We start from the raw sequence: 72,089 nt of genomic DNA, 5'->3' as shown, positions 1-72,089 counted from the left end.
TTACAAAGATTTAAACTCTAAAACTTTAAAACATTAAACAGAGACATCAAAGCCATTCTCCAATATGCTTGATTCCCATAGCTGCAGTGTGCGAGTTGTGCTTCGCTTGCGGCAGAGGTTTAGTTAATGGATCTGATATGTTGTCATCAGTTCCAATTTTGCTTATCTCGACTTCTTTTCTTTCAACGAACTCTCGTAGAAGGTGAAATCTACGAAGTACATGCTTGACTCTCTGGTGGTGTCTAGGCTCTTTTGCCTGTGCAATAGCTCCGTTATTATCACAATACAGGGCTATTGGTCCTTTAATGGAGGGGACTACACCTAGTTCTCCTATGAACTTCCTTAGCCATATAGCTTCCTTTGCTGCATCATGTGCAGCAATGTACTCCGCTTCAGTTGTAGAATCCGCAATGGTGCTTTGCTTAGCACTTTTCCAGCTTACTGCTCCTCCGTTGAGGCAGAAGACAAACCCAGACTGTGATCTGAAATCATCTTTGTCGGTTTGGAAACTTGCGTCCGTATAGCCTTTAACAATTAATTCATCATCTCCACCATAGACCAGGAAGTCATCTTTGTGCCTTTTCAGGTACTTCAGAATGTTCTTGGCAGCAGTCCAATGCGCCTCTCCTGGGTCTGACTGGTATCTGCTCGTAGCACTGAGTGCGTACGCAACATCCGGGCGTGTACATATCATAGCATACATTATTGAACCAATCAATGATGCATATGGAATCCCATTCATTCGTCTACGCTCATCAAGTGTTTTTGGGCACTGAGTTTTGCTTAGAGTCATTCCATGAGACATGGGTAGGTAGCCTCGCTTGGAGTCCGCCATCTTGAACCTATCAAGCACCTTATTGATATAAGTGCTTTGACTAAGTCCAATCATCTTTTTAGATCTATCTCTGTAAATCTTGATGCCCAATATGTACTGTGCTTCTCCTAGATCCTTCATCGAAAAACATTTCCCAAGCCAAATCTTGACAGAGTTCAACATAGGAATGTCATTTCCGATAAGCAATATGTCGTCGACATATAATACTAGGAAAGCAATTTTGCTCCCACTGACCTTCTTGTATACACAAGATTCGTCCGCGTTCTTGATGAAACCAAAGTCACTGACTGCTTCATCAAAACGTATATTCCAGCTCCTGGATGCCTGCTTCAATCCGTAGATTGACTTCTTTAGCTTGCATACCTTTTTAGCATTCTTTGGATCCTCAAAACCTTCAGGCTGTGTCATAAACACAGTTTCTGTTAAAACGCCGTTTAAGAAAGCAGTTTTGACATCCATCTGCCATATTTCGTAATCGTAATATGCAGCGATTGCTAACATTATTCGAATAGACTTTAGCATTGCAACTGGTGAAAAGGTTTCATCGTAATCCACACCGTGGACTTGCCTGTAACCTTTTGCAACCAATCTAGCTTTGAAAACTTCAAGTTTCCCATCCTTGTCCTTTTTCAGTTTGAAAACCCATTTGCTTCCAATGGCTTGGTAGCCATCTGGCAAATCGACCAAATCCCATACTTGGTTTTCAGACATGGAGTCTAATTCAGATTGCATGGCTTCTTGCCATTGCTTGGAGCTAGGGCTCGTCATAGCTTGCTTGTAAGTCGCAGGTTCATCACTTTCAAGTAATAGAACGTCATAGCTCTCGTTCGTCAAAATACCCAAGTACCTTTCCGGTTGAGATCTATATCTTTGCGATCTACGCGGGGTAACATTTCTAGATTGACCATGATTCTCACCAGATTCTTCTAAAGATCTCTGAGTTTCATCTTGAATGTCATCTTGAGCATTCTCTAGAGTTTGTTGTTCGACTCGAATTTCTTCGAGGTCTACTTTTCTCCCACTTGTCATTTTGGAAATGTGATCCTTCTCCAAAAAGACACCATCTCGAGCAACAAACACTTTGTTCTCAGATGTATTGTAGAAGTAATACCCCTTTGTTTCCTTTGGATAGCCCACAAGGATACATTTGTCAGATTTTGGATGAAGTTTGTCTGAAATTAATCGTTTGACGTATACTTCACATCCCCAAATCTTAAGAAAAGACACATTTGGAGGCTTTCCAAACCATAATTCGTATGGAGTCTTTTCGACAGCTTTAGACGGAGCTCTATTTATAGTGAGTGCAGCTGTATTTAGTGCATGTCCCCAAAATTCTAATGGAAGTTCGGCCTGACCCATCATTGACCTGACCATGTCTAGCAAGGTTCTGTTCCTCCGTTCTGACACACCGTTCCATTGTGGTGTTCCAGGAGGAGTCAATTCTGATAGAATTCCACATTCTTTCAGATGGTCATCAAATTCATAGCTCAGATATTCACCGCCTCTATCAGACCGCAGTGCCTTGATCTTCTTGCCTAATTGATTCTCTACTTCACTCTGAAATTCCTTGAATTTGTCAAAGGATTCAGACTTATGCTTCATTAGGTAGACATAACCATACCTACTGAAGTCATCAGTGAAAGTGATAAAGTAGCTGAAACCACCTCTAGCATTTGTACTCATTGGTCCACATACATCTGTATGGATTAAACCCAATAGTTCATTTGCTCTTTCTCCAACTTTAGAGAAAGGTTGCTTTGTCATTTTGCCAAGTAAACATGATTCGCATTTACCATAATCCTCTAAGTTAAATGGTTCTAGAATTCCTTCCCTTTGAAGTCTTTCTAAGCGTTTCAAGTTTATATGGCCTAATCGACAATGCCACAGATAGGTGAGATCTGAATCATTCTTTTTGGCCTTTTTGGTATTTATGTTATATACTTGTTTGTCGTGATCTAATAAATAAAGTCCATTGACTAATCTAGCAGATCCATAAAACATCTCTTTATAATAAAACGAACAACTATTGTCTTTTATTAAAAAGGAAAATCCCTTAGCATCTAAGCAAGAAACTGAAATGATGTTTTTAGTAAGACTTGGAACATGGAAACATTCTTCCAGTTCCAAAACTAGCCCGGAGGGCAACGACAAATAGTAAGTTCCTACAGCTAATGCAGCAATCCGTGCTCCATTTCCCACTCGTAGGTCGACTTCACCCTTGCTTAACTTTCTACTTCTTCTTAGTCCCTGTGGATTGGAACATAAGTGTGAGCCACAACCTGTATCTAATACCCAAGAAGTTGAATTAGCAAGTATACAGTCTATAACGAAAATACCTGAAGATGGAACGACTGTTCCGTTCTTCTGATCTTCCTTTAGCTTCAAGCAATCTCTCTTCCAATGCCCCTTCTTCTTGCAGTAGAAGCATTCGGATTCAGAAGTGGGTTGACTGACCTTCCTCTTTGCAGATTTGGCGCCAGTTTGCTTAGTTGGGCTGGCCTTGTTGCCACCTTTCTTAGCATTCCTCTTCTTTCCAGATTTCTTGAACTTGCCCCCACGCACCATAAGCACATCCTGCTTATCACTTTTGAGCGTCTTTTCAGCGGTCTTCAGCATACCGTGAAGCTCAGTGAGCGTTTTGTCCAGACTATTCATACTGTAGTTCAGTTTGAACTGATCATACCCGCTATGAAGAGAATGGAGGATGGTGTCTATAGCCATTTCCTGAGAAAATTGCTGATCCAGCCGACTCATATTCTCAATGAGTCCAATCATTTTGAGAACATGTGGACTTACGGGCTCGCCTTTCTTAAGCTTGGTCTCAAGAATTTGCCTATGAGTCTCGAATCTTTCGACTCGAGCCAGATCTTGGAACATGTTCTTCAACTCACTGATGATTGTGAAAGCATCTGAGTTGATGAACGTTTTCTGCAGATCCGCACTCATGGTGGCGAGCATTAGACATTTCACATCTTTGTTGGCATCAATCCAACGATTGAGGGCTGCCTGAGTGACCCCGTCGCCTGCAGCTTCGGGCATCGCCTCATCTAGGACATACTCCTTTTCTTCCTGCATAAGAACTATTTGCAAGTTCCTTTGCCAGTCAAGGAAGTTTTTCCCGTTCAACTTCTCCTTTTCGAGAATTGATCGAATGTTGAATGAATTGTTGTTTGCCATATTAAAAACTACAATTGAAAAGAATAAACAAATAAATAACCATTCACAGTTTCTCTTAATAAACTTAAATTCTAGCATACATGCATAATTCAATGTTTATTAAGCATTTTATTCAAGTTATGTGTTCCGGCAGGTGTGAATAAAATGATTCCAAGATCCTAAAATCATTGAAGAACTAAGCACAGTTTGTCGACTTAATTCTAGAACATCTTAGGTAAGCAAAAGCCTTTTGCTAATAGTCTAGAAACTATTCTTGGTTGATAGGTACGTCTAAGAACTTATTAGGTAAACCTATCGAATTTGCCACGACATAAAAGGACTCCTTACTTATATCGTTGAGTTTCACCAAAACTAACATGTACTCACAATTATTTGTGTACCTTGCCCCTTTAGGACCAATAAGTAACACCTCGCTGAGCGAAAACTATTACTAGATTGATGTAAAGGATATCCAAGCAAGTGTATATTTTGGCATGGCACCTTTTAACTCAATTTTTAAGTTTGGAACTTAAGGCTCTTACTATGTTGGTTAGATTTTAAGTGAACTAAAATCCTTAATCATGCAACATAATCAAGCTTTTGATCTCATGCATTTTAAGACATATTTAAAACAATAAATAACTTAAAACATGCATAAGATATTTGTGATCTAGTATGGCCCGACTTCATCTTGAAGCTTTGACTTCAAAGTCCGTCTTGAAAATCTCCGTGGGAGGCACCATTTTCTTCAAATAGGATAAGCTATAACTAATTACAACTATTTGATGGTTCGCAGATCATATTTGAATTGAAAAATAACTTTGGTACTTTAGACCAATTACATTCAAATTAATGGTACGCAGACCATATTTTCTATCCTATTTGGGCCATACTAGTCACTTCATAACCTGCAAAACAGTACATATACAATATATACCATTCACCCATTCATTATCATGAATGGCCCACATAGCTGGTTAGTAAAACACATTATGCATCACGTAAACATTTGCAGCAATTAATCAAGGGCACCAATAATCTACCAATTATTCAGTCCTTATTAATTCTAATCAAGTTGTTTTAACCTTAAGGATTTGTAGACCTAATCAAGAGTTTATGACTAAAAAGCGCTCCCACTTAGACCAATAAATTCATATGCTTTACCAATTTTAAACATAAAAATGTATTTCTAGTCCAACCGGAAACATACAAATTTAATTAAAATTTAAAGCTCATATCAATTTATAATTGAATCCAAAAATTTAATTTAATTTCAGTCGTATTTAAATTAATTCATGATTTTAATTTTAGTAAAATAATTAGAATAAATAATATTTATTATAATTATAATATTCAAAATTAAAATCCAAGAAAATAATTCAAATTATTAATTTTAAAATTAATTAAAATTACGTGAACTGAAATTTTCAAATTAAACATTCAAAACGATCTAATCGTAACTCAAACACCCTACGCGTTGCACGCCCATGGGCCGTACGCACACAGCCATTGCTGGCCATGTGCGCGCAGCCCATGCGCTCGTCGCATAGCTGCTGCTTCCCTATCGCAAGCCTCCGCACGCATTGGTGCTCGAAGTGCGCGCGCGCGACATTGCTCGCTCGGCGCGCGAGCCATCGCTCGCTGGGCGCGCGACATCGCTCGCTGGGCGCGCGACATCGCTCGCTGGGCGCGCGACATCGCTCGCTGGGCGCGCGACATCGCTCGCTGTGCGCGCGAGCCATCGCTCGCTGGGGCGCGACATCGCTCGCTGGGCGCGCGACATCGCTCGCTGTGCGCGCGAGTAATGCTGGGCGCAGCGCTCGTGGCACGCGAGCTTGCGCTCGCTGCGCGCGAGGCTGCGCGCTCTTGTGCGAGGCAGCGCGCGTTGTGGCGCAGCTCGCTTGCTGCCCACACGCGACTGCCTTGGCTCGCTCTTCGCCCATGCCCATTCGTTCATAGCTCGTGGCACACGACACAAGGCAGGGATGCTGCCTTGTGCTCGTGCACTACGCCCTTGCTCATTGCATTCGTGCCGCACGGGCGACGAGCTCCCTTGCTCGTCGTCGCATGCCCGCATTATACAACACCCCTTAAGGGTAACACGAAGCGTCCATTGCTTCGTGCGTGCAAGTTATATGAACGAATCGCATAAAATTTAAAATTTATATTTAAAATTAATGACAAATTAATAAATAATATTAATTTCATAATTTTAGGGCGAAAAATCGAAAATTTATTATCCAATTGATTTCCGATTGATATGGATTCAAGTTTAGGTCATAAAAATTTAAAATTTATCGTAAATTTACAATTTTTATGGTGGTTTTTAATCATAGGTTTCTAATTAAATTACAATTAATTATGAAAATCAAATTAATTCTAAATTATTCTAATTTTCAACAAATTAATCATAATTAATAATTAGATTGCATAATTAACAAGACTAGGCATTCAAACTTGTTAAACATATGCAGTAGGTCAATCAAAAATTCAAGATTTATCAACAAGAATCGCAAATATTTAATTTAACATCTTAAATTTACGAAATTTTGCATTCGAAAAACTAAAACCTTCGAAAAGTCATAGTTAGGCTTCGAATTTGAGAATTCTGGGTTCGGCAGAAAAATACTATTTTTGTCAAAATTTTTAGAATGCCTTTTACATGCGGAATTGACACAAAAATCACTCAATTCGGATGAGTAACGAAGAAACTGCCGAAAAACTGCGTACGTATAATTAAATAAACGCAATTTGCAATTAATTAACAATTACGAAAATTAATCACCCCTTTTAATTCTTGCAAATTTGTAATATTTAACCATGTTAATGCAATTTAGATTATGAAAATAATAAGGGGCTCGTGATACCACTGTTAGGTTATGATTCATATGACAGTTCATAAATCATGCGGAAAAACCATAAAGCCAGGAAACATATTATTTACACATAATCATTTAGCATAGTTTAGATGCATACTCTTTGTTGCGTGCCTTCCCTAGCTGCGCCCGAACCGAACAAGAACAAGTCTTTAGGACTCCAAGTGTCGTCCCTCCGTAGATAGTCCACAGCACGTCCGGATCCGCCTTAAGATTGACCAACTAGAATCGCCCTTAAGGTTCTAATATTTTCGGTTAGGTAGGCAAGAATATTGGCTGATTTTTCTGCTTAAAAATCTTAGTTTTGAATACTTAAAAACTTGTGTATAAATAATGACCCCTAGGCCTTTATTTATAGAGTTATGGAAAAGGAATCGTAATCCTAGTAGGATACGAATTAATTGAAATTAGAATCCTACATGAATTCTATTTAATTAATTTATCCAATTAGGAATAGGAATTTAATCATACACTAACTCTTGTAGATTTAGGAATCACGCATGAGCACAAACTCACACACACACGGCAGCCACAAGGGCTGCCCATGCGCGTGCGAGCAGCAGCCCACGCAGCGCGGCCCACGCATCCGTGGCCTTGGCGCGCGCTGGGCCTGCCTTGCGGTAGGCCTGGGCGCTGCCTTGGCTGGGCTTGTGGCGCGCGTGCTTGCTTGGCGATGGCCCGGCTTCGTGCTGGGCCTTCGTCCGGCAGGCCTCGTCCGATGCTAATTCGTACGATACGCTTCCGATTAAATTTCCAGTTCCGGAATTTATTTCCGATACGAACAATATTTAATATTTCCGATTCCGGAATTAATTTCCGTTTCGAACAAATATTTAATATTTCCGTTTCCGGAATTATTTTCCGATTCCGGTAATATTTCCGATTCTGACAATATTTCCGTTTCCGGCAATATTTCCGATTCTGGTAATATTTCCATTTCCAATAATATTTTCCGATACGTACCATGTTTCCGTTTCCGGCAACATCTACGACTTGGATAATATTCATATTTCCGATACGATCCATATTTCCGTTTCCGGCAATATCATCGTTTCCGGAGTATTCATTTCTTGCCTGTGACGATCTTAGCTCCCACTGAAACCAAGATCTGTCGGTTCCGAATATTCATAGATGGAGTATTTAATGCCATTAAATACTTGATCCGTTTACGTACTATTTGTGTGACCCTACGGGTTCAGTCAAGAGTAAGCTGTGGATTAATATCATTAATTCCACTTGAACTGAAGCGGCCTCTAGCTAGGCATTCAGCTCACTTGATCTCACTGAATTATTAACTTGTTAATTAATACTGAACCGCATTTATTAGACTTAACATAGAATGCATACTTGGACCAAGGGCATTATTTCCTTCATATTGCTAACAGAACACGAGAACGTAATTGTAGTCGGAGACAATTGATATGCGAAATTATAAACTAGAGTACCTGAAATTTGATAAAATTAATAACTCTGTAAGGAAAATAAGAATTTTCAAAGAAAATCTAAGAACAGACCTTACCGGAGTTCAAAATTGGAGGGTGATTTTAGGGGGTTTTTTGGTGAGAGGGAGATGACTAGAGGAGGGTGTTTATGAGAGAGAAAGGTTTTCCGAAGAGAGAGAAAATATTGGGGATTTTGTAAAACTTTTGGCAAGGAATTTCGGATGACCCGCGAATAAAAAAATTGGAGAAAGTGATCATATTTTTTAAATTTTTAAGGTCCCGCCAACAATTATGTGTTCTTTTTTTGTCGTTTTTAGTCGAATTTTAATCACGATGTCATCGATATACAAAAGGTAATTACCAGTATATATCTAGGTATGTACCAAGTTAACTTCTATACACATTAAATATTAGGGGTGTTCAAAAGTACCCGACCCGCTAAACCGCTGACCCGTTTCAAAATATCCGGGTAATTTTGTAAAATTTCTGTAAATAGCGGGTCGGGTACCCGACCCGTGAAAATATGCAAGTTTCCGGGTCGGGTCATGGGCCGAATTTTTGAGTTAACGGGTACCCGACTACCCGTTAACTTAAAAAATTGGATGTTGATTTCTGGGGTTTTTTGGGTCCTGTTCTTTCTTCTTTGACTATGACTATCCTTTTATTTTTTCCCCTCTCTCTCCTCTCCTATCCCCCCAAACTCTCCTTTATGAAATCTCCCTCTCAAGCTCTCATCTCTCTCCCCAATCTCATTGTTGGTAGATCTCAATGATTATTGTGGCAGACGGGATCCTTCCATAAAACGTCGGCGATCTTTTCATCAAGTCACGACATACACATTTCACTCCTTCCAGATCCAACCTATTTTATTTGCAATTTGTATGGTTTAATTTTTGTCAGTTGATTCCGAGTACTTTTCATGGGTTTTCATAAAGATTACCAATGAAAGTTGTGGAAGACAGTGTTCGTGAGCTTTGCTAATTGGGGGTAAATTTTTATCCAAAAAAATGGCAAAGTAGTAGCCTAATTAATGTAGATCTGCTGGTGATTTTCTAATTGCAAAGTGGGGAGATGAATTAGAGAAAATGGGAGTGCATATTTCATTTTTCTATTGGATTAATGAATGCTATGCAAACTTAGTTGTTTTGTTTCCTTATTAACAACTTATGACGCATAAGGGCATAACTTAGATCTTCCTACAACTCATTTTAGTATTTTTTTTTTTTTTGAGATTTAAGGTTTATGCTTTTTTGCGGGTACCCTATGACCCGACCCGGTAATTTCGGGTACCCGATTTGCGGGTACCCGAAACTCCCGGGTCGGGTCATGGGCCGTTATTTTTACTACCCGACAATGCGGGTACCCGGATTTTCAGGTAATGAACGCCCCTATTAAATATAGACTTAATCAACTCATTACTCAATTTCTTACACTAATTTTAAGTTGTCTTAGTCATTCTATTTTTCTTATCTCCATATCATACTACTTGTACATTTTAAATAACCATTGAAGATATCTTGTTCTTATTTAAGTAAGATTATAATACAGTTGAGTTTTCACTTGGAGAATGATCCCATCCGCCCTCTCAATAACGTGTAAATATTAGATTAATGTGTTTTCTCTGTCTATTGTAGTTGATATAGAAAGAGGTTTTAAATAACACGTGTCACTTGTAGTTGTTCAATATCGAAAGAGGTTTTAAATAACTCGTCTATTTCCTCATCAACATTTAGTCTCGCATTTATTGGGCATTAGAGTTTATTATATGTGTTTTACCTATAGTCTACTTCCTCATCAACATTCACTCGCGCATTTATCCGGCATTGGATTTTATTACATTTGTGTTACCTATAGCCCATTTCCTCATCAACATTCACTCTCGCATTCATCGGGCATTGGTGTTTATTATATGTGTGTTACCTATAGTAACAACATTCTAACACGTGGCGATTAAAATAACAATATCCATTACAATTTTAATTGTTGTCATTATTAGTAAAAACAAAAAACAACTACATATCTAGAGAAATTAAATATGTAACACCACTAAGTAGTATATTGATTTAATTTTCACTATTAGTTTCATAGATGAATCCGCCGACCCCTTATTAATGTTAAACCAAATGTAAATACCCCATGTCTCTAAGAGTTATTAGTTAGAGTAAAAGTAACATCATAACTTACTACGTACACCTTACTCACTAGTAGCATTCTTTACGGACCCAGTAAGTACAACACACATATTCATTGCAATAGAAATGGATCTTAAAAATGTTTACCCATGAGAAAGCCCTCACCCTAACCAATACCCATTATTTTGGTGGGGAAAATACATATAGAGATCTATTTTATAGATTAAAATCCTTTAACTAAATCTCATACCAACTTCCACAAAATTTACCTTTTCACTTTGAGATTTATTATGTGGGTCACTACCGAGAGATATCGTGGTCCTTACTGACAGATAATAACTTAAATTTAGAACCATGTTTTTCCCTACGGTAACTACGTACTAACCGATTTCTCGGTAATGACCAAATGAAAATACTTTAACTAATTCTCATACCCAACTACCACAAAATTTACCTTTCGACCCTGAGACTTAGTTTTTGGGATACTACCGAGAATGATCTTGGTAATTACTTAAAGAGAATAACTTAAATATAGAACCATGTTTGGTCGAAAGTAACAACCGAGACAAAAGTCGGTAATGGCCAATTGGTATACAAATATGGTGTTATCCATCCATGTGAGTAGTTGGTAATTACCCACACATGTTCACCAATTTATAATACTAATACAGAAAACTCATACTTTTTATTTTGAGAAAAATAATAATTGTTTTATTATTTTAACAAATAATAACTCCATTTCAAAAGTACTAATCTTTGTAGTCTGTTTCATAATGTTAAGATTTATTTTATTTGTCAAACATGGAAATAAACCATCTTATCTTTCTTCCCCACAACAGGTATATGTTTTTTCTCATGTTATCTCACTTTATTCGTTTTTTTTCTACTACCAACCCGCATGTAGTACACATTTATCTAAATTTATCAATAATTTTTGTTATTCAGCTATTTAGTGACACTCTAGTTATCTTACGTTTTGATTGTTCTGGGTAGTATCTGTATTTCTCATAGGCCATTACTACACTACAGATACAACCAAGGATAAACATTTAGTCATTGATACTCTATGCCATCGTTCCATCAGTGGTGTTTCTGATAAATACATGCCAACGAAACCAGTTTTATCTGGTTACTTTTATCAAAAATAGTTACATTAGTGAACACTAAGCAAATACCAGTCAGATTCCTAGCTGAAAATGTCATGCTTTGAAACTTTTCAGTGTTTCTGACTTAGTTATTGGGAAACGAAACAATGTAAGGCTACAAGACCTAGGTACCTACATGATTCAATCGATGACATATGATTCAGGTACCTACCAAGCATGGAAACAGTGGGATATATACGACCACTCAATTCAATAAATGAACTTGTTGAAAACTTTAAATAAATTTTCAGTGCTTTTTTTTAAAAGAAGTCAGGTATTGTTGGAAGACTAAGGTATGAAAATACATTGATGATTACCATGCATGTATTCAAACCGTGGTAAATTATGCATGTGAAGTTGATAACACCTTTATAAATAGAGGTTTGTTTTTTATTTTCAATATCCATCACTTCCCTTTCTTTCTCATTTCAAACAACCATCCATATTTTCTTTCTTTTTCCCCTCTTATTCTCGATGAAAAAGGCTTCCAATGTTCCGTACGTTCATCCTTACACAATTGTCATGAAAAACTTGCCGATAGAGTTCATCAGAGGGAAACCAACAAGCAGAAGTCTTTCTTGGCTGAAACATGAACTCATCGGCCTTGGGTTCAAAGTAACCAAGGCGAGGGGACAATGGGATGGGTCTGGTTTCTTAGGATATGCCTTCGTTGATTTTAGGGGGCGCCAAGAACATTTTGAGTCTGCTGCACGGTTGGCCAGACAGTATGAGTTGGCAGGGCATGGTAGAACACATTACCTGTCTAATATGGGAACCCCGACTGGGATTTATGCATGGCTGGCTACGAGGACAGATGCTCGTCTATTTAAAGGTGGTCATCTGTGCTATCAGACTACTGATATAGCAACAATAGCTAGAATCAACGCAGAAACGACAATGCATGAGAGCATTAGGACATATGAAGCAGTTTCAGTCGGTTTTAACAAGATGTACCATCTTGTTTGAACGTCTGGTCCATGCAGTGATGGTGGTGAAGCTGGTGAAGCTGGTGGTGCTTCCATGGATGATGATGCAGTCTCTGTTTCATGTACTAGTTTTATTTCCTGTTTTCTATACCCCCGTTTTAATTATCTAGTGGCAGCCGAGTTGAGCTATATATGCCTCTATATTTTGTGTTTTTTGTTGTTATTTAAGTTACCCTAATAATATACAATTTTGTTTGTGTTTTATCTCTTAATTAATTCGTAATCTGTTGAATCTATATGATTTACTTGTTTGTTCTCTTATACGTTTGATAAGTGTCCTAACTTCTACACCTATTTGGTAATTTCACTTAGCTACTAGACTATTATAGTTCATCTTATATGGTCGGTGATGTCCATAAATATATTTGGTAATGTCCTATTGTGTGTGGTTTTTTAATCATCATTGTTCGTTGGTAGTGGCCACAAATATTCATAGACAGTACTATAATCAGGGTTTCTCACTCAAGTTTTGTAATTGCCACGTCCGGGACTTAGTTCTAAATTTAACTATTGTTCATCGTGTTCTTCCTTCAAACCCAAAACGCAATTTTCAGCATCTTTTTCTTCGGACCCCCAATAGCTTACATGCACCCAAAGTGTCAATGTGTAACTTTGAATTCAACCAAACAACATTACAAAGTACACTGTCAACAAAATTTCTAGATCTAAAACATAAATTTGCAACACTGATCTGAAAAATTGAGAAACCATTTTTTAAACCATTCTAACCAAACTTCGACAACCATTTCTCCATATCATCAAATTAACCTGCGTTAGGAAACGTTATAGCTCTCGTTGACAACCATCGCCATTCAATTTTTTTTTCTTTTTTCCCCTGTAGTATGAGCAGAGGTTGAAGATGATGGAAATCATCTTATGGTGCACTGAGAGAGTTGAGAAGGAGGAGTGGATGTCGGGGGCAAGAGATGGTGACAGCGCGCCTCGATTTGATTTCACCGGTGAGTTTTCCGGCGCCGGCAGAGGAGAGGGAGAGGAGAGAGAATTGAACTTAACCCATAAATTAACAACACTCAAAGGTTAATTATTTTTCTAATTATTTTTGGAAATTATTTATTGATTTTCACAAAATTAAGTATATTGATTTTTCATATTTCTCAAAAATCAATTAAATGATTTTTGGATAAAAAAAACTTAAGATAAAAGAAAACCCATTTGTGTGGTCTATATTAATTTCCTACCATGGTTATTTTTATGATAATTATCTTAGAATCTTTAGTGGAGTAGGAGTAATAGCATTATATTTTGTAACTTTCAAACTCCAACACAACTATGAACATTTTTAAACATTTGTACATAACTTTAAACGATATGGAATAAATTTTTTTGTTTTTGTTTTTGACGTAATATGGAATAATTATTACGTAGGGGGTTCAGTACCATATACTCCCTCTGTTCCATAATGTTCCTCAATAATTAATAGTATGATTAAGAGTATCAATGTTAACTTGTGAGATATCATTGGATTTGTTTCAATATAAATTTTCTAAATATCAATTTTTTATAATTTTTACTAATACGAAATTAAAATTATTAACGGTCAAAGTAGTGCATTGGAGACTGCGCATAATGGGAAAATGAGGAACATTATGGAACGGATGGAGTACTCCCTCCTTTTCGAAATAATAGAGACCTTTGACACTTTTCACAAATTTCAATTTGACTATCATTTATTCATTTGTGATTTATGGGTAAGGAAAAATCTAGTCACGTGTGTCTTGTTTGATTCGTCTCGATATGTACTTTCGGAATATCAACTTATTATAATTTTTACCAACACAAAATTAGAGATATTATTGTCCAAACATTTACATTAACAAGTGTAAAAAGGTGAACTGTCCCATTATTTCGAAACGGACGTATTAATATTTATTAATAGGTAAATATTTTTCACTTTTTGTAATGGTTCTAACTCAATGTTCATCATTAAATGAAAAAGTTACAGTTTGACCACATCCAACATCACAATCAAACATTTAAATGGTATTACACCGCATCCATGATTCCTGCACTGCAAATCATAAAGATAGACACACAAAATTCACCTCTCAATTGATCTAACTTTCAAACATTGTAGTATAATATATATGTACAATAAATATATATTTAGCCGGACTATACATGATACAATTAAAAAAAATTACCATATAATCGATATAACCAAGACTAGGTATTTGGTCATCTGAAACTTTGAAATGAGCAACAAAAATAGTGTTTATAAAAAAAGTCAACAAATAATATCTAATGTAGAAGAGGATAAAGAAGAAAGAGAAGAAGCAGCAGAAGAGAAAGAAGTTGTAGACTTAGAAATTTGATGAACATCATTTTTAGCAATAACTACTACTTGTAATCCAGCAAGCAAATCAAGAAAAGCATTAATAATATAACCATGAGTTTCCCTTCCATTAACCTTCAAATACCATCGAAGCAACTCCTCTAACCTTTCCCAATCATCTCTTACTCCTAGACTCTCCACCATATCTTCCATTGACTTCTTGAAATCCTCGTACGGGTTGTTGCTTTCCAGTGACATTGCCACAGATTTTTTAAATGGCTGTTTTTCTGATGAATGTGTTTCTCTTGTACCATCTGTTTTTAGCTTCGGGGAGTCGGACTCCCCGGGGTCAAAAAATAGGCGATTGTCCGCGTGCTGTGCCCCACGGACAATCGCCTCTAGATGTGACTCCCCTGAGATAGACATTGAGGAGTGTTCGTACTCATTTGTCGACAAACTCCCGGACTCGGAGGAGTTTGTAAACCACGAGTCCGGGGTTTCGACGACTTCCGCGTCGTTGTTGAAATACACTGAGTTGATTGTCTTGTAGATGTCGTCTTTCATCGTCGTTATTCGGAATGACGATGTTTTGGGTTCCTGAGTACATAACGGCTTAAAAAAGGTTCTAGGAAGAAGCTTCATTTTCTTTAATTTCTTTATTTTGTTGTGAGTTTTTATTATGCAAGAAGAAGGCAGTAAGCTAGCTAAGTTGTTATAATTTATAAAGGGTGAAGGAATTAAGGAGAAGGTGGAGAAGAAATGGAGAGGGACCCGCAAAGAGAGGTGAGTGAGTGAGTGAATTAAATATGGGAAAGTAAATGCTAATTTGCACCAACTGAAATGTAACAAGTAGTATACTTTTGTTTCTCCAATTTCAATTATAGAAAAATTAACGTCAACTTTAATTAATATAGACATATAGTATATGACAATAATCTTAAGCAATAATTTTCATGATAATTAAACGTTAGGTAATATCTTTGTGTGATATTCCTTCTTAGCTGCAGTCAATGTATACATAACCGCGCAGAACATGCATCGTACATGAGAATAAACTATGCTTTTTAGTTATGATAAGGGGCGTTACATGCCTTCTTAGTTTTGACCCTTTGCCTTCAGTTTTCTGTATTACTTCATAATTGAAAGATAATGTTGTCATGTTTTGATGGAGTTTTACATGCATATTTACTTGTCAAACTATCTTAATTACTCCGTAATAAAGTATCTGAACTAACTCAGTCATAATCTAGTCAATACTCTTTACTAAACTTCTTATATACAACTACTCCCTATTAGACCGATCAATTTTATGTTACCATGGTTGGAGTTTCTAATTTCAGCTTAAAGGGATCACTTTCTAAAAGATTGCATAAGTTATTATTCTTGACATGATACTTATGTGATTATATGCCAGAAATTAGGAATCAATTCTCGTTTACATACAGGATTATTCTTGTGTGGATCTGGTCCACATTAATTTTAGTGTGTATCCAAAATCAATAATTTATCATACACCCTTTTTACATATATAGGTACCTTTTATGGTTCATACAGTGACTATAATAAATTAAACACCAAATTTCTTAGATATGGTAACCATTTTTTGAATCATAATAACCCTATGTTTTAAAAGTGAATTGTGACTTAAAATCACATTATTCAAGCACAACATTTATCCACTACAACAATTTGATATTTTTTCCCATAATAATCCTAATAAACATGCCAAAATAAATTAGGAACAAGTTGTTGATTCATTTTCAAGGCATGGTCCACAATAAATTTAGTGTGGAGCAGATCCATTTAAGAATTGGTGTTACATAAAATACAATGTGTGGCTCCTATTAGATCCATAAAAAAAATGGTTCTTGAAGTTACGCATAAGTACAATTATTTAATTTTACAATAACGTTATCAGTGTAATCTATATTAATATATTAAAAGGCATTGCGAAAAATGTTTATGTGTCACGTTGAACTCTGTTGTTTACTCCACGTCAATACCATCGTAACCAACCACTAATTGTTGTTTATTCATGCACATTAATTTATAAATACATGTGAACATGAAGCGTAAAACAACTAAATGTTTATGTTACCTTTTATTTCTTATGGACTATATTGGAATAAAAATAACAATTAAAATATTAGAAAAACCCTGAATTAAACAATTAAAATATTAGGAAAATTACTTGGCATGATAAAGTTTAGTTTAGTTCAGGTTGTTTCTTTGGTAAAGATTTATGCGGGATCGAAGAGGATGTCAATATTTCGACTACAATCAGACGAATCAGACGGAAATCATATTTGTCGCGGCTACAACAAATCTATAGACCCCCTCGTCAATGAAGGCTGTAAATCACAGCGATATAAAAGAGGGTATACAGAATGTTTGATATACTACGATTGTAGCTATGGTGAAATGAAGTTTTTATTTGATTTGATTGTTATGTATTTGTTAGATTTAAATCTTTATGTAGATGTCGTTTGACTTTTTATCAATGAATTAATTTGTTTATCAAAAAAAAAAAGGTAATGTACATGTGTAGTTGATGAACTTAATGAATCTTTTCCCTTTTATGTTCTACATGTATTTTAGTCAAATATTGAGTAGAAAAAAAAATTCAAATTTTAATTAGTCAAAGTAGCAAACGGGACATAGCCCGAACCACACACTAGTTATTTTATTAGATACAGAAAGTTAAGATGATGAAAAAATTGTAATAAAAAAGGGTGACATTTTCTTCCAATTTTTAATATGTTTCAGTTCAGAATTATGCTTAGTGTCTAGGTTGTGTTTTTTGGATTGGCCTACGAGAACAGGCTGGTTACATGCACAATTGACTGAATTGAAGAACAATTAAGTTCGGTTAAAAGACAACACACAACAGGTGCACATGTTGAAATGATATTAGTTTAAACATTATTTAAAGTAAACTACAATATCTTGCAACTCTTCTTAATTAATAAATTAATTTTCAAAAGAATAATTTGTTAATAGGGTACGTCCAAGATCAAAATTACCCAAACCCCCCCCCCCTACCCGGAAAAAAAAATGAAAATGATAAAGGTTATAATTTGCGACCTTTAAACCTTGTCACAATAATAACATGACATGCTTATGTATCATGAAAATAATTGGAAACTATATAAAATATTTAACTTATATAACATATTATACATGTTACAAAAAAGGTAGAAAAATCTTAATATTTTAATTTATTATAATATAATAAATATTTGTTTCTTTCTTTGTTTCGACTACCTTATTTACATATTTTCGACTACCTTATTTATATATTTCAATTTTTCTTGCTGACGACGACTCCGTTTGCTAACCAGTCTGGATACTTGACCTCCCTTATCTTCTCTGACTCAATTAACTTTTGGACCTCTTCATCTATGATTTTATTCCTTTCAGGTGCGAAATTCCATCGTTTCTGTTTGATTGGTTTGAAGTTGGGGTCGACGTTGAGTTTGTGGGTGATGACGTCCGCGCTGATTCCTATCATATCCTCGTGCGACCAAGCGAAGCAGTCCAAGTTTTCTCTTAGGAATGTCACTATCTGACCTATGCTGTTGTTAGGCAGTCACGCTCTGATCCGTATGGCTTGGTCTAGTTTCGTCGGGTCTAATACAATTTCATCGATCTGTTGGTCGTCTAGTTCATCTGCTATCGACCCTGGCTGTAATTGCTAGATGGATGATTTTGAAGGTTTTAATGCGGTCTCGTAGCAGCGTTTTGGCATCTCGCTGCTGTCCCTTGATTTCCATAACTCCCCATTTGGTTGGGAACGTTATTGATTGATGGTATGTTGATGGTACTACTTTCATTTTATGGATCATGGTCTCCCTAGGATGACATTGTATTGCTGACGGGCAGTCGACGACGTTGAATTTGGTCATAATGTTAACACCTTCTACATATGTGGGCAATGATATGTCTCCGACTGTTCTCAGCGATTCTCCACTGAACCCTACCAACACCGTCGATATCCTGACTATGTTCTTTTCCTCAAGCCCTATTTCCTGTAGGGCCTCCAAGAACAACACGTTTGCTGAGCTACCGTTGTCGATCAATATCCTTTTTATCAAAGCGTTGCCGATTGGGAGCGATATTACTAATCCATCATGATGTTCCTGATGTGCGTCCACTGAATCTGAGTCGTCGAAGGTGATTGACATTGCTGCGAGAGACTTTTCGAGTGAGATCTCATCCTCGGTCTGCCCCTCTTTGACGGCTCCAGATTCTCCCTTGTGAATCTTTTTAACTGCAGAAGAGGTTAGTCCTCAAATATCTAAACCACCAGAAATAACGTTTACCACTTTGTTGAATTTTGGCGGCGCTGGTCGGCCGCTGCTCGACCCTGGGTTGGGCTGGGCGGTTTTCTCTTTGTTGTACGTCTCCTTTCCCTTGTCACTTAGCATCTCCTTCAGGTGCCCCCGTTTCAGAAGATATGCGACCTCCTTTTTAAAGGAGATGCACTACTCGGTTTTGTGGCCGTTGTGAAGGAAATAATGCCCTTGGTCCAAGTATGCATTTAATATTAAGTCTAATAAATGCGGTTCAGTATTAATTGACAAGTTAATAATTTAGTGAGATCAAGTGAGCTGAATGCCTAGCTAGAGGCCGCTGCAGTTCAAGTGGAATTAATGATATTAATCCACAGCTTACTCTTGACTGAACCCGTAGGGTCACACAAATAGTACGTAAACGGATCAAGTATTTAATGGCATTGAATACTCCATCTATGGATATTCGGAATCGACAGATCTTGGTTTCAGTGGGAGCTGAGATCGTCACAAGCAAGAAATGAATACTCCGGAAACGATGATATTACCGGAAACGAAAATATGGATCGTATCGGAAAGATAAATATTATCCAAGTCGTAGATGTTGCCGGAAACGGAAACATGGTACGTATCGGAAAATATTATCGGAAATGGAAATATTGCCGGAATCGGAAATATTGCCGGAAACGGAAATATTGTCGGAATCGGAAATATTATCGGAATCGGAAAATAATTGCGGAAACGGAAATATTAAATATTTGTTCGAAACGGAAATTAATTCCGGAATCGGAAATATTAAATATTGTTCGTATCGGAAATGAATTCCGGAACCGGGAATTTAATCGGAAGCGCATCGTACGAATTAGCATCGGACGAGGCTTGCTAGACGAAGGCCCAGCACGAAGCCAGGCCCGCGCCCAACAAGCCGAGCGCCTAAACACGGAGCTGCCACAGCCTCGCCAGGCCCAGCCCAAGGCCAGGCCCAACAAGGCCTTTGGCGCGCGCGCGCTGAGCGTGCTCGTGGGCTGCGAGCAGCGACTGCTCGTGTGGGCCGCAAGGCCTGCGCGGGTGGTGCGATGCTCGTGGCCATACGACGCTCGTGTTCGTAACGAATCCTAATCCTATCGGAATTCGTGTATTGATTAAATCCTAATCCTAATAGATTAAATTTATTATTTAGAGTTCAAATAGGATTCTAATTAATAAATCCACATCCTGGTAGGATTATAATTCCTTTTCCATATCTCTATAAATAGGTGCCTAGGGTCATAATTTATAGATACAATTGAAGTATTCAAAGGTAAGGTTTTTAAGCAAAATCAACCAAACACTTACACTTAAATAGCCGAAATTCCTAAGTAACCTTAAGGGCGATTCTAGTTGGTCAAGCTTAAGGCGGATCCGGACGTGCTGTGGACTATCTACGGAGGGACGACACTTGGAGTCCTAAAGACTTGTTCTTGTTCGGTTCGGGCGCAGCTAGGGAAGGCACGCTACAAAGTGTATGCATCTAAACTATGCTAAATGATTATGTGTGAATAATATGTTTCCTGGCTTTATGGTTTTTCCGCATGATTTATGTTTTGTCATATGTATCATAACCTAACAGTGGTATCACGAGCCTCTTATTATTTTCATAATCTAAATTGCATGAACATGGTTAAATTTTACAAATTTGCAAAGAATTAAAAGGGGTGAATAATTTTCGTAATTGTTAATTAATTGCAAATTGCGTTTATTTAATTATATGTACGCAGTTTTTCGGTAGTTTCTTCGTTACTCATCCAAATCAAGTGATTTTTGTGTCAATTCCGCATGTAAAAGACATTCTAAAATTTTGACGAAATTAGTTTTTTTCGGCCGAACCCAGAATTCCCAAATTCGAAGCCTAACTATGACTTTTCGGGGTTTTAGTTTTTCGAACGCAAAAGTTTGTAAATTTAAGATGTTAAATTGAATATTTGCGATTCTTGTTGATAAATCTTGAATCTTTGATTGACCTACTGTATATGTTTAACAAGTTTGAATGCCTAGCCTTGTTAATTATACAACCTAATTTGTAATTATGATTAATTTGTTGAAATTCGAATAATTTAGAATTGATTTGATTTTCATAATTAATTAGTAATTTAATTAGGTACCAATGATTAAAAACCACCATAAATAATTCTTAATTTGTGTTAAATTTTAAATTTTTATGACCTAGATTTGAATCATGTTAATCGGAAATTAATTGATTAATAAATTTTCGATTTTTTGCCCTAAAATTATGAAATTAATATGATTTATTAATTTGTCATTAATTTTGGAAATAAAAGTTTTAATTTTATGCAATTCGCTCATAAAACTTGCACGCACAAAGCAATGGACGCTACGTGTTACCCTTAAGGGGTGTTGTATAGTGCGGGCATGCGACGACGAGCAAGGGAGCTCGTCGCCCATGCGGTACGAATGCAGCGAGCAAGGCGAGTGGCACGCGAGCACAAGGCAGTGGCCCTGCCTTGCGTCGAGTGCTGCGATGATGCAGGGGCGGATGGGCGAAGAAGCAAGGCGAGCGAGTAATGGAAGGCGCGCGCGCGGGCAGCGAGGGGTGCCTCGCAGCAACGAGCGCTGCCTCGCCCAGCCTCGCCAAGCAGCTGCTGCGCTACGAAGCCAGCGAGCGATGCTGCGCGCAAGCGTGGCTTGGCTTGATGCGTTTGCGCGTGGCTGATGCTCGTGCCTTGCTGTGCGATCACTCGTGAGGGGCGATGCTGCCTCGTGGACTCGACGGGGCATGGGCGCGAGCCCATGGCCTCGTCTTGACCCGATTGATGCGCTTTGAATTTAATTTTGTTTTTCAGTTCGAAAATAATTTTAATTAATTTTAAAATTAATAATTTAAATTGTTTTCTCGGATTTTAATTTTGAATATTATAATTATTATAAATTTTATTTATACTAATTATTTTACTAAAATAAAACCTTGAATTAATTTAAATTCGTTTAATTCAACTGAAATAAATTAAATTAATGGATTCAATTATAAATTTTATATGAGCTTTAAATTTTAATTAAATTTGTATGTTTCCGGTTAGACTAGAAATACATTTAGCATATGAATTTATTGGTTTAAGTGGGAGCATTTTAGTCATAAACTCTTGATTAGGTCTACAAATCCTTTAAGGTTAAACAACTTGATTAGAATTAATAAGGATTGAATATATAATTGGTAGATTATTGGTGCCCTTAATTAATTGCTGCAAATATTTATGTGATGCATACAATGTGTTTTAACTAACCAATTATGTGGGCCATTCATGATAATTAATGGATGAATGGTATATATTGTATATGTACTGTTTTGCAGGTTATGGAGTGACTAGTATGGCCCAAATAGGATAGAAAATATGGTCTGCGTACCATTAATTTGAATGTAATTGGTCTAATGCACCAAATTTGTTTTTCAATTTAAATATGGTCTGCGTACCATGAAATAGTTGTAATTAGTTTAATTATAGCTTATCCTATTTGAAGAAAATGGCGCCTCCCACGGTGAAATTCAAGACGGAGTTTTCAATCCATTTTCATGACGGACTTTGAAGTTGAAGCTTCAAGATGAAGTCGGGCCATACTAGATCACATTTATCTTATGCATGCTTTAAGTTATTTATTGCTTTAAATATGTCTTAATTATGCATGAGATTGTGGCTTGATTATGTTGCATGATTAAAGATTTTAGTTCACTTAAAATCTGACCAACATAGTAAGAGCCTTAAGTTCCAAACTTAAAAATTGAGTTAAAAGGTGTCATGCCAAAATAAACACTTACTTGGATATCCTTTACATCAATCTAGTAATAGTTTTCGCTCAGCGAGGTGTTACTTATTGGTCCTAGAGGGGTAAGGTACACAAATAATTGTGAGTACATGTTAGTTTTGGTGAAACTCAACGATATAAGTAAGGAGTCCTTTTATGTCGTGGCAAAATCGATAGGTTTACCTAATAAGTTCTTAGACGTACCTATCAACCAAGAGTAGTTTCTAGACTATTAGCAAAAGGCTTTTGCTTGCCTAAAATATTTTAGAATTGAGTCAAAATACATAATGTGCTTAATTCTTCAAGGATTTTAGGGTCTTGGAATCATTTTATTCACACCTGCCGGAACAATAAAATCGAATAAAATGCTAATAACTTGTTTAAATTGCATGATTGCTTTAATCTTCAAGTTATTACTCATGATAAATGTTTATACTTTGCATGCTTCAATGTATGTTTTAATTATTGTTTATAATTAAATATCTTGCACTGCAATAAATCCTTTTAGAAAGGTAACAGTAAATTTCCTCGATTGGTAGTGAATCCAAGAACGATTCACGGAAACGAGAGATGTGAGCAATTTAAAATGTACGTTTCTTTTAGCGACTTTTATGGTTGTTTTCGAGTATCAAAGTCGAATGGAAAACCGATTGGTGCTTGTGAATTCAAAATACAATGTAGTTTTGAGATCATAAAGCATTGAGTTTAAACGCTCAGCCTTACCAATGGTTAACAACCTAATATCTTTGTCCATTTAATTCTCGAATGAGTCTAGTCCCTAGACATTCGAATAGATCGATGCTTAGAGAACTTTAGAAGCTTCTGGTAAGATCATCTAGTTGAAACAAAATATTCAACATAAAGTAAATGGTAAGAACCTTGTTGGAGTGACATAGGACATGTCTAACAAAGTATAAAAGTCAACACTAAAGAATTCAATTCTTAAGACTATAAGAAAGGGTACAAGAAATAAGAAAACAAGGAACAAATGAAAGGAATTCACGATTCCGTTTCTACATATAAGTTTATGTTTAAAGAGAAGTGTCCTAGAAATCAAACTTCCATGGTATCATATACCGCTTGAGGTTCTTACTTCGGTAATAACTCAAACAATGGAAGCTAGGCTACACTAATGGCCTACAAGTGGGAAATGAAGCATGGCAATGCTACATTAGTTGTAGGGTCATCTAGTTTGTTTTAAGCCCTTTCAAAGGCTGGAACTTAATGGCTATTTTGTTCCATAATCAGCATACCTAAATTTCTGTTTTCAAACACAGAAAGACTCACATTCAAGAAAAACAAAAACAATGTTTGTTTGTTTATTTGAATGAAATGGTCAATTACGGGTTGAGTCAATATGCTTGATTAAAACAAACAACTCTTTAACAATAAGAATTTTACTAGGTTCAAATCAACCCCTTGATTTGAGTTCCACTAATCTTTGGCATTGTTTCTTAGACCATATCAACAAGTTAACCTTCTAAAGCTCTATTTTGATGGACTTTTGAAAGTTGGTTGATTTCTAGATCAATTCAAGACAAGCTAGTCTTACTTGTTGTAAGTAACAAAAGATATGAACTATTGTTAGAACGCCTAGACAATAGAGTTCAAAGCTAAAGAAAGGTTTTATGACTTTATTATTTCACACAGATTTGAGTGAATATAGGTTTATTTACTCAATGTGATATAAGTTTGAATCTATTTGACTAGTTCAAAGATTCAGAAGTATAAATCCCACTTGACAAGAAATCATAAAGATCTAGGTTAGATCATGTTGATGATTACTTAAGTCAAGAATGATCATCAATGATTGTGTGTAGTAAAATTCACAATCTAGCTCCATAAGATATGGCATATCTAAGTTGGAATGATCGAAGTCGATTAGTACTTGATTCGATCAATGATGGATCATAAAGACTTTTCTTATATTTCTAAAATAAAATGCTCAACTACCACCAAACTAAACCAAATTCGTCAAAGCTATTGAAAAGTAATTTCAGAATATCTTTTCAATAACTCATATATCTAAAGAGTTCCTAAACTCAGTGGGAGCTTAGTGTTTGTTATTCAACAAACTAAGGCCCATGTCTAGATATATGTTTCATTGTGATTTATTCAAATGAGACACAAGGGTATTGTTTCTACCATGAATTTTTGAGAACATAATGTTTGTTTGCTCGAAATAATGTCCTTTTGGAGATTCGTTTCCAAAATGACAAGTGGGAGAAAATACACCTCGAAAGTCTTCGAGGCGAACAACAAACATAAACGGACATTCCGGAGGCTTTTCGAAGTGCTTCCGAAAATCCGAACTTATTCTTTAAGGACTTTAGAAGTAGCGTTAAAGAATAGACATCTCTTAGAAGACTTTACAAGTGCTTAAAGGAGAACAGAATATTCAAAGGACTTTCAAGTGGCTGTTAATATTCTATTGTTTGATCGATGTTCTATACCCAAGTAGGCATAGAGTTCAATTCATTGAAACTATGAGATTCTTCTATTAGATAGTGAAGAATCATGGAGTTCAGGTCACTGAAGCTATGTGATTCTTCTATTAGATAGTAAAGAAACCTACATCTTGGAGTCAAACTATTATCATGTAGATTAATAAGTTTGTGACTTGTAAGAAAGCTATGACGAAACCTAGATTCCCTAAAATGGTTAGAGGCCATATATAGACTCAAATGTTTTAAATGGTTAGAGGCCATAAAACATACTCAATGTTTTGATGACAAAATTGAAATTTTGTTGATTTGCAAGAATAGTTTCACACCTATTGGTTGCAAGTTTGTTTTAAGGATAAAAACCATCAAACATGGAATTGTGTTCACACACAAAGCTAGATTAGTTGCTAAAGGTTACAAGCAAATTCACGGCATGGATTGTGTTGAAACCTCATGCACAATCGTAATGCTCAAGTCTATAAATCAAGCAATGATTGCATATTGGTACATATGGCAATTGGATGACAAAACTTATTCCTCAATCAAATGTTGGAATAACTATGTACATGGTATGTCATGGTATTTGTGGATCCAAATAAATGCTTGAAAAGGAAAGCTAGCTTATGAAATCTAAGTACAGATTTAAGCAAGCAATTGGGAATTGGAAATGTATCTTAGTGAAGCTAATAATTATTTTAGTTTCATAAAATGTACATAATTCTTATAGATATATAAGAAGTTTAGTGGGAGTACGTAAAACTTAATTGGTCCTATTTGTATCACACACATATCTCTCTATTGTGAAATAACATTCAAATACTAATGACTTAGATTTGAAATTATTCATCAATGATGGACCATGGCGAAACTTAGTACATACTGGGTATTAAGATCTATTTAAGATCTTATAATATTGTTTTAGATTAAGTAATGACATTTACTAAATCAAACACGGAAGACTCCATTGGAGATATTCGACCCATGTGAATAAATCTAAGTAATGAATGTTTGAACTATGTATAAGCATTTACTAAGTTAAACATCAAAGGATCTAAGTGAGATTCTTAACCTATATTATATGTCAAAGAATTTAGCTGGATTCAGTATCTACTGAAATTGAATGAGCTAAAGTTACATGAATAGAATTCAATTGGGAATTATTCTGCAAAAGAATTTATCATGTATAATATAATATGAGGATCGCCAAAAACGTATCGTATGGCTTTAGGCATGACGAACATATACCAGTCTCTATTGATCTAAGTGAAGATCAACTAGATTGAGATCGAGAATACTTATGGTACTTTAAAAGGTACATAGGAATAGTTCTTGATTCAAGGAAATAAAGATATGCTAAATATTGATGCTACACGCATAAACACTGGCAAAGGATCAAGCAAGACCCTTTGGAGTTAACCATTGACAAGGACGAGCTAAAGAGCATCGTGTTTTGAAATGGCAACATGGATTGGAGACCATGAGTTGTTGCGTGGGAAATTAAAATATTACTTTCTATGTTCCAAATACAGCTGGAAAGTCTTCCACATATCTGTAAACTGCTTGGATAAGTAAATCCAAACAAAGCATCACTAGCAACCTAAACAGTTGAAGTAAATGTACTTATTGCCTAAGAAGCAATAGAACAGAGTTGTTTATGTTAAAGAGTTCTTCATTGAACTTGGGTAGATCACATGTCTGCTGACTTGATGGTTCTTCATTGCAAAATGCGTAGAACCACTCTTGTAGCTAGAAAGAATAGATCACAAACTAAACACACTCAATAGATCTTATCATCCTATCTCGAAAAGACATTCGATGAAAAGGATATTAAGATTGGCAAAACATGATAACTAAACCTATGCAACAAGTGAGAAACAACACTTACATTGTAGCACTGGAAATCAAGCATAGCTTTGAATTCCATGAACTATTTTAAAGATGGGTTAGAGGCCCAAGGTTGTAAAACATTGGGGTTGAACATTTATCATATATGAAATGTATTTTCATATTCCATTTAATCTTGGTTTAGTATTAAATGATGAGTCCCTTCAATTTGACGAAATATTCAAGATAGACTGTCAGGACCAGTCTTGTGACTAAGAAATGTCTATCAAGTGAACTTGAATGTCAAAAGTTGAAAATGGTCCCTGGTCGGAGTTTTCTATAAAATTTGACGCATAGAAAACGTTAGACGACTAGAATGCAAGATGACTAGTAGTTCTGTTTCTTGAATTATGTGGACATGGCAATGTCATAATCATTTGCATAGATACTTACTTTGGGAAGACTAGTATCGGACAGGCCTATGAAACTTTACTGTAAGAGATGAAAATCTTTCATAAGTAAATTTCATTAAAATTATTAGACACTAAATCCTCAATACCTGAATGATTTGAGATTACTTGTTTGAGAACTGGTTACTTTGACGTTGACCAACCGTCGCACCGTAAAAGGAGGCTATAAAGGCAACGCTCAGGTAATCACCTACCAAACGAAGTCGAATCTCAAGATCGCAAGAAAGGGATTGTCCTCCCATAAATCGGGATGAGATGCTTAAAAGTTGTACAAGGCCACTCGGAGAGCTAGAAACTGTGAAATGCATGGCCGTGCTCAGATGAATCATAGGCTATGATTATCTATTTTATTTGATCAGTTGAACTCTAAAACCGAGAAACACCTCTGGACATAATAAGGATGACAACTCTTACCTTATGTTCAAGAGCAAGCATCGAGCGACAAAGGAATTAGGTAATGCACACTTGTCCCTAAGAACAAGTGGGAGACTGAAGGAAATAATGCCCTTGGTCCAAGTATGCATTTAATATTAAGTCTAATAAATGCGGTTCAGTATTAATTGACAAGTTAATAATTCAGTGAGATCAAGTGAGCTGAATGCCTAGCTAGAGGTCGCTTCAGTTCAAGTGGAATTAATGATATTAATCCACAGCTTACTCTTGACTGAACCCGTAGGGTCACACAAATAGTACGTAAACGGATCAAGTATTTAATGGCATTAAATACTCCATCTATGGATATTCGGAATCGACAGATCTTGGTTTCAGTGGGAGCTGAGATCATCACAAGCAAGAAATGAATACTCTGGAAACGATGATATTACCGGAAACGAAAATATGGATCGTATCGGAAAGATAAATATTATCCAAGTCGTAGATGTTGCCAGAAACGGAAACATGGTACGTATCGGAAAATATTATCGGAAATGAAAATATTGCCGGAATCGAAAATATTGTCGGAAACGGAAATATTGTCGAAATCGGAAATATTATCGGAATCGGAAAATAATTCCGGAAACGGAAATATTAAATATTTGTTCGAAGCGGAAATTAATTTCGAAATCGGAAATATTAAATATTGTTCGTATCGGAAATGAATTCCGGAACCGGGAATTTAATCGGAAGCGCATCGTACGAATTAGCATCGGACGAGGCTTGCTAGACGAAGGCCCAGCACGAAGCCAGGCTCGCGCCCAGCAAGCCGAGCGCCCAAACACGGAGCTGCCACAGCCTCGCCAGGCCCAGCGCAAGGCCAGGCCCAGCAAGGCCTTTGGCGCGCGCGCGCTGGGCGTGCTCGTGGGCTGCGAGCAGCGACTGCTCGTGTGGGCCGCAAGGCCTGCGCGGGTGGTGCGATGCTCGTGGCCATACGACGCTCGTGTTCGTAACGAATCCTAATCCTATCGGAATTCGTGTATTGATTAAATCCTAATCCTAATAGATTAAATTTATTATTTAGAGTTCAAATAGGATTCTAATTAATAAATCCACATCCTAGTAGGATTATAATTCCTTTTCCATATCTCTATAAATAGGTGCCTAGGGTCATAATTTATAGATACAATTGAAGTCTTCAAAGGTAAGGTTTTTAAGCAAAATCAACCAAACACTTGCACCCAAATAGCCAAAATTCCTAAGTAACCTTTGAAGGAAATAATGCCCTTGGTCCAAGTATGCATTCTATGTTAAGTCTAATAAATGCGGTTCAGTATTAATTAACAAGTTAATAATTCAGTGAGATCAAGTGAGCTGAATGCCTAGCTAGAGGCCGCTTCAGTTCAAGTGGAATTAATGATATTAATCCACAGCTTACTCTTGACTGAACCCGTAGGGTCACACAAATAGTACGTAAACGGATCAAGTATTTAATGGCATTAAATACTCCATCTATGAATATTCGGAACCGACGGATCTTGGTTTCAGTGGGAGCTGAGATCGTCACAGGCAAGAAATGAATACTCCGGAAACGATGATATTGCCGGAAACGGAAATATGGATCGTATCGGAAATATGAATATTATCCAAGTCGTAGATGTTGCCGGAAACGGAAACATGGTACGTATCGGAAAATATTATTGGAAATGGAAATATTACCAGAATCGGAAATATTGCCGGAAACGGAAATATTGTCAGAATCGGAAATATTGCCGGAATCGGAAAATAATTCCGGAATCGGAAATATTAAATATTGTTCGTATCGGAAATAGATTCCGGAACTGGATATTTAATCGGAAGCGTATCGTACGAATTAGCATCGGACGAGGCCTGCCGGACGAAGGCCCAGCACGAAGCCAGGCCATCGCCCAGCAAGCACGCACGCAAGCCCAGCGCGCGCCAAGGCCACGGATGCGTGGGCCTTGCTGCGTGGGCTGCAGCTCGCACGCATGGGCAGTCCTTGTGGCTGCCGTGTGTGTGTGAGTTTGTGCTCATGCATGATTCCTGAATCTGCAAGAGTCAGTGTATGATTAAATGTCTATTCCTAATTGGATAAATTAATTAAATAGAATTCATGTAGGATTCTAATTCCAATTAATTCGCATCCTACTAGGATTACGATTCCTTTTCCATAACTCTATAAATAAAGGCCTAGGGGTCATAATTTATACACAAGTTTCAAAGTATTCAAAAATGAGTTTTTTTGAGAGAAAATTAAAACACATCTTGCTCATAAAAGTGCCGAATTTTCTAGTACCTTAAGGGCGATTCTAGTTGGTCAATCTTAAGGCGGATCCGGACGTGCTGTGGACTATCTACGGAGGGACGACACTTGGAGTCCTAAAAGACTTGTTCTTGTTCGGTTCGGGCGCAGCTAGGGAGGGCACGCAACAAAGAGTATGCATCTAATTATGCTATATGATTATGTGTAAATAATATGTTTCCTGGGTTAATGGTTGTTTCCGCATGATCTATGTAAATGTCATATGAATCATAACCTAACAGTGGTATCACGAGCCCCTTATTATTTTCATAATCTAAATTGCATGAACATGGTTAAATATTACAAATTTGCAAGAATTAAAAGGGGTGATTAATTTTCGTAATTGTTAATTAATTGCAAATTGCGTTTATTTAATTATATGTACGCAGTTTTTCGGCAGTTTCTTCATTACTCATCCGAATTGAGTGATTTTTGTGTCAATTCCGCATGTAAAAGGCATTCTAAAATTTTGACAAAAATAGTATTTTTCTGCCGAACCCAGAATTCTCAAATTCGAAGCCTAACTATGACTTTTCGAAGGTTTTAGTTTTTCGGATGCAAAATTTCGTAAATTTAAGATGTTAAATTAAATATTTGCGATTCCTGTTGATAAATCTTGAATTTTTGATTGACCTACTGCATATGTTTAACAAGTTTGAATGCCTAGTCTTGTTAATTATGCAATCTAATTTGTAATTATGATTAATTTGTTGAAAATTAGAATAATTTAGAATTAATTTGATTTTCATAATTAATTGTAATTTAATTAGAAACCTATGATTAAAAACCACCATAAAAGTTGTAAATTTACGATAAATTTTAAATTTTTATGACCTAGACTTGAATCCATATCAATCGGAAATCAATTGGATAATAAATTTTCGATTTTTCGCCCTAAAATTATGAAATTAATAATATTTATTAATTTGTCATTAATTTTAAATATAAATTTTAAAATTTTATGCGATTCGTTCAATTAACTTGCACGCACGAAGCAATGGACGCTTCGTGTTACCCTTAAGGGGTGTTGTATAATGCGGGCATGCGACGACGAGCAAGGGAGCTCGTCGCCCGTGCGGCACGAATGCAATGAGCAAGGGCGTAGTGCACGAGCACAAGGCAGCAGCCCTGCCTTGTGTCGTGTGCCACGAGCAATGAACGAATGGGCATGGGCGAAGGGCGAGCCAAGGCAGTCGCGTGTGGGCAGCAAGCGAGCTGCGCCACAACGCGCGCTGCCTCGCACAAGTGCGCGCAGCCTCGCGCGCAGCGAGCGCAAGCTCGCAGGCCACGAGCGCTGCGCACAGCATCACTCGCGCGCACAGCGCGCGATGTCGCCCGCCCAGCGAGCGATGTCGCCCGCCCAGCGAGCGATGTCGCCCGCCCAGCGAGCGATGGCTCGCGCGCGCGCAGCGAGCGATCTCGCGCGCCAGCGAGCGATCTCGCGCCCCAGCGAGCGATGGCTCGCGCGCGCAGCGAGCGAGCTTGCGCGCCCAGCGAGCGATCTCGCGCGCCAGCGAGCGATGTCGCGCGCGCGCGCTGCGAGCGATAGCTCGCGTGCGATGGGCGCTATGCGGAGGCTTGCGTTGGGACAGCAGCAGCTATGCTACGAGCGCATGGGCTGCGCGCACATGGCCAGCAATGGCTGTGTGCGTACGGCCCATGGGCGTGCAACGCGTAGGGTGTTTGCGTTACGATTAGATCGTTTTGAATGTTTAATTTGAAAATTTCAGTTCACGTAATTTTAATTAATTTTAAAATTAATAATTTGAATTAATTTTTTGGATTTTAATTTTGAATATTATAATTATAATAAATGGAATTTATTCTAATTATTTTACTAAAATTAAAATCATGAATTAATTTAAATGCGACTGAAATTAAATTAAATTTTTGGATTCAATTATAAATTTATATGAGCTTTAAATTTTAATTAAATTTGTATGTTTCCGGTTAGACTAGAAATACAATTTTATGTTTAAAATTAGTAAAGCATATGAATTTATTGGTTTGAGTGGGAGCGCTTTTTAGTCATAAACTCTTGATTAGGTCTACAAATCCTTAAGGTTAAAACAACTCGATTAGAATTAATAAGGACTGAATAATTGGTAGATTATTGGTGCCCTTGATTAATTGCTGCAAATGTTTACGTGATGCATAATGTGTTTTACTAACCAGCTATGTGGGCCATTCATGATAATGAATGGGTGAATGGTATATATTGTATATGTACTGTTTTGCAGGTTATGAAGTGACTAGTATGGCCCAAATAGGATAGAAAATATGGTCTGCGTACCATTAATTTGAATGTAATTGGTCTAAAGTACCAAAGTTATTTTTCAATTCAAATATGGTCTGCGAACCATCAAATAGTTGTAATTAGTTATAGCTTATCCTATTTGAAGAAAATGGTGCCTCCCACGGAGATTTTCAAGACGGACTTTGAAGTCAAAGCTTCAAGATGAAGTCGGGCCATACTAGATCACAAATATCTTATGCATGTTTTAAGTTATTTATTGCTTTAAATATGTCTTAAAATGCATGAGATCAAAAGCTTGATTATGTTGCATGATTAAGGATTTTAGTTCACTTAAAATCTAACCAACATAGTAAGAGCCTTAAGTTCCAAACTTAAAAATTGAGTTAAAAGGTGCCATGCCAAAATATACACTTGCTTGGATATCCTTTACATCAATCTAGTAATAGTTTTCGCTCAGCGAGGTGTTACTTATTGGTCCTAAAGGGGCAAGGTACACAAATAATTGTGAGTACATGTTAGTTTTGGTGAAACTCAACGATATAAGTAAGGAGTCCTTTTATGTCGTGGCAAATTCGATAGGTTTACCTAATAAGTTCTTAGACGTACCTATCAACCAAGAATAGTTTCTAGACTATTAGCAAAAGGCTTTTGCTTACCTAAGATGTTCTAGGATTAAGTCGACAAACTGTGCTTAGTTCTTCAATGATTTTAGGATCTTGGAATCATTTTATTCACACCTGCCGGAACACATAATTCGAATAAAATGCTAATAACTTGTTTGAATTGCATGGTTGCTTTAATTTCAAGTTATTATTCATGATAAATGTTTAGACTTTGCATGCTTCAATGTATGTTTTAATTATTGTTTATAATTAAATATCTTGCACTGCAATAAATCCTTTTAGAAAGGTAACAGTAAATTTCCTCGATTGGTAGTGAATCCAAGAACGATTCACGGAAATGAGAGAAAGTGAGCAATTTAAAATGTACGTTTCTTATATCGACTTTTATGGTTGTTTTCGAGTATCAAAATCGAATGGCAAACCAATTGGTGCTTGTGAATTCAAAATACACTGTAGTTTTGAGATCATAAAGCATTGAGTTTAATACGCTCAGCTTTACCAATGGTTAACAACCTAATATCTTTGTCCATTTAATTCTCGAATGAGTCTAGTTCCTAGACATTCGAATAGATCGATGCTTAGAGAACTTTAGAAGCTTCTGGTAAGATCATCTAGTTGAAACAGAATATTCAACATAAATTAAAATGGTAAAGAACCTTGTTGGTGACATTGGGCATGTCTAACAAAGTATAAAAGTCAACACTAAAGAATTCAATTCTTAAGACTATAAGAAAGGGTACAAGAAATAGGAAAACGAGGAACAAATGAAAGGAATTTACGATTCCGTTTCTACCTATAAATTTATGTTTAAAGAGAAGTGACCTAGCAATCAAACTTCCTTGGTATCATATACCGCTTGAGGTTCTTACTTCGGTAATAACTCAAATAATGGAAGCTAGGATACACTGATGACCTACAAGTGGGAAATGAAGCATGGCAATGCTACATTAGTTGTAGGGTCATCTAGTTTGTTTTAAGACCTTTCAAAGGCTGGAACTTAATGGCTATTTTGTTCCATAATCAGCATACCTAAATTTCTGCTTCAAACACAGAAAGACTCACATTCAGAAGAACAAAAACAATGCTTGTTTGTTTGTTTATTTGAATGAAATGGTCAATTACTGGTTGAGTCAATATGCTTGATTAAAACAAACAACTCTTTAAAGAACTTTACTAGGTTCAAATCAAACCCTTGATTTGAGTTCCATTAAATCTTTGGCATTGTTGCTTAGACCATATCAACAAGTTAACATTCATAAGCTCTATTTTGATGGACTTTTGAAAGTTGGTTGATTTCTAGATCAACTTAAGACAAGCTAGTCTTACTTGTTGAAAGTAACAAAGAATATGAACTATTGTTAGAACGCCTAGACGATAGAGTTCAAAGCTAAAGAAAGGTTTTATGACTTTATTATTTCACATGGATTTGAGTGAATATAGGTTTATTTACTCAAATGTGATATAAGTTGAATCTGTTTGGCTAGTTCAAAGATTCAGAAGTATAAAATCCACTTGGCAAGAAATCATAAAGATCTAGGTTAGATCATGTTGATGATTACTTGAGACCAAATATGATCATCAATGATTGTGTGTTGTAATTTCACAATCTAGCTCCATAAGATATGGCATATCTACGTTGGAATGATCGGAGTCAATTAGTACTTGATTCGATCAAATGATGAATCATAAAGACTTTTCCTATAATTTCTAAAACAAAATGCTCAACTACCACCAAACTAAACCAAATTCGTCAAAGCTATTGAAAAGTAATCTCAGGATATCTTTTCAATTATATATATCTAAAGAGTTGCTAAACTCAGTGGGAGCTTAATGTTGGTTATTCAACAAACTAAGGCCCAAGTCTAGATATATGTTTCATTGTGATTTATTCAAATGAGACACAAGGGTATTGTTTCTACCACGAATTTTTGAGAACATAATGTTTGTTTGCTCGAAATAATGTCCTTTTGGAGATTCGTTTCCAAAATGACAAGTGGGAGAAAATAGACCTCGAAAGTTTTCGAGGCGAACAACAAACATAAACGGACATTTCGGAGGCTTTTCGAAGTGCTTCAGAAAATCCGAACTTATTCTTTAAGGACTTTAGAAGTGGCTTTAAAGAATAGACATCTCTTAGAAGACTTTACAAGTGCTTCAAGGAGAACAGAATATTCAAAGGACTTTCAAGTGGCTATTGATATTCTATTGTTTGATGTTCTATACCCAAGTAGGCATAGAATTCAAGTCACTGAAACTATGAGATTCTTCTATTAGATAGTGAAGAAACATAGAGATCAGGTCAATGAAACTATGAGATTCTTCTATTAAATAGTGAAGAAACCTACAACTTGCAGTCAAACTATTATCATATAGATTAATGAGTTTGTGACGAAACCCAGATTCCCTAAAATGGTTAGAGGCCATATATAGACTCAAATGTTTTAAATGGTTTTTGTTGATTTGCAAGAATAGTTTCACACCTATTGGTTGCAAGTTTGTTTTAAGGATAAAAACCATCAAACATGGAATTGTGTTCACACACAAAGCTAGATTAGTTGCTAAAGGTTACAAGCAAATTCATGACATGGATTGTGTTGAAACCTCATGCATAATCGTAATGCTCAAGTCTATAAATCAAGCAATGATTGCATATTGGTACATATGGCAATTGGATGACAAAACATATTCCTCAATCAAATGTTGGAAGAAAACTATGTACATGGTATGTCATAGGATTTGTGGATCCAAATAAATGCTTGAAAAGAAAAGCTAGTTTATAAAATCTAAGTACAGATTTAAGCAAGCAATTGGGAATTGGAATTGTATTTTAGTGAAGCTAATATGTATTTTAGTTTCATAAAATATACATGATTCTTATAGATATATAAGAAGTTTAGTGGGAGTACATAAAACTTAATTGGTCCTATGTGTATCACACACATATCTCTCTATTGTGAAATAACATTCAAATGCTAATGACTTAGATTTGAAATTATTCATCAATGACGGACCAAGGCGAAACTTAGTACATACTGGGTATTAAGATCTATTCACAAAGATCTTATGATATTGTTTTGGATTAAGTAAATGGCATTTACTAAATCAAACACGAAAGTCTCCATTGGAGATATTCGACCCATGTGAATAAATCTAAGTAAAGGATGTTTGAACTATGTATAAGCATTTACTAAGTTAAACATCAAAGGATCTAAATAAGATTCTTAACCTATATTATATGTCAAAGAATTTAGCTGGATTCAGTATCTACTAAAATTGAATGAGCTAAAGTTACATGAATAGAATTCAATTGGGAATTATTCTGCAAAAGAATTTATCATGTATGATATAATATGAGGATCGCCAAAAACGTATCGTATGACTTTAGGCATGACGAACATATACCAATCTCTATTGATCTAAGTAAAGATCAACTAGATTGAGATCAAGAATACTTATGGTACTTGAAAAGGTACATAGGAATAGTTCTTGATTCAAGGAAATAAAGATATGCTAAATATTGATGCTACACGCAGAAACACTGGCAAAGGATCAAGCAAGACCCCTTTGGAGTTAACCATTGACAAGGACGAGCTATAGAGCATCGTGTTTTGAAATGGCAACATGGGTTGGAGACCATGAGTTGTTGCGTGGGAAATTAAAATATTAATTTCTATGTTCTAAGATACAGCTGGAAAGTCTTCCACATATCTATGAACTGCTTGGATAGGTAAATCCAAACAAAGCATCACTAGCAACCTATAAAGTTGAAGTAAAAGTAATTATTGCCTAAGAAGCAATAAAACAGGGTTGTTTAAAGTTCTTCACTGAACTTGGGTAGATCACCTATCTGCTGGCTTGATGATTCTTCATTGAAAAATGCGTAGAACCACTCTTGAAGCAAAAAAAACGTCTGCTAACTTGATGGTTCTTCATTGCAAAGTGAGTAAAACCACCATCGAAGTAAGAAAGACTAGATCACATAATAAACAAAATCGAAAAGATCTTATCATCATATCTCGAAGAACATTCGATGAAAAGGATATTAAGATTGGCAAAGCATGATAACTAAACCTATGCAACAAGTGAGAAGCAACACTCACGTTGTAGCACTGGAAATCAAGCATAGCTTTGAATTCCATGAATTGTTTTAGAAGATGGGTTTGAGGCCCATGGTTATAAAACATGGGGTTGAACATTTATCATATATGAAATGTATTTTCATATTCCATTTAATCTTGGTTTAGTATTAAATGATGAGTCCCTTCAATTTGACGATATATTCAAGATAGACTGTCAGGACCAGTCCTGTGACTAAGAAATGTCTATCAAGTGAACTTGAATGTCAAAGGTTGAAAATGGTCCCTAATCGGAGTTTTCTATAAAATTGGACGCATAGAAAACGTTAGACGATTAGAGTGCAAGATGACTAGTAGTTCTGTTTCTTGAACTATGTGGACATGGCAATGTCATAATCATTTGCATAGATACTTACTTTGGGAAGACTAGTATCGGACAAGACCTATGAAACTTTACTGTAAGAGATGAAAGTCTGTCATAAGTAAATTTCATTAAATTATTAGACACTAAATCCTCAATACCTGAGTGATTTGAGATTACTTGTTTGAGAACTGGTTGCTTTGACGTTGACCAACCGTCGCACCGTAAAAGGAGGCTATAAAGGCAACGCTCAGGTAATCACCTATCAAACGAAGTCTAATCTCAAGATCGCAAGATTGGGATTGTCCTCCCATAAATCGGGATGAGATGCTTAAAAGTTGTACAAGGCCACTCGGAGAGCTAGAAACTGTGAAATGCATGGCCGTGCTCGGATGAATCATAGGCTATGATTATCTGTTTATTTGATCAGTTGAACTCTGAAACCGAGGAACACCTCTGGACATAATAAGGATGACAACTCTTACCTTATGTTCAAGAGCAAGCATCGAGCGACAAAGGAATTAGGAAATGCACACTTGTCCCTAAGGACAAGTGGGAGACTGAAGGAAATAATGCCCTTGGTCCAAGTATGCATTCTATGTTAAGTCTAATAAATGCGGTTCAGTATTAATTAACAAGTTAATAATTCAGTGAGATCAAGTGAGCTGAATGCCTAGCTAGAGGCCGCTTCAGTTCAAGTGGAATTAATGATATTAATCCACAGCTTACTCTTGACTGAACCCGTAGGGTCACACAAATAGTACGTAAACGGATCAAGTATTTAATGGCATTAAATACTCCATCTATGAATATTCGGAACCGACGGATCTTGGTTTCAGTGGGAGCTGAGATCGTCACAGGCAAGAAATGAATACTCCGGAAACGATGATATTGCCGGAAACGGAAATATGGATCGTATCGGAAATATGAATATTATCCAAGTCGTAGATGTTGCCGGAAACGGAAACATGGTACGTATCGGAAAATATTATTGGAAATGGAAATATTACCAGAATCGGAAATATTGCCGGAAACGGAAATATTGTCAGAATCGGAAATATTGCCGGAATCGGAAAATAATTCCGGAATCGGAAATATTAAATATTGTTCGTATCGGAAATAGATTCCGGAACTGGATATTTAATCGGAAGCGTATCGTACGAATTAGCATCGGACGAGGCCTGCCGGACGAAGGCCCAGCACGAAGCCAGGCCATCGCCCAGCAAGCACGCACGCAAGCCCAGCGCGCGCCAAGGCCACGGATGCGTGGGCCTTGCTGCGTGGGCTGCAGCTCGCACGCATGGGCAGTCCTTGTGGCTGCCGTGTGTGTGTGAGTTTGTGCTCATGCATGATTCCTGAATCTGCAAGAGTCAGTGTATGATTAAATGTCTATTCCTAATTGGATAAATTAATTAAATAGAATTCATGTAGGATTCTAATTCCAATTAATTCGCATCCTACTAGGATTACGATTCCTTTTCCATAACTCTATAAATAAAGGCCTAGGGGTCATAATTTATACACAAGTTTCAAAGTATTCAAAAATGAGTTTTTTTGAGAGAAAATTAAAACACATCTTGCTCATAAAAGTGCCGAATTTTCTAGTACCTTAAGGGCGATTCTAGTTGGTCAATCTTAAGGCGGATCCGGACGTGCTGTGGACTATCTACGGAGGGACGACACTTGGAGTCCTAAAAGACTTGTTCTTGTTCGGTTCGGGCGCAGCTAGGGAGGGCACGCAACAAAGAGTATGCATCTAATTATGCTATATGATTATGTGTAAATAATATGTTTCCTGGGTTAATGGTTGTTTCCGCATGATCTATGTAAATGTCATATGAATCATAACCTAACAACCTTAAGGGCGATTCTAGTTGGTCAAGCTTAAGGCGGATCCGGGCGTGCTGTGGACTATCTACGGAGGGACGACACTTGGAGTCCTAAAGACTTGTTCTTGTTCGGTTCGGGCGCAGCTAGGGAAGGCACGCTACAAAGTGTATGCATCTAAACTATGCTAAATGATTATGTGTGAATAATATGTTTCCTAGCTTTATGGGTTTTCCGCATGATTTATGTTTTGTCATATGTATCATAACCTAACACGTTGTCACGGTGGAATTCACACCATTTGCTCATGTCCTTCATGGAACCTGGTATGTCGCTCTTTCTGGGCCATCTGACGGATCCACCTACATTCCGAAAGGGCGTTGACGACGCCTCCGATGTCGATGTTGAATCGTACTCGGAGATGTCGGGGTGGTCGGCCCATTCATTCCTGTAAACATCGTTAGTATCATTATATTGATTGACATTTTGTACCTGGTTTTGGCGATTGTATGGTTGGTGTCACTAACTGTTGTTCGTCGGGGTGTACGATGGCCTATAGCTGCTGCCCCCTGCTGGTCGCGGTGCTGCCGTCCGGGTTGCCTCGTCGTCTTCAAGGCGCATCTGGACACAGGCTCTGGATCGCACCTCCTCGAATGTTGCACAGAGATATTTGGTGATTTTCCGGTACAACTCTGAGTTGGGGACGAGGCCTCTTTTTAAGGATTCGATAGCTCCGACTCGGTGGGAGCTTGGACCAACCGCTAAAGGTCACTCGTCTGTGTCTCTAGCTGGCGGTTACTGGAAAACTGCTGATAGAAGGCATTGATTAGGTCGGCTAGGCAGGATATGGTTCCGGGGATGATGTTCTTGAGCCACTCCAGTGCTGCTCCGTAGAGGTTGCCTCCAAAGGATTTGCACATAACAGGTTCAACCAGGTCCCATGGAATACCGATCTGCCACATCCGCTGCTTGTAGAAGTTGACGTGCCGGTACGGGTCAGATGTTCCATCATACAGGGTCGTCCAAATGGGAATCTTCAAATGTTGTGGAACAGTCACTTTGGCAATCTCCTCGCTGAAGGGTGATGCGGCGTACCCGTTGGTCAGCTCAGTTTCTACCGGTGTTGGTGCTCGGTGCTCCTGGCAGCTTGGACATCAACCTCAGCATCAATGTGTTCTTCTTCTCCAGGAGTCTCAGGGGGCGGTTCACAGGGTCTGGTGGGGGACCGTCCGGGTTCTGTTGCTCATCTTCTTCGGACATGTATGGGTCTTCTTCGTCGTGAATGTCAAAGGACAACATCTTCGGGGTGCTTCCAGTGATTTTGTAACGCGATCGATATTTAGTGCTTTTGGCAGACTCCAGCTCCTTCTGGAGGTCTTGGCTTGCAGCCGAGAGTCGCTTGATCTCTTCTTTCTGGTGAGCCAACTCTGCTTGGGCCTTGACATAGGCCGCTCGGATCTCCTCGAGTGTCATATCTCCGGAAGACATTTTGAGAGGGGTGTTTTTTGAGGGAACTTTTTTACGGAAACCAAGTTAATTCCCCATAGACGGCGTCAAACTGTTTATGCCAAATTTCGTCTAGGGGTGACGCTTGGCTTGGGTCGACACTAACGAAGTAAATAAATATGGAAATCAGTAAAGAGAGAGAAGACACAAGGAGATGTTGACACGGAAAACCCAGGAATAGGGAGAAAAACCGTGGGTAGGTATGAGGCTACCAATCCACTAGATCACCTAAAAAAACCTAAGTAAAAAGAGTACTTTGCGAGAATGGAAATGAGTATACAATGATTGCTTAATAATAGCTAGAAATTGAATAGTGCTTTAAGATTGCTTGAATGCTTGAGTTCACGTGCCCTTTGATGACCGTGACTTCGTGTTTATATCTTGAACCCAACGGCTGGGTTGGTTGAGAGAATCCCTAAGAAGTAGGGATTTGTTAGTTGCCAACGTCTCCACGTCTCTCGCCTTTCCCCAACGATCTACGTGATCTGTGGTCGCTCCATTGACTAGTTCAAACTTCTTGACGGCGTTGGATCTTGGGCCTTGGCCCCGATCTAAACCTAATCTTTGGTCCCTCGATCCTTGTCGCTTGTCGCCTATGTATCGTCGTCCGTCGCCTAGTCTCACATCTGACCTGTTCATCCGATGTGTCATAATCTGTAGACACGACAGTACCTGGCGATACGACATGATCAAACGCCAAAACGGTTATGTCGTTAGTACAAAAAGTGGGACAACATTAACCACTCTCTATTTATGAATTGTCATTCTTATTATATTCGGTAATTATTTTTATATAATCTAATAACACACTCTTTTATTAGCTTTTTAAATTTATAGAAATCTCGTACATCAACACGGGCACTTACACCAGATATAGCGATTGTGTCATTTATCATCACCAAAACAAAACAAAAAAATAAAAACATGACGTTGTGTGTTCCGATAAGGGAATTAGGCACCCTGATTGTGACGAATGGAGTATCTTGTTTAAAGTAAAATAAAACAAAATATATCACGCAAATAGTTTCTATTGTCCTCTCACTCGCATGTTAGTACAACAAGTATTCCGTATATGCTAGGGCAAACACAATAAATAGATACAGTTAAGAGTAGGGAGGAAAATAAAGAAAACAGATCCCCCAAAGACCCTGATCACTTGATTAAAAACAATACTCCGTATATTTCTTAGATTTAAAATTAAGAAATAAGCTAATTTGTTAACTTAGTTTGTCATGCCAACTAAGATTTTAAGCTAATTTATTTTTTAGCTAGTTTATGTTCAAATGCAAGCTAATGTACCAAACTATCTTGATATTAAATTAGATTCACTTTTCCATTGATCATTTAATTTAAAATATATTTCAATTAATATTTGTATTCCAATTGAGCAGATTTTTTCCAAACAAATTAGGTTAGACCTAACCAAGCTATTTTATCAAAAATAACTCAAATGGTTAAATGAGTATGCAAACCCCCTAACTATAACGATTGAAAATGCTCTAGAGTGTAGAGTTACGAAGGGCGAGTTGTTATAGGGACAAGAATTGAAGCAAGTCATATGCGGATTGAGGCTATTCTATATTCCTATGCCCTTAAAATTGATGAAGAGTCCACATTCCGCGTGTGATTTTGCCGTTGGCCACCTCTTTAGTAACCTCACATGAACCCTTCATCCCTTTTCTATGCGTAAGTTGTTTGACCCACTTGTTCTGAAAGGGTTTTTCTATTTTTACGTAACAAGTTTGTGCATGTTAACTAGTTTAATTGGTAAAGTGTTAAGGTGATGGTACTAAAGATTTGGGATCGAATCCCATCTACTTCATTTGTCGTCTTGCCCGTAGTTGCTCTTTCTACACCCAAAATAAAAATAAAAATATAACAAGCAACGACAGATTATAGAAAGTGGGGTATTCAGGAACTTTTGGATAGTGTATCACCATCGCCCATAACACACAATATATGTAAAAAGACATGTAAAAATAAAGTTGATCCCGAAGTATTAAATATTCATATTACAATCAAATATTTATAAGAATATTGCAATTTTTCTATATTGGTTTTCATCTTTTGATATCGATCTATAAATTTAAATCCTACTGTTAATAATAATAATACACGGTGAGTACGGGTGTTGATTAAAATAATGATACATGTTAAGTACTAAATAGACTAACATAAGAAGTCCATTTATCAAAACTGCATTCAATTCAAACTATTTGACTAAATCATTTATACTAGGGTCTTTTCGGATTATCTATTTTCGGAAATAGTTATTGGGTCACTCTTTAATGACATAAATTAGTGTTTAACGGTCATCGGTTTGCTTAACTTAATTTGTTAGATCGATCTATCTACAAATACACAACTATAATTTTTAACTTTGTATAGTAATATGCAAATTTAGTTAATTGAAATATATATTTACTTTGAATTTATACTTTTCCATATATCCTCTTTACTTTCACGTTTTCCTATTATAACAATTCTTTTATTTAGTTACTATTGAAATAATAAATTATTTTAGTAACTAGTCTATGCCCGTGCTAATGAACAAGATTTCCATAAAATTAGTAAATAGATCTTAAATTTTAGTTTCCTTCTTTATTCATATTATTATTTAATTTTACTAAAGTTTTTAATACATTCCTGTTTTATTAGAATTTTTTTCCTCATGTTGATTTTTTTAATTTCATGCTATGGTAGTTTTCTATTTGGTTCAGCTTAATTTAATGGCATTAAGGGGATAATGTAGAGTAGTTGTGGTTTGAAAATTAAGACTTTAAATGTCTTTTATCACTCTACTTTAATAATATAGATAGACGGACGTTACACGACTCCTAAGTTAGTAATAGTACGGAGTAGTATGTAGTTGTCGTATAAAATCTTTGGTATGAAAAGGCTTTTGGATATCCTTGTTTAGGGATGGAAATATCCAGTGGATGATCCATTAACCCGGTCACCCGTTATAATTAAATGGGTAAAAACCCGAATTAAATGGAGGAAAAGCGGGTGATAGGTGAAGCGGGTGATGGATGCGGGTCGGATGCGGGTGATGTTTTTTTATCCATCACCCGATCCATCACCCGTTTATCACCCGATCCATCACCCATTTATTTTAAATATATTATTTATATTAATATTTAAACATAAAATGTGTATAAATCCATTATGTATTAATGTTAGTGTTTATTTAATTTTCTTTTTTGGTTATAAGTTATGCGTGATAAGAACTAATTATATGTTTTAGAAATAAGTGAAGGTATGTAACCTTTTTCTTTTCGTTAATTATTATGCATATTATTAGATGGTGAATTTTTAATAGTTAATAATTTTCACCCGAATATCACCCGATCCACCCGGTTCACCCGCGGGTGATGAGTAAAGCGGGTGACGGATGGACCGGGTGGAGCGGATGGAAGCGGGTGATGGATGCGGGTGATGCTCCACCCGACCCAAATCCCACCCATTTTCATCCCTATCCTTGTTGGTGCGATGATACCGCTTGCCGGTTGATCCGCATGCCCGATATGCATATGGGATTATACTCCTAAAGTCCTAAAGCACAAGCTAGCTAGGGATGACAATGAGTCGGATCTGGTTGAATTTTGCAAACTCCGTATCCGATTTACCTTTATTCAGACTTTGCAAACTCCATGTCTGGCATACCTCTATCCGACCTCGAATTGTTTAAGTCGGATTCGGGCTCGGGTTATATTTCTTGGATTTTTGTCTGAATATTTTGTCTTACATCCGATCTGACTGAGTCGGAATCGAATTATTTTAGCACTTAAAATCACAAAAACATAATTTAACATGTTGTAACGTATTTTTAATATGTTTGTTGATGACGTGGTAATAATATTCGGATTCGGGTCAGAATTGTCGGATTTTACACAAACTCCACCTACTACTACGTTTGGATAGGATTTTCACTTTTGCCGATTCAGATAGAATATTTTTCCCCGAATCGGGTCATGTTTGTATCAGGTTCGGACTGAATTGTCATCCCTAGTTCTAGCGGTACTATTTTTTTTGTTTGTTCATGGTTATCGTATGGGCGCAGCATCTTGCTAGCTTGCGGCCTTGTCGCGTTACGTTGGGCGTGTATTACTTAACCGTAGTCATTAGCTAGTTTATAGTGATGGCAGACACTACAAGATAAACCCAAAGAAAATGGGGATTCAATAATGTCACAAGAAAAACTCCAGAAATGGTAGAGTTCTAGCTATATTGTCGATCACAAAGCTAATCATAGATTCATAGTGATGGATTCAATATACTTCCTCCGTTTCGGAAATATTGCACCATTTTGACTTTTACATTATTCACGTCGTGCGTTTGACTATCTTTTGTAACATATACGTAAAAAATATGTAATTGTGTAGATTCTTATTAGATTCATATCCATATATACTTTCTAAATATCAATTTTTTATAATTTTTACTTATACATAATTCAAGAGATAACGAGTCAAAGTCATGTATTGAAAAGCGTGAAATCAACATGGTACAATATTTCCGGAACGGAGGAAGTATTATTTATCAAATGCCACTACAGGTTTGGGCTTGGCCCAGTTCCTGGCCTAGTTACCGCTAAATGACAAAAATTACCCTTCTCAATGACTATCATTGCCTTGACAGAGTCCTATACACTTAAGTCCTAGATCGTAAATGGTGTTAATGGTTACGAATTTGGAGGAAAAATAAATCAATATCTGATATGTATTTCACAAATACATATCACCCACTAAACAACAAAATAGGGATAAGACAAACACTAACGGACAAATTCAATTTTTTTTGAAAATGCATCCCGTTTTTGAAAAATATACACTACTACAAAAATAGGAATATAGAGCTGTTAAAATAGACTTTATAAAGCGCCTTAGAGGCGCTCTCCTGCTCAATGCTTTATAAAGTTTAAAGCAGTTGGAAGAGGCGCTTTATATGTCTGATCATATATGACGGTGGTTTGAGAAAGGCGCTCTATATACCCAACCTAAAATTAATAAACGGAGAAGGAATATAGGGCGCTCATCACATGACCGTTAAATAAACATTGAAATACTCCCTCCGTATTTATTTAAGAGATACACTTGGTCGGGCACGGGTATTAAGAAAAAGAATTGAATGAAATAAAGTAATAAAACAAGTTGGGTTGAGTAGATATTTTAATAAGTAAAACAAGTGGGGACCATGTTATTTTAGGGGATGGGGTTGGGGATGGGTGTAGATAGATTATTTAATTAGATGGTGGGGTTGATAAGTTAATAAATACGGTCGGAAAAGACAAGTGTATCCCTTAAATAAATACAGAGGGAGTATGTAACTGTTGTTGTAGATAGGCGCTTTATATGCTACCCCATTTCAATTAGCATAGAGAGCGCCTATTATAGGCAACCGTTCTCTATTCCCTAATTTTTTTGGGATATTAAAATTTATTCTCCCTCCGAACCTAAATGTTATTCCCGTTTGTCATTTTACGCGGTTATTAAGGACAAATAAATATTATAAGATTAACTATTATTAATGTAGTTTTGTGGGGAATTGTTGCCTTTTGGTTCCATTTTCACAAGAAAACAAAATAGTTGAACCAATAGAATTTAAGGAATAAAAATGCCAACTTATTAATCCATCCAAACTTAAACCAACCAATGACACTACAAGATTTTTTATTGATAAACCAATAGAATTACAAAGTTAAAGTTACAAGGAAGAAATTAAAAGGAAATAAAAGAAATGGGAAGATTATTTTGGGACACTAAAAAAAAAACAGGAATAATATTTAGATTCGGAGGGAGTAATATTTAGCAGAAACACACCACCCTTTTTGGGATATTAACTCCATATATGGTTCCCACTATTTCCATAAAATAATTACATATCTACATACTCAATCTGTAAAAGTGGAATATAAATTATACGGAAAAAATAAACATATTAAAGTATCTACTTCGTAATTGAATTTTCATATAATTGAATTTTCATATAATTGAAAATTGCAAATAAATAATACTCTCTCTGTATTTATTTAAGAGATACACTTGCCTTTTCCGGCCGTATTTATTTAAGAGATACACTTGTCATTTTTAGTAACTTATCAACCCCACCATCTAATTAAATAATCTATCTACACCCATCACCACCCTCAATCCCCTAAAATGACATGTTACACACTTGTTTTACTTATTAAAATATTACTCAACCCCACTTGTTTTATTACTTTATTTCATTCAATTCTTTTTCTTAATACACGTGCCCGACCAAGTGTATCTCTTAAATAAATACGGAGGGGGTATTCTTTAATGACAAAAGAGAATATAGAAGAAAATAATAAATTGTACAAAGATCTTCAAAGTACTGGGTTACAATTGTTCCCTTTCAAAAAAATACTCTTCTCCCTTCTGAGTTCTTGCTTTGATTAATCTGCATAAGAAAGGAGAAAATTTAGGTTCAAGCAATTATAAAACATTGCCGGATTAAATCATCATCATTTCTGAAAGTACAAAAATCAAATACTTCATACAAAATTTATAAATCTATGTACCAAAAGAAAATGTAGACCTAAACGAGTTAAATAAATATTTGAATAAATTCAAGTCAACTTATAAAATACAATCGGGAAAAATTCCAGATCTAGAAATAACCAAATTATGAGAATTTTTTTATTTTACCTCTCTAACAAGAACAAATATAGACGGGAACAGATATAGTTCCTTGTGTCCTGACTAATCTTCTCACCTCCTTTGATTAAATCTGCCAATGAAAAATTAATTAACATAATAAGAAAATTTGGTTAATTTTTCATGAACAAAAATACTCCGTACTAACTAAATCTGGAACTTTTTTTTGCATACCCTTTATAAAGAAAGACAGTTTGAATGATATATGATACCCAAATTTAGAAAATCATCAAATATTCATATTAGAGACACTCAAAAGCAATTTTAATTTTGAGGATCGGTAAAGGGAAGAAATTAAACAAAGAGGTTTTTTTAATAATATTTTCTTTGTAAAATACGAGTAATCAGTTTTCCAACAACACCGTTTTATATGCTTCTAAAATTATATTTGTTTAATTTTTTTTATTGCGGTAAAAGCAGTAAGCGGGTTATAGAGGAATATGTTTTATATTTTATTTTCCACGTAACAGTGATCTATGAAAGGCGTTTTATATTCTATTTCCCTCGCAACAGTGTTTTATGATAGGCGTTTTATATAGTTGTGTAAATCGCTTGTCTCACATGACTGTTCTATATTTAGCGCTTCTTATTCCACCTTTTGTAGTCATTAATGACATTGATTTTTGAAAAATGGCATATGTTCTTTGAAAAATGACACCTGCTTTCATTTTTGTCTTATCTCTATTTTGTCGTTTAGTGGGATGATATGTATTTTGAAACACATATCAAATATTAGCATCTCCGCCCTCACGAATTTGTACGTAAATTGTAAGGAAAACTAATATTCATTCTAAAGATGATTTTAGTGCAGGAAAAAATTATCTATTTTTTCTTCATTAACTTTCATTTTCATCAATTATCATTTAATGAGTGATATTGGGTGGTAATTCAAATTTATGAAGAAAAACACTCAAGATGAGATACGATTTTATTACCATGTACATTAAGATGTTATTTTTCTTGTCAAATACGGATTAACAACTAGATTTATTCTCATTCCCACAATTTCTTACCGGTATCAACCGAGTCGTTAAACGGTTAAACCTCCCCAAGATACTACTATTATGGATTTACCCGTAAGAACTCAAGAAGTACACTCCTCACGTTCCATAATACTCGCAACATGTTGAGTTTTGCACTATTCATACATTAATTTTGACCAATTTTTCTTACTAATATATAAAATCAAGTGTTATTATAAAATATCTTGTTGGATTAGTCCCAATGTATATTTTTCAAACATCAATTTTTTTTAAGTTTTCAGTAATACGTAATTTTTTTTTTTTTTTTGGCAAATAAGATTTATTATCAAAAGGAAGGAAAGATAGGCAACAGCCTGTTACAAGCTCACAGCTAAACAGCCAACAAACACCTCAACTACACTGACTGCTCACAGCTAAACAGCCAAACAGCTCTACAACTAACTGCCCAAAGCAACTAAAGCATTACTAAGTACATCAGATGCTCTGCTAGCTACATGAAACTGAATTTCCCTAAACAAGGGGTTTTTGCAATGATGAGAATAAACTACATTATTCCTATGCAGCCAAACTGAGTACACACTTTCTGCAAAAAACATCACCAGCAGCTTATGTTTGCTTCCACACCTTTTACTGCTCTTCATCACCAACTGTAGCTCTTCATGAAACAGACCAGGTCTTCTATGGAAACCCAGCAAGTTAAGGACTTTTTGCCATACTTGACAAGAAAAGGGACAAGCAAAAAATAGGTGATCAATGGACTCAGGTGAACTGGTACACAGAGGGCAAGCATCAGATTGAACAATCCCCCAGTGTAGTAACCTGTCAAGTGTGGGCAATCTCCTCCAAATAGCAACCCATAAAATAAAAAGGCTCTTGGGTGTAGCAGAATTGTTACAGATAACTCTTCTCCAGGGTACCTTAGGATAATTCCCACAAAGTTTGGAGTACATCAGTTTAATAGAGAAGCAACCTTTCTTCATAACAACACTCCAACCACCCACCCCTTCCACCAGTTCCATACACCCAAAGATCTTCTTCAATGCCCAAGACATTGTGGAAGGGCATTGAAAGCTATTTAGGGGCCTGCCTTTCATATAGTACCCATCAACCCATCTACTCCACAGTTTGTCTTTCTTGTGTGTGATGGCCCACAAAAGTTTACAGATTGCTGCTTTATTCCAAAGCTCCATATTTTTGATGTTCCACCCTCCAGCAGCTCTGGGAAGACACATATTAGACCAAGAAACCAGAGCTTTTTTAGACACCTCAGTACCACCTGTCCATAGGAAGATTCTGCAATAGCTTTGAATTTCTTTGACAACTTTCTTAGGAAGAACAAAAATTTGACACCAGAAGGACTGCAGACTAAGTAGAATAGTTCTAACAAGTTGCAATCTTCCAGCATAAGATAAGTATCTAACTGTCCAACTCTTTGCTCTAGCTAGCACTTTGTCAATCAGGGGCTTGCACTGAATGTAAGACAATTTCTTAGTAGATAAGGGAACACCCAAATATCTAAAAGGAAACTCACCATGGGGGATATTCAGAGTGTGCATTATCTGATTCTGAATCTCCACACTCACACCACATATATAAGCATTGCTCTTATCCAAATTGGCTTCCAGCCCTGAAGCTTTAGAGAAGAGCAAGAATTTCTGGAAGATCATATCAGTTGAAATAGGGCCAGCTCTGGTAAACATGAGCAAGTCATCAGCAAACATCATGTGAGTGATGTTTAATCTCTCACACCTGGGATGGAAATTGAAATCTGGATCCTCTTTAAGTTGCCCCAAACTCCTGGATAGATATTCCATGCCTATAGCAAAAAGAAATGGAGAAAGAGGATCTCCTTGCCTTAAACCTTTCTTAGCAGGAAAAGGAGGGCAAGGGGAGCCATTAATAAGTATACTATAGGAAACAGATGAGATACAGCTCAGAATCCATTCCAGAAAAACTTCAGGAAAACCCAACTCCCTCATTACATCCAACAGAAAACTCCACTCCACTGAGTCATAAGCCTTCTTCATATCAACCTTGATCATGCATCTAGGAGACATATTTCTCCTAGTGTACCCCTTAACTAACTCAGTAGCTAACAGGATATTATCAGAGATGTGTCTCCCTGGTATAAACCCTGCTTGGCATTTATTAACAACTGATCCCACCACTTTCTGAAGCCTAGCAGTCAAGATTTTTGAAATAATCTTGTACACAGTGGTGCAACATGCTATTGGTCTAAAGTCTTTGACTCTAATGGGATTGGGAACTTTGGGAACCAAAGTGACAGTAGTGCAGTTAACCTGTTTCAGCAATTTCTTATGATTAAAGAATTCCAAAATAGCAGCATACACATCAGTTTTAATCACATTCCAAGTTTTCTTGAAGAAAACAGCATTGAAACCATCAATTCCTGGAGCTTTAGTATCATCAATCCCTTTTAAAGCCAGATCAATTTCAGCTTCTGTGACAGGTTGGCACAAGAGAGCTCTTTCAGAGGTACTGAGAGTGGCACCAGATCTCAGTAATACGTAATTGCGTATAATTAAGGTCAAACTAGTACCTTGGCAAGTGTGCCAGTTGTTAGGGGGGAAAATACCCTCCTAGTGACGTGGCAAGGTGGACCCGTTCAAAAGATCACATGGCAGCCATCAAGACAGTAATAAAAGGCTAAGGACATTGATCAAGGGAGACGACTAAAGTAAAGGAACGGTTACAAACATTGAAGGCAAGGCTAAAATCAAGGGACGGTTGCAAACATTGAATGTTAGGGGAGTTACATCCAATACCTTCTTGATTTAATGATTGTTTTGTGTTACAAATCAATGAGTCATGTGTAAATAGGAAATTGTAGGCGCTTTGTATGTATTCTATCACATTGCATAATAATACTCGACCCTTTCTCTCTCAAACCGATTATTGTAATATAAGTATTATCTTGCTAGTTCGGATTGTCAACACCTCCCCTATACGAGTTAGACTCTAAATAGAATTCGTCCAAAACAGTTTGGCACCCACCGTGGGGTTGACAATCAAGAATATGTTAGGTTATGATACATATGACATTGCATAAATCATGCGGAAACAACCATTAACCCAGGACTACATATTATTTACACATAATCATATAGCATAATTTAGATGCATACTCTTTGTTGCGTGCCCTCCCTAGCTGCGCCCGAACCGAACAAGAACAAGTCTTTAGGACTCCAAGTGTCGTCCCTCCGTAGATAGTCCACAACACGTCCGGATCCGCCTTAAGATTGACCAACTAGAATCGCCCTTAAGGTACTAGAAAATTTCGGCAATTTGAGCAAGATGTGTGTTTGAATTTTTCTCTCAAAAACTCACTTTGAATACTTTGAAACTCGTTATAAATTGTGAGCCCTAGCCTCATATTTATAGGGGTATGGAAAGGGAATCGAAATCCTATTCAGATACAAATTAATTAAACTTAGAATCCTACAAGAACTCTAATTTAATTAATTTATCAAATAGAATTAGGAATTTAATCATTAACCGAACTCTGCATGTTTTAGGAAACGTGCACGAACACAAACACTTGCACACACACGCACGGCAGCCACGATGGGCCGCCCATGCGTGCGCGCGAGCAGCAGCCCACGAAGCGAGGCCTGCGCGAGCTGCAAGCCCACGCAGCTCTCGCGCGCGTCGTGCGCGCCGTGCGCGCTGTGCGCGCTGTGCGCGCTGCGCGGCCTGCTGGGCCTGGCCTAGCGCTGGGCCTGGCGTGGCTGTTTGTGCGGCGCGCTTGGCTTGCTGGGCGATGGCCTGGCTTCGTGCTGGGCCTCGTCCGGCAGGCCTCGTCCGATGCTTATTCGTACGATGCGCTTCCGATTAAATTTCCGATTCCGGAATTCATTTCCGATACGAACAATATTTAACATTTCCGATTCCGGAATTAATTTCCGTTTCGAACACATATTTAATATTTCCGTTTCCGGAATTATTTTCCGATTCCGGTAATATTTCCGATTCTGACAATATTTCCGTTTCCGGCAATATTTCCGATTCTGGCAATATTTCCATTTCCGATAATATTTTCCAATACGTACCATGTTTCCGTTTCCGGCAACATCTACGACTTGGATAATATTTATATTTCCGATACGATCCATATTTCCGTTTCCGGCAATATCATCGTTTCCGGAGTATTCATTTCTTGCCTGTGACGATCTCAGCTCCCACTGAAACCAAGATCCGTCGATTCCGAATATTCATAGATAGAGTATTTAATGCCATTAAATACTTGATCCGTTTACGTACTATTTGTGTGACCCTACGGGTTCAGTCAAGAGTAAGCTGTGGATTAATATCATTAATTCCACTTGAACTGAAGCGGCCTCTAGCTAGGCATTCAGCTCACTTGATCTCACTGAATTATTAACTTGTTAATTAATACTGAACCGCATTTATTAGACTTAACATAGAATGCATACTTGGACCAAGGGCATTATTTCCTTCAGTCTCCCACTTGTCCTTAGGGACAAGTGTGCATTTCCTAATTCCTTTGTCGCTCGATGCTTGCTCTTGAACATAAGGTAAGAGTTGTCATCCTTATTATGTCCAGAGGTGTTCCTCGGTTTCAGAGTTCAACTGATCAAATAAACAGATAATCATAGCCTATGATTCATCCGAGCACGGCCATGCATTTCACAGTTTCTAGCTCTCCGAGTGGCCTTGTACAACTTTTAAGCATCTCATCCCGATTTATAGGAGGACAATCCCAATCTTGCGATCTTGAGATTAGACTTCGTTTGATAGGTGATTACCTGAGCGTTGCCTTTATAGCCTCCTTTTACGGTGCGACGGTTGGTCAACGTCAAAGCAACCAGTTCTCAAACAAGTAATCTCAAATCACTCAGGTATTGAGGATTTAGTGTCTAATAATTTAATGAAATTTACTTATGACAGATTTTCATCTCTTACAGTAAAGTTTCATAGGTCTTGTCCGATACTAGTCTTCCCAAAGTAAGTATCTATGCAAATGATTATGACATTGCCATGTCCACATAGTTCAAGAAACAGAACTACTAGTCATCTTGCATTCTAATCGTCTAACGTTTTCTATGCGTCCAATTTTATAGAAAACTCCGATTAGGGACCATTTTCAACCTTTGACATTCAAGTTCACTTGATAGACATTTCTTAGTCACAGGACTGGTCCTGACAGTCTATCTTGAATATATCGTCAAATTGAAGGGACTCATCATTTAATAAAACACAAATTAAATGGAAAAATGAATTCATTTCATTTATTGTGAATGATTAACCAATAATGTTTTACAAAGATTTAAACTCTAAAACTTTAAAACATTAAACAGAGACATCAAAGCCATTCTCCAATATGCTTGATTCCCATAGCTGCAGTGTGCGAGTTGTGCTTCGCCTGCGGCAGAGGTTTAGTTAATGGATCTGATATGTTGTCATCAGTTCCAATTTTGCTTATCTCGACTTCTTTTCTTTCAACGAACTCTCGTAGAAGGTGAAATCTACGAAGTACATGCTTGACTCTCTGGTGGTGTCTAGGCTCTTTTGTCTGTGCAATAGCTCCGTTATTATCACAATACAGGGCTATTGGTCCTTTAATGGAGGGGACTACACCAAGTTCACCTATGAACTTCCTTAGCCATATAGCTTCCTTTGCTGCTTCATGTGCAGCAATGTACTCCGCTTCAGTTGTAGAATCCGCAATGGTGCTTTGCTTAGCACTTTTCCAGCTTACTGCTCCTCCGTTGAGGCAGAAGACAAACCCAGACTGTGATCTAAAATCATCTTTGTCGGTTTGGAAACTTGCGTCCGTATAGCCTTTAACAATTAATTCATCATCTCCACCATAGACCAGGAAGTCATCTTTGTGCCTTTTCAGGTACTTCAGAATATTCTTGGCAGCAGTCCAATGCGCCTCTCCTGGGTCTGACTGGTATCTGCTCGTAGCACTGAGTGCGTACGCAACATCCGGGCGTGTACATATCATAGCATACATTATTGAACCAATCAATGATGCATATGGAATCCCATTCATTCGTCTACGCTCATCAAGTGTTTTTGGGCACTGAGTCTTGCTTAGAGTCATTCCATGAGACATGGGTAGGTAGCCTCGCTTGGAGTCCGCCATCTTGAACCTATCAAGCACCTTATTGATATAAGTGCTTTGACTAAGTCCAATCATCCTTTTAGATCTATCTCTGTAAATCTTGATGCCCAATATGTACTGTGCTTCTCCTAGATCCTTCATCGAAAAACATTTCCCAAGCCAAATCTTGACAGAGTTCAACATAGGAATGTCATTTCCGATGAGCAATATGTCGTCGACATATAATACTAGGAAAGCAATTTTGCTCCCACTGACCTTCTTGTATACACAAGATTCGTCTGCGTTCTTGATGAAACCAAAGTCACTAACTGCTTCATCAAAACGTATATTCCAGCTCCTGGATGCCTGCTTCAATCCGTAGATTGACTTCTTTAGCTTGCATACCTTCTTAGCATTCTTTGGATCCTCAAAACCTTCAGGCTGTGTCATAAACACAGTTTCTGTTAAAACGCCGTTTAAGAAAGCAGTTTTGACATCCATCTGCCATATTTCGTAATCGTAATATGCAGCGATTGCTAACATTATTCGAATAGACTTTAGCATTGCAACTGGTGAAAAGGTTTCATCGTAATCCACACTGTGGACTTGCCTGTAACCTTTTGCAACCAATCTAGCTTTGAAAACTTCAAGTTTCCCATCCTTGTCCTTTTTCAGTTTGAAAACCCATTTGCTTCCAATGGCTTGGTAGCCATCTGGCAAATCGACCAAATCCCATACTTGGTTTTCAGACATGGAGTCTAATTCAGATTGCATGGCTTCTTGCCACTGCTTGGAGCTAGGGCTCGTCATAGCTTGTTTGTAAGTCGCAGGTTCATCACTTTCAAGTAATAGAACGTCATAGCTCTCGTTCGTCAAAATACCTAAGTACCTTTCCGGTTGAGATCTATATCTTTGCGATCTACGCGGGGTAACATTTCTAGATTGACCATGATTCTCACCAGATTCTTCTAAAGATCTCTGAGTTTCATTTTGAATGTCATCTTGAGCATTCTCTAGAGTTTGTTGTTCGACTCGAATTTCTTCGAGGTCTACTTTTCTCCCACTTGTCATTTTGGAAATGTGATCCTTCTCCAAAAAGACACCATCTCGAGCAACAAACACTTTGTTCTCAGATGTATTGTAGAAGTAATACCCCTTTGTTTCCTTTGGATAGCCCACAAGGATACATTTGTCAGATTTTGGATGAAGTTTGTCTGAAATTAATCGTTTGACGTATACTTCACATCCCCAAATCTTAAGAAAAGACACATTTGGAGGCTTTCCAAACCATAATTCGTATGGAGTCTTTTCGACAGCTTTAGACGGAGCTCTATTTATAGTGAGTGCAGCTGTATTTAGTGCATGTCCCCAAAATTCTAATGGAAGTTCGGCCTGACCCATCATTGACCTGACCATGTCTAGCAAGGTTCTGTTCCTCCGTTCCGACACACCGTTCCATTGTGGTGTTCCAGGAGGAGTCAATTCTGATAGAATTCCACATTCTTTCAGATGGTCATCAAATTCATAGCTCAGATATTCACCGCCTCTATCAGACCGCAGTGCCTTAATCTTCTTGCCTAATTGATTCTCTACTTCACTCTGAAATTCCTTGAATTTGTCAAAGGATTCAGACTTATGCTTCATTAGGTAGACATAACCATACCTACTGAAGTCATCAGTGAAAGTGATAAAGTAGCTGAAACCACCTCTAGCATTTGTACTCATTGGTCCACATACATCTGTATGGATTAAACCCAATAGTTCATTTGCTCTTTCTCCAACTTTAGAGAAAGGTTGCTTTGTCATTTTGCCAAGTAAACATGATTCGCATTTACCATAATCCTCTAAGTCAAATGGTTCTAGAATTCCTTCCCTTTGAAGTCTTTCTAAGCGTTTCAAGTTTATATGGCCTAATCGACAATGCCACAGATAGGTGAGATCTGAATCATCCTTTTTGGCCTTTTTGGTATTTATGTTATATACTTGTTTGTCGTGATCTAATAAATAAAGTCCATTGACTAATCTAGCAGATCCATAAAACATCTCTTTAAAATAAAACGAACAACTATTGTCTTTTATTAAAAAGGAAAATCCCTTAGCATCTAAGCAAGAAACTGAAATGATGTTTTTAGTAAGACTTGGAACATGGAAACATTCTTCCAGTTCCAAAACTAGCCCGGAGGGCAACGACAAATAGTAAGTTCCTACAGCTAATGCAGCAATCCGTGCTCCATTTCCCACTCGTAGGTCGACTTCACCCTTGCTTAACTTTCTACTTCTTCTTAGTCCCTGTGGATTGGAACATAAGTGTGAGCCACAACCTGTATCTAATACCCAAGAAGTTGAATTAGCAAGTATACAGTCTATAACGAAAATACCTGAAGATGGAACGACTGTTCCGTTCTTCTGATCTTCCTTTAGCTTCAAGCAATCTCTCTTCCAATGCCCCTTCTTCTTGCAGTAGAAGCATTCGGATTCAGAAGTGGGTTGACTGACCTTCCTCTTTGCAGATTTGGCGCCAGTTTTCTTAGTTGGGCTGGCCTTGTTGCCACCTTTCTTAGCATTCCTCTTCTTTCCAGATTTCTTGAACTTGCCCCCACGCACCATAAGCACATCCTGCTTATCACTTTTGAGCGTCTTTTCAGCGGTCTTCAGCATACCGTGAAGCTCAGTGAGCGTTTTGTCCAGACTATTCATACTGTAGTTCAGTTTGAACTGATCATACCCGCTATGAAGAGAATGGAGGATGGTGTCTATAGCCATTTCCTGAGAAAATTGCTGATCCAGCCGACTCATATTCTCAATGAGTCCAATCATTTTGAGAACATGTGGACTTACGGGCTCGCCTTTCTTAAGCTTGGTCTCAAGAATTTGCCTATGAGTCTCGAATCTTTCGACTCGAGCCAGATCTTGGAACATGTTCTTCAACTCACTGATGATTGTGAAAGCATCTGAGTTGATGAACGCTTTCTGCAGATCCGCACTCATGGTGGCGAGCATTAGACATTTCACATCCTTGTTGGCATCAATCCAACGGTTGAGGGCTGCCTGAGTGACCCCGTCGCCTGCAGCTTCGGGCATCGCCTCATCTAGGACATACTCCTTTTCTTCCTGCATAAGAACTATTTGCAAGTTCCTTTGCCAGTCAAGGAAGTTTTTCCCGTTCAACTTCTCCTTTTCGAGAATTGATCGAATGTTGAATGAATTGTTGTTTGCCATATTAAAAACTACAATTGAAAAGAATAAACAAATAAATAACCATTCACAGTTTCTCTTAATAAACTTAAATTCTAGCATACATGCATAATTCAATGTTTATTAAGCATTTTATTCAAGTTATGTGTTCCGGCAGGTGTGAATAAAATGATTCCAAGATCCTAAAATCATTGAAGAACTAAGCACAGTTTGTCGACTTAATCCTAGAACATCTTAGGTAAGCAAAAGCCTTTTGCTAATAGTCTAGAAACTATTCTTGGTTGATAGGTACGTCTAAGAACTTATTAGGTAAACCTATCGAATTTGCCACGACATAAAAGGACTCCTTACTTATATCGTTGAGTTTCACCAAAACTAACATGTACTCACAATTATTTGTGTACCTTGCCCCTTTAGGACCAATAAGTAACACCTCGCTGAGCGAAAACTATTACTAGATTGATGTAAAGGATATCCAAGCAAGTGTATATTTTGGCATGGCACCTTTTAACTCAATTTTTAAGTTTGGAACTTAAGGCTCTTACTATGTTGGTTAGATTTTAAGTGAACTAAAATCCTTAATCATGCAACATAATCAAGCTTTTGATCTCATGCATTCTAAGACATATTTAAAACAATAAATAACTTAAAACATGCATAAGATAAATGTGATCTAGTATGGCCCGACTTCATCTTGAAGCTTTTACTTCAAAGTCCGTCTTGAAAATCTCCGTGGGAGGCACCATTTTCTTCAAATAGGATAAGCTATAACTAATTACAACTATTTGATGGTACGCAGACCATATTTGAATTTGAAAAAATAACTTTGGTACTTTAGACCAATTACATTCAAATTAATGGTACGCAGACCATATTTTCTATCCTATTTGGGCCATACTAGTCACTTATAACCTGCAAAACAGTACATATACAATATATACCATTCACCCATTCATTATCATGAATGGCCCACATAGCTGGTTAGTAAAACACATTATGCATCACGTAAACATTTGCAGCAATTAATCCAGGGCACCAATAATCTACCAATTATTCAGTCCTTATTAATTCTAATCAAGTTGTTTTAACCTTAAGGATATGTAGACCTAATCAAGAGTTTATGACTAAAAAGCGCTCCCACTTAAACCAATAAATTCATATGCTTTACTAATTTTAAACATAAAAATGTATTTCTAGTCTAACCGGAAACATACAAATTTAATTAAAATTTAAAGCTCATATAAATTTATAATTGAATCCAAAAAGTTTAATTTAATTTCAGTCGTATTTAAATTAATTCATGATTTTAATTTTAGTAAAATAATTAGAATAAATAAAATTTATTATAATTACAATATTCAAAATTAAAATCCAAGAAAATAATTTAAATTATTAATTTTAAAATTAATTAAAATTACGTGAACTGAAATTTTCAAATTAAACATTCAAAACGATCTAATCGTAACGCAAACACCCTACGCATTGCACGCCCATGGGCCGCACGCACACAGCCATTGCTGGCCATGTGCGCGCAGCCCATGCGCTCGTCGCATAGCTGCTGCTTCCCCATCGCAATCCTCCGCACGCTTCGGTGCTCGCTGCGCGCGCCAGCGCTCATCGCATGCGAGCTATCGCTCGCGGTGCGCGCTCGCCAGCGCTCGCTGCGCGCGCTCGACCGCTCGCTGTGCGCGCGAGCAATTGCTCGCTGTGCGCGCGAGCCCTCGCTCGCTGTGCGCGCGAGCCCTCGCTCGCTGTGCGCGCGAGCCCTCGCTCGCTGTGCGCGCGAGCCCTCGCTCGCTGTGCGCGCGAGCAATGCTGGGCGCAGCGCTCGTGGCACGCGAGCTTGCGCTCGCTGCGCGCGAGGCTGCGCGCTCTTGCGCGAGGCAGCGCGTTGTGGCGCAGCTCGCTTGCTGCCCACACGCGACTGCCTTGGCTCGCCCTTAGCCCATGCCCATTCGTCCACTGCTCGTGGCACACGACACAAGGCAGGGCTGCTGCCTTGTGCTCGTGCACTACGCCCTTGCTCATTGCATTCGTGCCGCACGGGCGACGAGCTCTCTTGCTCGTCGTCGCATGCCCGCATTATACAACACCCCTTAAGGGTAACACGAAGCGTCCATTGCTTTGTGGTTGCAAGTTATATGAACGAATCGCATAAAAATTTAAAATTTATAAAATTAATGACAAATTAATAAATATTATTAATTTCATAATTTTAGGGCGAAAAATCGAAAATTTATTATTCAATTGATTTCCGATTGTTATGGATTCAAGTCTAGGTCATAAAAATTTAAAATTTATCATAAATTTACAATTTTTATGGTGGTTTTTAATCATAGGTTTCTAATTAAATTACAATTAATTATGAAAATTAAATTAATTCTAAATTATTCTAATTTTCAACAAATTAATCATAATTACAAATTAGATTGCATAATTAACAAGACTAGGCATTCAAACTTGTTAAACATATGCATTAGGTCAATCAAAAATTCAAGATTTATCAACAAGAATCGCAAATATTTAATTTAACATCTTAAATTTACGAAATTTTGCATTCGAAAAACTAAAACCTTCGAAAAGTCATAGTTAGGCTTCGAATTTGAGAATTCTGGGTTCGGCAGAAAAATACTAATTTTGTCAAAATTTTAGAATGCCTTTTACATGCGGAATTGACACAAAAATCACTCGATTTGGATGAGTAACGAAGAAACTGCCGAAAAACTGCGTACGTATAATTAAATAAACGCAATTTGCAATTAATTAACAATTACGAAAATTAATCACCCCTTTTAATTCTTGCAAATTTGTAATATTTAACCATGTTCATGCAATTTAGATTATGAAAATAATAAGGGGCTCGTGATACCACTGTTAGGTTATGATACATATGACATTGCATAAATCATGCGGAAACAACCATTAACCCAGGACTACATATTATTTACACATAATCATATAGCATAATTTAGATGCATACTCTTTGTTGCGTGCCCTCCCTAGCTGCGCCCGAACCGAACAAGAACAAGTCTTTAGGACTCCAAGTGTCGTCCCTCCGTAGATAGTCCACAACACGTCCGGATCCGCCTTAAGATTGACCAACTAGAATCGCCCTTAAGGTACTAGAAAATTTCGGCAATTTGAGCAAGATGTGTGTTTGAATTTTTCTCTCAAAAACTCACTTTGAATACTTTGAAACTCGTTATAAATTGTGAGCCCTAGCCTCATATTTATAGGGGTATGGAAAGGGAATCGAAATCCTATTCAGATACAAATTAATTAAACTTAGAATCCTACAAGAACTCTAATTTAATTAATTTATCAAATAGAATTAGGAATTTAATCATTAACCGAACTCTGCATGTTTTAGGAAACGTGCACGAACACAAACACTTGCACACACACGCACGGCAGCCACGATGGGCCGCCCATGCGTGCGCGCGAGCAGCAGCCCACGAAGCGAGGCCTGCGCGAGCTGCAAGCCCACGCAGCTCTCGCGCGCGTCGTGCGCGCCGTGCGCGCTGTGCGCGCTGTGCGCGCTGCGCGGCCTGCTGGGCCTGGCCTAGCGCTGGGCCTGGCGTGGCTGTTTGTGCGGCGCGCTTGGCTTGCTGGGCGATGGCCTGGCTTCGTGCTGGGCCTCGTCCGGCAGGCCTCGTCCGATGCTTATTCGTACGATGCGCTTCCGATTAAATTTCCGATTCCGGAATTCATTTCCGATACGAACAATATTTAACATTTCCGATTCCGGAATTAATTTCCGTTTCGAACAAATATTTAATATTTCCGTTTCCGGAATTATTTTCCGATTCCGGTAATATTTCCGATTTTGACAATATTTCCGTTTCCGGCAATATTTCCGATTCTGGCAATATTTCCATTTCCGATAATATTTTCCAATACGTACCATGTTTCCGTTTCCGGCAACATCTACGACTTGGATAATATTTATATTTCCGATACGATCCATATTTCCGTTTCCGGCAATATCATCGTTTCCGGAGTATTCATTTCTTGCCTGTGACGATCTCAGCTCCCACTGAAACCAAGATCCGTCGATTCCGAATATTCATAGATAGAGTATTTAATGCCATTAAATACTTGATCCGTTTACGTACTATTTGTGTGACCCTACGGGTTCAGTCAAGAGTAAGCTGTGGATTAATATCATTAATTCCACTTGAACTGAAGCGGCCTCTAGCTAGGCATTCAGCTCACTTGATCTCACTGAATTATTAACTTGTTAATTAATACTGAACCGCATTTATTAGACTTAACATAGAATGCATACTTGGACCAAGGGCATTATTTCCTTCAGAATAGCCTGATAATCTCACTCGTTTGCTAAAAATAATTCACTTCACCACTATGTCCGCAAACTCAAGCTCATGAAATGGTGCGACTCGCCGTCTTGAGGCCATGGAGCATCGCATCAGCCTCCTCAGATCCAAAGGAGAGTGAAGCCCTTCAATCGCAGTTCAAATCCGCAACCTCCATCGCCACCACTCCCCAACATGAGTACGAAACCCTAACGAATCCACCTCGTCATCAAAAGATGTGCCGAGACTGTGTTGTCATCAAAAGACGTGCCGAGACCGTCTCGTCATCAAAAGATGCGCAGAGACCATGTCGTCATCGAAGTGCGGGTCAGTGACTCAGTGGCAGCATGTGTACGTTGACGGAAGAAGTGACGAGACAATGTTGTCATCAAAGTACGAGTCAATGTTGGAGCGCGCATCGATAGAAATGTGTCGAGATTGTATCGTCATCAAAGTACGGTTCATCAGAGTGTGGAGTGAGGTTGAACAATCCAGACATGACAAGTTCGTGAAGTGGCGTCATATCTATGCAAGTTGACTAGATCGTCTTTATGAAGACGTCAATCCTTGGCGAGACAGAAAATGGGTAATGAATTCCCTTACTATCAAATTTAACTAATTGTTTCACTTGTTCCATTGAATTTGTGGCAAGTGACAGTCATGACATCATCATCCACCAAGTGAGCGACATACCGGAAATGAAGGACAACTTGGAAAACACCACTTCAAGTCACGAGATATTGACGCTTGGATATTCTTAACAGACAATGATGCTCCTCGACGGATAATAGAGTTAGCCTCCACTCATAGTCATGCTATTTTAACAACTCACCTTAGTGTTGTTGGGAACAGGTTCACCATTTCAAATGAATAAGCAAGTGAGATATGAAAAAGACCATGTTGTCATTGTTTGTCGTCACAGATGCCAAAAAAAATGATGTCGACAGAAGGGTTAAAGTTGCGACACCCATAAGTCGTCTCCTGATGCCAACTCCATGTCGAGGCAGTGCTATGTCAACATCAACTAGTGACGTCTCTACAAAAGAAAGTTTGAAAAGACGATCATGACGATGTGTTTCACTAACAACGACCATAAAACGACACAACCAGAATTTCAAGGACATAGAGATAAATCATCATAGCGTTATAAATACCCGACATCAAATATTGGCATACGACATCATATTTGTGGCTAACTTCAACTCAAATACTTTCTTGAAGTTGCCACGGGGGGGGGGGGGGGGGGAAATGAAGGAAATATGTCCTTCACCCAAAGTGCATTAGTTTAATACCAAGGTTCAAATTAATTACGAATAATTAATTCAGTGAGATCAAGTGATCGAACAGCTGGCTGGAGCAATGCTTCCGTTGAGTGAGTTCTAATCTATATTAGGCTCATAGCTTACTCTTGACTGAATCTATAAGGTCACACCATTGGCATGTATCAGATCACCGGATTAAATGAATCGAAAATTCATTTAATAGCTTTTCGGGAATTAGTTCGGAAAAACAAAAATATGCAATATGACGTTGGATCAGAACCGTATATGCTATTGCGTATATTCGTAAGCTAGGCAAAACGAATAATCGTATCGCGCGACAGTGATTCGTCATGTACTATACGATAAACAATAGCCGTAAGGCATTGGTCGTGAATACGAGAAGGCAAAGCTGCCGGCCCAACGAGCCAAGCGCGCAACGCCCATCGAGTGCAGCCGCTCGCCAGCGCAGAGCAAGGCCCATGGCCTGCAGCTGGGCGCGCGCGGGATAGCAACAGCAGCAACGCACAACAGCGAGGCCCAAGGCCCACAACTGTGTGGTTGCGCGCTACTCGTGGGCTTATGCGTGCGTGCTGGCCGGCCTTGGCCTTTGTGCTTTGGCCGGCTGGTGTTATCACCTTAGGGTTATAACACCACCCCTCCCATTATGTTTTTCCAACATTCTACTTTACGTAGTTTCAGTTTAACCTAAATCAAAAGAGATACCCTAATCTCTTTTGAGCCTCCGTTCAAATTGTTCTTCCCTAAAAGCAAAAATATCTTGAGTGACTTCTAAGCCATCGATCTCAAGACGGATCTGAACGTGTCAGTAAACCAAGTAGAGGAACGACGTTTGGAGTTATTTTTCGTGTTCGTGGTACGTCGAATCTAGGGAAAACACGCTACAGACGTAAGTCTGCTTGATCTGTACTTTATACATGGTTCCTGGCTTTGGGGATTATTTCGCTTCATTAATATGTTTTAACTGTATTCCCCTACAGTGGTATCTTGATCAACATGTGTTTTAATTACTTTTTGGCATTTTATTATGTTTGTGAAATTGTCGAATTTTTTCTGAATTTTTCGTGATTTTTTCGAATGTTTATGGATTATTGGATAGATCGTAGAAATTGTTCAGAATTCGTAAAATGTCAAAAATTCGATTTTTCTGACCCTAATCTGATTGAAAACGGTGTTTGAAGATCAACTCATGAGAACAGAACCGCAAAAACTGTTAGGTTATGATACATATGACAATACATAAATCATGCGGAAAAACCATAAAGCCAGGAAAGCATATTATTTACACATACTCATTTAGCATAGTATAGATGCATACACTTTGTACGTGCCTTCCCTAGCTGCGCCCGAACCGAACAAGAAAAAGTCTTTAGGACTCCAAGTGTCGTCCCTCCGTAGATAGTCCACAGTACGTCCGGATCCGCCTCAAGATTGACCAACTAGAATCGCCCTTAAGGTGCTTAGGAATTTCGGTTATTATTGTGCAAGAGTGTGGCTGAATTTTCTTTCAAAAACTTACCCTTTGAATACTTCAATCGTTCGTATAAATTATGACCCTAGGCCCTTATTTATAGAGGTTTGGAAAGGGAACTGGAATCCTAGTAGGATACGATTTAATTAAACTTAGAATCCTACAAGGACTCTATTTAATTAAATAATCCTAATAGGAATAGGAATTTAATCATACATCAAATCCTAATAGTTTTAGGAATTATGCATGGACACAAACACACACACGAGCATGACCCGCAAACATGCAGGCCATGCCCGCGCACAGCCCACACGCCCACGAAGCCCATGCGAGCTACCGCAGCCCACGAGGCTGCCATGGCCTAAGCTGCGCGCTGGGCCTGCCTTGCGGTAGGCCTGCCGCAGCCTTGGGCTGTGTTGTGGCGCGCCATTGCTTGCTGGGCGATGGCCTGGCTTCGTGTTGGGCCTTCGTCCGGCAGGCCTCGTCCGATGCTTATTCGTACGATACGCTTCCGATAAAATTCCCGGTTTTCGGAATTCATTTCCGATACGAACGATATTTAATATATCCGATTCCGGAATTAATTTCCGTTTCGAACAAATATTTAATATTTCCGTTTCCGGAATTATTTTCCGATTCCGATAATATTTCCGATTCTGACAATATTTCCGTTTCCGGCAATATTTCCGATTCCGGCAATATTTCCATTTCCGATAATATTTTCCGATACGTACCATGTTTCCGTTTCCGGCAACATCTACGACTTGGATAATATTTATATTTCCGATACGATCCATATTTCCGTTTGCGGCAATATCATCGTTTCCGGAGTATTCATTTCTTGCTTGTGACGATCTCAGCTCCCACTGAAACCAAGATCCGTCGATTCCGAATATCCATAGATAGAGTATTTAATGCCATTAAATACTTGATCCGTTTACGTACTATTTGTGTGACCCTACGGGTTCAGTCAAGAGTAAGCTGTGGATTAATATCATTAATTCCACTTGAACTGAAGCGGCCTCTAGCTAGGCATTCAGCTCACTTGATCTCACTGAATTATTAACTTGTTAATTAATACTGAACCGCATTTATTAGACTTAACATAGAATGCATACTTGGACCAAGGGCATTATTTCCTTCAGTCTCCCACTTGTCCTTAGGGACAAGTGTGCATTTCCTAATTCCTTTGTCGCTCGATGCTTGCTCTTGAACATAAGGTAAGAGCTGTCATCCTTATTATGTCCAGAGGTGTTTCTCGGTTTCAGAGTTCAACTGATCAAATAAACAGATAATCATAGCCTATGATTCATCCGAGCACGGCCATGCATTTCACAGTTTCTAGCTCTCCGAGTGGCCTTGTACAACTTTTAAGCATCTCATCCCGATATATGGGAGGACAATCCCAATCTTGCGATCTTGAGATTAGACTTCGTTTGATAGGTGATTACCTGAGCGTTGCCTTTATAGCCTCCTTTTACGGTGCGACGGTTGGTCAACGTCAAAGCAACCAGTTCTCAAACAAGTAATCTCAAATCACTCAGGTATTGAGGATTTAGTGTCTAATAATTTTAATGAAATTTACTTATGACAGATTTTCATCTCTTATAGTAAAGTTTCATAGGTCTTGTCCGATACTAGTCTTCCCAAAGTAAGTATCTATGCAAATGATTATGACATTGCCATGTCCACATAGTTCAAGAAACAGAACTACTAGTCATCTTGCATTCTAATCGTCTAACGTTTTCTATGCGTCCAATTTTATAGAAAACTCCGACTAGGGACCATTTTCAACCTTTGACATTCAAGTTCACTTGATAGACATTTCTTAGTCACAGGACTGGTCCTGACAGTCTATCTTGAATATATCGTCAAATTGAAGGGACTCATCATTTAATACTAAACAAGGATTAAATGGAATATGAAAAATACATTTCATATATGATAAATGTTCAACCCCAACGTTTTACAACCATGGGCCTCTAACCCATCTTTAAAACATTTCATGGAATTCAAAGCTATGCTTGATTTCCAGTGCTACAATGTGAGTGTTGCTTCTCACTTGTTGCATAGGTTTAGTTATCATGCTTTGCCAATCTTAATATCCTTTTCATCGAATGTTCTTTGAGATAGGATGATAAGATCTTCTGAGTATGTGTATTTTGTGATCTAGTCTGTCCAGCTACAAGAGTGGTTCTACGCATTTTTCAATGAAGAATCATCATGTTAGCAGACATGTGATCTACCTAAGTTCAATGAAGAACTCATTAATACAAACAACTCTGTTGTATTGCTTCTTAGGCAATAAGTACTTCTACTTCAACTGTTTAGGTTGCTAGTGATGCTTTGTTTGGATTTACTTATCCAAGCAGTTCACAGATATGTGGAAGACTTTCCAGCTGTATCTTTGAACATAGAAATTAATATTTTAATTTCCCACGCAACAACTCATGGTCTCCAATCCATGTTGCCATTTCAAAACACAATGCTCTATAGCTCGTCCTTGTCAATGGTTAACTCCAAAGGGATCTTTCTTGATCTTTTACCAGTGTTTATGCGTGTAGCATCAATATTTAGCATATCTTTATTTCCTTGAATCAAGAAGTAATCCTATGTACCATTTCAAGTACCATAAGTTTTTCTTGATCTCAATCTAATTGGTCTTCACTTAGATCAATAGAGATTGGTATATGTTCGTCATGCCTAAAGTCATACGATACATTTTTGGCGATCCTCATATTATATCATACATGATAAATTCTTTTGCAGAATAATTCCCAATTGAATTCTATATATGTAACTTTAGCTCATTCAATTTCAGTAGATACTGAATCCAGCTAAATTCTTTGACATATAATATAGGTGAAGAATAACATTTAGACTCTTTGATGTTTAACTTAGTAAATGCTTATACATAGTTCAAACATCCTTTACTTAGATTCATTCACATGGGTCGAATATCTCCAATGGAGACTTTCGTGTTTGATTTAGTAAATGCCATTACTTAATCCAAAACAATATCATAAGATCTTTGTAAATAGATCTTAGTACCCAGTATGTACTAAGTTTCGCCTTGGTCCATCATTGATGAATAATCTCAAATCTAAGTATTTAGCATTTGAATGTTATTTCACAATAGAGAGATATGTGTGTGATACACATAGGACCAATTAAGTTTTATGTACTCCCACTAAACTTCTTATATATCTATAAGAATCATGTATATTTTATGAAACTAAAATACTTATTAGCTTCATTAAAATATAATTCCAATTCCCAATTGCTTGCTTAAATCTGTACTTAGATTTTATAAGCTAGCTTTCCTTTTCAAGCATTATTTGGATCCAAAAATCCTATGACATGCCATGTACATAGTTTATTCCAACATTTGATTGAGGAATACGTTTTGTCATCCAATTGCCATATTTACCAATATGCAATCATTGCTTGAATTATAGACTTGAAGCATTACGATTTTGCATGAGGTTTCAACACAATCCACATCGTGAATTTGCTTGTAACCTTTAGCAACTAATCTAGATTTGTGTGTGAACACAATTTCATGTTTGATGGTTTTTATCCTTAAAACAAACTTGCAACCAATAGGTGTGAAACTATTCTTGTAAATCAACAAAATTTCAATTTTGTCATCAAAATATTGAGTATGTTTTATGGCCTCTAACCATTTAAAACATTTGAGTCTATATATGGCCTCTAAACATTTTAGGGAATCTAGGTTTCGTCATAGCTTTCATACAGGTCACAAACTCATTAATCTACATGATAATAGTTTGACTTCAAGTTGTAGGTTTCTTCACTATCTAATAGAAGAATTGCATAGTTTCAGTGACCTGAACTCCATGTTTCTTCACTATCTAATAAAAGAATCTCATAGTTTCAGTGATTTGAACTCTATGCCTACTTGGGTATAGAACATCAAACAATAGAATATCGATAGCCACTTGAAAGTCCTTTGAATATTCTGTTCTCCTTGAAGCACTTGTAAAGTCTTCTAAGAGATGTCTATTCTTTAAAGCCACTTGTAAAGTCCTTACAGAATAAGTTCGGATTTTCTGAAGCACTTCGAAAAGCCTCCGGAATGTCCGTTTATGTTTGTTGTTCGCCTCGAAGACTTTCGAGGTCTATTTTCTCCCACTTGTCATTTTGGAAACGAATCTCCAAAAGGACATTATTTCGAGCAAACAAACATTATGTTCTCAAAAATTCGTGGTAGAAACAATACCCTTGTGTCTCATTTGAATAAATCACAATGAAACATATATCTAAACTTGGGGCCTTAGTTTGTTAAATAACAAACACTAAGCTCCCACTGAGTTTAGGAACTCTTTAGATATATTATGAAAAGATATTCTGAAATTACTTTTCAATAGCTTTGACGAATTTGGTTTAGTTTGGTGGTAGTTGAGCATTTTGTTTTAGAAATTATAGGAAAAGTGTTTATGATTCATCATTAATCGAATCAAGTACTAATTGACTTCGATTATTCCAACTAAGATATGCCATATCTTATGGACCTAGATTGTGAAATTACAACACACAATCATTGATGATCATATTTGGTCTCAAGTAATCATCAACATGATCTAACCTAGATCTTTATGATTTCTTGCCAAGTGGATTTTATACTTCTGAATCTTTGAACTAGTCAAACAGATTCAAACTTATATCACTTTGAGTAAATAAACCTATATTCACTCAAATCCATGTGAAATAATAAAGTCATAAAATCTTTCTTTAGCTTTGAACTCTATTGTCTAGGCGTTCTAACAATAGTTCATATCTTTTGTTACTTTCAACAAGTAAGACTAGTCGTCTTAAATTGATCTAGAAATCAATGAACTTTCAAAAGTCCATCAAAATAGAGCTTTTGAATGTTAACTTGTTGATATGGTCTAAGCAACAATGCCAAAGATTAGTGGAACTCAAATCAAGGGGTTGATTTGAACCTAGTAAAGTTCTTTAAAGAGTTATTTGTTTTAATCAAGCATATTGACTCAACCTGTAATTGACCATTTCATTCAAATAAACAAACAAACATTGTTTTTGTTTTTCTTGAATGTGAGTCTTTCTGTGTTTGAAAACAGAAATTTAGGTATGTTGATTATGGAACAAAATAGCCATTAAGTTCCAGCCTTTGAAAGGACTTAAAACAAACTAGATGGCCCTACAACTAATGTAGCATTGCCATGCTTCATTTCCCACTTGTAGGTCATTAGTGTATCCTAGCTTCCATTGTTTGAGTTATTACCGAAGTAAGAACCTCAAGCGGCATATGATACCAAGGAAGTTTGATTTCTAGGTCACTTCTCTTTAAACATAAACTTACAGGTAGAAACGGAATTGTAAATTCCTTTCATCTGTTCCTTTGTTTTCCTATTTCTTGTACCCTTTCTTATAGCCTTAAGAATTGAATTCTCTAGTGTTGACTTTTATATTTTGTTAGACATGTCCAATGTCACTCCAACAAGGTTCTTTCCATTTAATTTATGTTGAATATTCTGTTTCAACTAGATGATCTTACCAGAAGCTTCTAAAGTTCTCTAAGCATCGATCTATTCGAATGTCTAGGGACTAGACTCATTCGAGAATTAAATGGACAAAGATATTAGGTTGTTAACCATTGGTAAAGCTGAGCGTTTAAGCTCAATGCTTTATGATCTCAAAACTACAGTGTATTTTGAATTCACAAGCACCAATTGGTTTGCCATTCGATTTTGATATTCGAAAACAACCATAAAAGTCGCTAAAAGAAACGTACATTTTAAATTGCTCATTTTCTCTCATTTCCGTGAATCGTTCTTGGATTCACTACCAATCGAAGAAATTTACTGTTACCTTTCTAAAAGGATTTACCGCAGTGCAAGATATTTAATTATAAACAATAATTAAAACATACATTGAAGCATGCAAAGTCTAAACATTTATCATGAATAATAACTTGAAAATTAAAGCAATCATGAAATTAAAACAAGTTATTAGCATTTTATTCGAATTTATTGTTCCGGCAGGTGCGAATAAAATGATTCCAAGATCCTAAAATCATTGAAGAACTAAGCACAGTTTGTCGACTTAATCCTAAAACATCTTAGGTAAGCAAAAGCCTTTTGCTAATAGTCTAGAAACTATTCTTGGTTGATAGGTACGTCTAAGAACTTATTAGGTAAACCTCTCGATTTTTCCACGACATAAAAGGACTCCTTACTTATATCGTCGAGTTTCACCAAAACTAACATGTACTCACAATTATTTGTGTACCTTGCCCCTTTAGGACCAATAAGTAACACCTCGCTGAGCGAAAACTATTACTAGATTGATGTAAAGGATATCCAAGCAAGTGTTTATTTTGGCATGGCACCTTTTAACTCAATTTTTAAGTTTGGAACTTAAGGCTCTTACTATGTTGGTTAGATTTTAAGTGAACTAAAATCCTTAATCATGCAACATAATCAAGCTTTGATCTCATGCATTTTAAGACATATTTAAAAGCAATAAATAACTTAAAACATGCATCAGATAAATGTGATCTAGTATGGCCCGACTTCATCTTGAAGCTTTAACTTCAAAGTCCGTCTTGAAAATCTCCGTGGGAGGCACCATTTTCTTCAAATAGGATAAGCTATAATTAAAACTAATTACAACGATTTGATGGTACGTAGACCATATTTGAATTGAAAAACAACTTTGGTACTTTAGACCAATTACATTCAAATTAATGGTACGCAGACCATATTTTCTATCCTATTTGGGCCATACTAGTCACTTCATAACCTGCAAAACAGTACATATACAATATATACCATTCACCCATTCATTATCATGAATGGCCCACATAGCTGGTTAGTAAAACACATTATGCATCACATAAACATTTGCAGCAATTAATCAAGGGCACCAATAATCTACAAATTATTCAGTCCTTATTAATTCTAATCAAGTTGTTTTAACCTTAAGGATTTGTAGACCTAATCAAGAGTATATGACTAAAAAGGGCTCCCACTTAAACCAATAAATTCA

The 72,089-nt window shown here is 37.3% G+C and overlaps 1 protein-coding gene and 1 long non-coding RNA gene across 2 annotated transcripts; both read right to left on the bottom strand.

Annotated features, from left to right (window-relative positions):
* Positions 1-14,630: 14,630 nt before the first annotated feature.
* Positions 14,631-15,627, bottom strand: LOC110790636 (transcription repressor OFP13-like). The gene has a single exon (XM_021995421.2). It carries the CDS (start codon positions 15,505-15,507, stop codon positions 14,818-14,820), a length of 690 nt encoding a protein of 229 aa, XP_021851113.1. The 5' UTR covers positions 15,508-15,627; the 3' UTR covers positions 14,631-14,817.
* Positions 15,628-46,690: 31,063 nt separating this feature from the next.
* LOC130472537 (uncharacterized) lies at positions 46,691-48,066 on the bottom strand. The gene is made up of 3 exons (XR_008933069.1): positions 47,893-48,066; positions 47,710-47,791; positions 46,691-47,461 (listed from the first exon to the last, which is right to left on the bottom strand). It is a non-coding gene; the product is annotated as an uncharacterized lncRNA (long non-coding RNA).
* Between the last annotated feature and the right edge of the window lie 24,023 nt (positions 48,067-72,089).

This window comes from Spinacia oleracea, chromosome 4 (genome assembly GCF_020520425.1).
Source record: "Spinacia oleracea cultivar Varoflay chromosome 4, BTI_SOV_V1, whole genome shotgun sequence".
NCBI classification, from domain to species: Eukaryota; Viridiplantae; Streptophyta; class Magnoliopsida; order Caryophyllales; family Amaranthaceae; genus Spinacia; species Spinacia oleracea.
The sequence above is the reverse complement of the archived record's forward strand: the minus strand, read 5'-3'. Positions and strand labels throughout refer to the sequence as shown.

Excerpts from the sequence above, each read along its gene's own strand:
- LOC110790636 (XM_021995421.2), bottom strand. The coding sequence starts at position 15,507 with ATGAAGCTTCTTCCTAGAACCTTTTTTAAGCCGTTATGTACTCAGGAA.